At 40.1% G+C, this 56,325-nt stretch overlaps 1 protein-coding gene and 1 non-coding gene across 2 annotated transcripts; one reads left to right on the top strand and one right to left on the bottom strand.

Annotated features, from left to right (window-relative positions):
- Positions 1-14,202: 14,202 nt before the first annotated feature.
- Positions 14,203-29,594, bottom strand: Adamdec1 (ADAM like decysin 1). The gene is made up of 15 exons (XM_076853482.1): positions 29,583-29,594; positions 28,768-28,834; positions 26,434-26,552; positions 25,506-25,582; positions 24,688-24,766; positions 23,242-23,318; positions 21,616-21,802; positions 21,367-21,429; positions 20,588-20,659; positions 20,137-20,306; positions 19,721-19,802; positions 18,891-19,021; positions 17,913-18,090; positions 16,378-16,463; positions 14,203-15,153 (listed from the first exon to the last, which is right to left on the bottom strand). Exons 1-15 carry the CDS (start codon positions 29,592-29,594, stop codon positions 15,147-15,149), a joined length of 1,407 nt encoding a protein of 468 aa, XP_076709597.1. The 3' UTR covers positions 14,203-15,146.
- LOC143398787 (U6 spliceosomal RNA) lies at positions 22,633-22,739 on the top strand. Its single transcript, XR_013091370.1, has one exon. It is a non-coding gene; the product is annotated as a U6 spliceosomal RNA (small nuclear RNA).
- Positions 29,595-56,325: the final 26,731 nt, after the last annotated feature.

The raw sequence follows: 56,325 nt of genomic DNA on the forward strand, positions 1-56,325 counted from the left end.
TGGTCAGAAGACAACATTGACCTCTTGCAAAGGTACATAATCTTTTTGTTAAACCCAAACACATTTCTCCTGCGGAAACTTCTGATTCAGACCAGTTAGAAATTTCATTTGAGTAACTGGAAAACTAGAAAAGTGATTGGAGCATATACATCTAAAGAAACATAAACCTCATCAGCACCAGGATCGATGTGTGTCCATTTTTCTAAAATTAGCTCCAAATCCATTAAGGTTGTTAGGTAGTGAAAGTTTTTTCCTAGCTCTAAAATGTTCTGTTCCTAATAATAAGAAATCTGACTTCAACCGTGTGCTCTGTAAAAAGCACCCTCAAAGAGTAAAATTACTGAAAGAGTGTTTTTCAGTAAACCCAAAGAGGCTTTCTCTCTAATCTACAGAAAGAATATTTTGGTCCTCTGTTTCTATGAAGCTTATTTTAACTTCCCAAGGGGATGCAAAAACAAACAAACAAACAAACAAACAATCAAACAGTGTAGTCACTTTTTTTCTTTGGAGTAAGAATGATGAATTTGTTTTACACGTTTGTTTCCTGTGTGTACATCCGCAGGTCTATATGCAAATACATTTGATCCTAGAGAGTCAGTCAACTCGGAAACTAGTGGATTTCTGGGATGTACTCCAAAAGAGAATTTCAAGGACTTTACCAGCAGCATTTAGATCTGCTTTTCTCGTTAGTATTAATTTCATGGGTTTGCTGTTAGATTTCTGTGGGATGCCTAAAAATTTTTTTCAAATTTCTGAAGATTTAGAATTTTCTGAATAAAATTTAAACATATTACATACCCTGGACTGAAAGCAAGGCTTGGAGGTGATTTACAATAAGGTGGTGGTTGGGGGAATCCAGAGGAGTGTGCCTAACTGTAGGTAGGAGTCCCAGGACCTTGGAGACTTACCCAGCCTAGCAAAGCTGGAGACTTCGGTGAGTGTATTTTTTTTAATTAGTTGTTCAAAACATTACAAAGTTCTTGACATACCATATTTCATACATTTGATTCAAGCGGATTATGAACTCCCATTTTTACCTTATATACATAATGCAGATTTACATTGGTTACACATCCACTTTTTTACCTACTGCCATACTAGTGTATGTTGTATTCTGCTGCCTTTCCTATCCTCTACTATCCCCCCTCCCCTCCCCTTCCCTCCCCTCCCATCCCCTCCCTTCCCGTCTTCTCTCCCTACCCCATCTACTGTAATTGATTTCTCTCTCTTGTTTTTTCCCCCTTTCCCCTCACTTCCATTTATATGTAATTTTGTGTAACAGTGAGGGTCTCCTTCCTTTACCATGCAATTTCCCTTCTCTCTCTTTCCCTCCCCCATCTCATCCCTGTTTAGTGGTGATCTTCTCATGCTCTTCCTCTCTATTCTGTTCTTAGTTGTTCTCCTTATATCAAAGAAGACATTTGGCATTTATTTTTTAGGGATTGGCTAGCTTCACTTAGCATAATCTGCTCTAGTACCATCCATTTCCCTGCAAATTCCATGATTTTGTCATTTTTTAGTGCAGAGAAATACTCCATTGTGTATAAATGCCACATTTTTTTTATCCATACATCTATTGAAGGGCATCTAGGTTGGTTCCACAGTTTAGCTATTGTGAATTGTGCTGCTATGAACATTGTTGTAGCAGTGTCCCTATAGCATGCTCTTTTAAGGTCTTAAGGGAATAGTCCAAGAAGGGGAATAGCTGGGTCAAATATTTTTATATCCCAAAAGATTGGAGTGAAAATCCAGGGTCTTTTTCATTCTGTCTGAGAGGATCAAAGGCTGTTCCTCCTTCTTCTGTTAAAAGTAAAAGAAGCACTGGGCCTTCTCCTAGATGCAAGCAAAGAAAACCCAGATCTCCCGATCCTTGTCTAGGGAGTGTCTGGCCCTCACAAAGGGGATCTTCCCATCTGACTGTCATTGTGTCATCCCAGGGTATGAGCTGCCACAAGGGGGCAGTGTTGTCATTATGAAAATACTGGTGTCTCATCCAGGACACCTCTTATGCATATTAGGAGTAAAAGTAATAATAATGAATATTAAAAACACAAGGTTCACTTTTCTTCTTTACTTCTTTCACATTTATGTTTCATTCTTGCACATCACGTGCCATTGTGAATTATCTCTTTTTTTAATGTTTATTCTTAAGTTTTAGGTGGACACAATATCTTTATTTTACATTTATGTGGTGCTGAGGATCCAACCAGTGCCTCGTGCATGCTAGTGGAGCGCTCTACCACTGAGCCATGGCCCCAGCCCCTGTGAGTTATCTTAAACTTAAAAAAAAAAAAAAAACTATGTACAAATAAGTCGGTTGGTGTAGATAATAAGTTGGAAGAAGAGATGAAATAGACATAAAAAGACAAAGACAGAAAGAGATCCATAAGTTAAGCAGTGAGCGCTGATATTTATTTGTACTAGTTCCACACTGAGGGACGTTGTTGAAGTTTATATAAATGAAGCTAATTTAAATTTGCAAGTGATAAGTTAAATATTTGACTATACTAACTGCAGATCTCATTAATCTTTTAAAATTAAATGCATGAAACTTTTCCAAATATTCATAGAATTAAAACGTTTCCAAGAAGAATCATTGAGGTCATACATTAAGAAACTTTTTTGTATAACCAAATATTCTCACATAAATGAGAATTATAATTTTAATTCATTACTCCAGTTTTTATTCATTTATGGGATTTAAAATGAAAAGCATAAAACAATTATTAGTCTCTGGTAATGGGTTTATTCTGTATAATGATCTAATTATTTGTGTTATCAATTATATACCATGAGAGGAAGGAAGAAATATAAAGTTGATATTAATTTAAATTAGACTGTTATAGCTTTAGAATATTATACATGTAATCTCCAGGGGAAAACAAAAGAAAATTACTGTGGATTATATACACAAGGAATCAAAACATTTTACTACGAAAGAAAAATCAATTTAACCCAAACACAGGCAGTAAGGGAGGCAATTAAGAATAAAATCCATTACACGAAACAGATTACAAAATGACAACAGTGAGTCCGTCATTATTTCAGTGTAAATGGGATAAATTCCTCAATCATAGATAGATAAATAACAAAACAGAACCCAAAACAGGGTCCAACTGTATGCCCTCCACAGGAAACTTCTGTCACCTAAGAAACAGCTTGAGGAAGGATAGAAAAGATATGCAACTAGAAAGAGAGCAAGTGGGGCCATACTAAGACCAAGCGAAAGAGATTCAAGTCAAAAACCTACAAAGACAAACACAAGAAACAACGGTGGAAGGGTCCACCCAGCAGGATAATATGACAACTGCAAACATCCTGCGCCAGAGCCGTAAATACGGGAAGCATTAATGGAAGTGGATAGCTTGACAGTAATAGCAGGAGACTTCTGTACCCGACTTTCTATGACAAAGAGACCAACAGGAAACCCAGGGCCTGAACATCACCACAGACCAACTGGATCTAACATGCAAATACAGAAAACTCCACCCAATTACTCCATCCAACACTCTATAAGTGTTTTTCTCAAGTGCGCTTAGAACATTCTTCAGGATAAACCACACGTTGGCCACCAAACAAATCTTACAAAAAAACCAAAAAAAAAACCTGAAACCATATCAAGTATCTTCTCATGTCACAACATAATGAAACCAGAAAAATGATAGCAAAAAGTAAACTGGAAACCCCACGATTTTATGGCTGTTAAGCACCACCCTCTAAAACAACCAATAGAAAGGCAATCAGAAAAACGTAGAGACCAACGCAAAGGAAAACCCCTACCCAAACTCATGGGAGACAGAGAGGAAGTCCCAAGAGGGAAATTTGTCATGGTAAATACATAAAAAAGGAAGAAAGATCCCAAACCTAACTCACTAGAAAGAGAAGACTAACTAATTTGCAAGCTAGCAGAAGCAAGAGTGTGGTGGGACCCTGGTGTCTTTGTCTTCTTTACGAGAAGTGGAGACTTTTCCTTTCCACATGTTCCTGCCATGGTGGGCCACCACGGGTCCAAAGCCATCAGGCCAATCAGTCACGGACTGGAACCTCCAAAACCGTGAGCCAGAGCCAACCGTGTCTCCTTATAAGCCATCACCTCATTTATTTGTTATAGTAATGGAAACGGACTGATGCACGAGTTTGAAGAAACGACTTACTCAGCAATAGTAACTGCAGCAATGTATGAATCTCTTCCACGTTTTTTTTGAGTGAAAGATGCTGGACACAAAGCACATATTGTATGATTTCCTTTGTTTTTTCTAGGAAAGATAAGACTTGATTTATGGTAATGGAAAACGGGTGAGTGAGGCCTGGGTCCTGGGTGAGACCGAGGCTGAACCTGAACGGGTGGAGACACAGAGCAATGGGGAATGGAGATGATCCGTGGGTTGGCTGGGAGAGTGGTTACGTTTTGTCAAAGTTTATTGAACTACGCTGTTCAGGTAATAGCATAAATTATGACTCAGTAAAGTTGCTTAAAACTAAGTGTGTGTGTGTGTGTGTGTGTGTGTGTGCGCGCGCGCGCGCGCGCGTGTGCCCGTTACAGAGGGAGCCGGAAACTAGGGGAGAATGCTATGGTCCAGTCCAAAGGGTGGGTGGATGAATGCAAGTGTTTGTCCATCTAGTGGTCACAGAACGGCTTATTACCTTATCCTCAGGTAAAATCAGGGACAGGAGGTAGAGAGAGAGGCCTTGGGCTGTTGACAGTGTTCTAGCACAAAACACTACCTGCTTAAAACTGGACTTTTGATAACCAGGGCAGATTTTACTGTGATCTTCTCGTCTTTCCCTAGAAGTTTCCGTGGCCTGGTAATACTTCTGCCTTTTCCTCAAGAACCTGCTTCCTGACAGGAGGGAAAGTTCTTCATTTCTGACAGCAGGTGTCACAATTGCCTAATAAACGAGAAGCATGCCGTATGCCAATACAAAAGAGAAAGGCACGGGTCACCTCCTAATAGGGCTGCAGGATACATTCTGTTGGTGCCACTGACATGTTGGTGTCCCCAGGGTCCTGAGGGCATTGCTCCAGCTCACAGGTAACATGCTGGTGACTGCAGCATTGACTTAGCCATCGTTGAAGGGAAAAAAAGGGACACTACCTGCCTTATAAAGTGTGTGTGTGTGTGTGTGTGTGTGCGCGCATGTGTGCAAAATACACCACAAGCTGTATCCCAAATTAAAATGGGAAAGAGTGTTCCATGGAAGAAATAGGCCAACCGACCCTCTGCTGATTGAAAGGTTCTCTGGGAGTCCCACAGCCCCTGCTTCTGCTTCCCGGCTGGACAACCGTCCTGTGTCCACTTCTGCCTTCCTCCAAGAGAGGCTCCCCTGCCCAGTGCCCATGCCCCGGCTGGTGGATGCTGGGGACAGGGGTGGAGTATTAGGAGGCAGCAGGGCCTGCAGTGGTGGATGGTGCTGGGCACTGAGCGACTCGCTGATTGGACAGGTGGCACTGTTCCCTTCAACTTGCACTTTCGGGGTGGTTAGGAGGAAAAGAAGGATTTCTCTCTGCTCTCTGTTCTCAGTGCTGATTGGCCTGCTACCTGGCCCATAGTGGGAACTCAGTTAATGCAGGGAAAACAAGCCAGCTACCCACCTCTGGATGGGGATCAATATCCAACAGGTCAGGAGGATCTTCACCTGCCAGGAGACCATCTTCCTGTGCTTTTACAAAAATCCTGTTTACATGGATTTTTTTTTCTTTTACGACAGGAAATTAGCACTCCAGTTTGCATAGGGCAGCTCTCATACTCAATCCCGAGCCCTCCATTTAGCTATGGTTAGGAAGTCTTTCTATTTGTGAGTGTTCTCTTGCAGGACAGCAGCTGCATATCCTAAAGGATGTTTTAAGATGCATCTTAAAAGGGGGCCCTGGTATATTCCAGTCACAAGTGCATTTTCTTCAAACCTATTATTTCTTTTATTCTTCTGTTTATCTCCTGAAGGGAAGAAATATTACCCTAAACAAAGAAATAAGCAATAATAAAATAAATCAGAAAAATATTGATCCTGCAAATTGTCAATTACCAATGCATTTGGGATCTATTGTTTTCTCCACGAAGGCAGCCCCCTCCCGGATAAGAGCTGGAAGATCTCTGAACTTAAACACTGGGGCTAAAATTGATGCCTAAGCAAAATATAGATGATGTCTCTGATCTGGAGGAAGGAGAAGAGAGGATGATACACTTGTCAACCTCGGTGGGAGGTGGTGTGTGTGTCCAGAGGGTCCTCTCACGGTGACACTAGGAAAGAGTGGGGTGCCAGGGTGTGCAACAAGAGTCCCAGCCCAGCAAGGGCTCGTGATAACTGCGCTGGCTGCACAAGCTGCTTTAGGAGTGGTCACGGGTGTGGAAACACTGGGGGAAAGTCAGTGGAGAACAATAAGCTGATTTATCAAGGTTGCAGGATGGATTCATAAATCAATAGCACAGCTCAGAGAGGCCAGAAATGGGGTCTCACACATTTGCTCATTGATTTTTTTTGTTTTGTTCTGTTTTGACAAATGTTTCAAGGTGATTCAATGGGAACAAGATACTATTTTTCAAAGAACGCTGCTAGGACAACTGACTACATTTGTTAAAAATGAACACTGAACTTTACCAAACACCACACTGTGAACTTTCATCTGAAATGTATCATGTACCTATATGTAGAAGCTAAAAGAATATAAGTCCTGAAAGAAAACATGAGAAAATCTGAGCAACCCAGGGGGAAGGAAGATGTGTTGGTTCAGAGCAAATAAGAAATGTAAAGAGGGTAAATGATAAATCCGATTTCATCAAAATTGAAAAATGTAAACCTTGCAGAGACAACATAAAGAAAACAAAAAAGTATACCCTAGCCTGGGAGATACTGATATAGAAAGAAGGGATGGGCTGGGGATATAGCTCAGTTGGTAGAGTGCTTGCCTCGCATGCATAAGGCCCTGGGTTTGAATCCCCGGCACCAAGTGTGTGTGTGTGTGTGTGTGTGTGTGTGTGTGTGTGTGTGTATAGATATATATTGATCTGACATATTTGCAATACACATATAAAATAGGGACTTGGGTCTAGAGTGTTAGTCCTATAGACCATAATAGATAGTATCATGAGATTCTCATAATAGATAATATTATGGATAGTATCCATGGGATTCTACCTGGGGGACAAATCAGGCAGACTCCAGCTCCCCACAAAACCACCAAGGAAAAGTCAACCAAGAAGCCATTCTGCATTTTTGGCTTGAGACTGAGGTTGAGGAGAATGCATAGGATGTGACCGGTTAGCTTTGCCTTTACTCTAGGGCGAAAGGAAAATTCAATGAACCTTAAAATAGGAAACATCATGGTTGGACTGATTTTTAAAAAATCATTAGCACATTATATTTACACATTACATTGGGGCCCATTTTGACATGATTATGTAAGCATGGGATACAAATTGCTCCAATTTAGTCCCCAGTTTTAATTCTCAGGAAGAACAAGATAATGTGCCCCCTTGCCAGTTATGTCCCTAATAACTAGACTCAGGAGGGTTGACGAATGCAAGTCTACTGGACAGAGCTGGGCAGACATCTGTGGGAGTGACTGAGCGGAAGGAAGCTCCAGGACCAGGCAGACCCTGGAGGAAGTCTCCATCCATATGCCATGGCTCTGCAGCAAGAAACCGTCCCCAAGGTCTTTAACACAGGCCTCTGACTCCTCTAATCCATCTCCCTTCTTACACACACACACACACACACACACACACACTCTCTTGGTGCAGGGGATTCAAACCCAGGGCCTTATGCATGTGAGGCAAGCACTCTACCAACTGAGCTATATCCCCAGCCCATCCCTTCTTTTTATATGCCCGGGCAATACATCGTCTTCTCTTTCTGTACTCCTGGCCAGGGACAAAACACCAGTCCTCTAGACAGGGATTATTGATCAACCACACTGATTCAGGGCATAGGTAGTGCTTGCCTCTTAATAGCACACCTTACGTAATGAAAAATAAAAGATCTTTTCTTTGGTTTCCGTTAGCAAACCTAATTACAAGGCTATTTCAGGGGGGAAAAATCTTTATATCCAATTATAAGAACAGCTGGGTCATCATGGAGAATTGAACAGAGGATGTAGATGAGGGCTCTGCTGCAGTAAGCATCGTGGCCACAGGAGGGCGCACAAAGCCCTAGATTTTGTGAACAAAGGCCCGAGTTGACTTGGAGTTCACAAACCTTGGCTCGGCCAGAGCCCCGACTAAGCTTCCAGAACTAAGGGTCACCCACCCGCCTTCATTCTGGAGTCCTCTCCATTGCTCAGGAACATTGCACTGGTCACTGCCTTGCACCCCTGATGCAAGAAAAGGTACGGTAGAGAGTATGTGAAGGCGGGGAAAGATGAGAAGTCCCTGCAGCTCAGCGGAACTCGGGGAAGCCCTCCCTGCGCGCCGAGGGCACAGCGGCCCCTGGCGGCGAACCTGGGGCATTCCCCTGTCCCTGGCTAAGTGGCTCCCATCCCAATGGAAAGGGTCCGTGGAACAGAGCTGCCTACAGGGAACACAGTCCATAACTTCTCTGACGACTTATGGCTCATAAATAAGATTTTTAGAAACGAAGGGGATCAGTAATCGAGGAAGAAAGACTAGTCGTCAGTAGTAAGATGAATAAGTCAGAATGCCCCGCTTGGAAATCAAGAGGAGGGGAAAGCGCGCCGGGCGCCCTACAGAAAGAGTCACCTGTCCTCTGGGCTGAAGTCTGTCCTAAGAGCAGACTGATGTACTTTGGAAAGATGCCTCCAGGTTTGTGTTTTATTATACTGTTGATTGTGTACCTTTATTAAGTATACAGTGAATTTATTTCCGTGAAAGCCCTTTAATAATAATTAAAAAAAAAAAAAAAAAAAAAAGCAAATCTTATCTGGAGTTCCAGCAGGTGGGTCTGCAGGAGAAGGCGAGCAAGCCCCAGCCTGGGACTGCGCTCTCTCCGGAGGCGGTCAAGCTGGCTGAAGGATAGCGTTGCCTCCTGAGAAACGCGCTGTTAGGCAGTTGTGTCAATGCACAAACATCACAGTGTCCTTAGAACTAGCACAGCGGTGCTCTCAGCGGGCAGATGAGCCTATGGACCCAGGTCACGTGTGCAGCTCATCTTTGATGGAAATGCCATCGTGCAGCACCTGGCCAGATCTGAAGCGTGAAGCATGTTTCTTCTGACTCCCTAGTTCCAATGTAATTGATTACCACTGAGTTTTCATGCTCTGTGTCTCCCTCTCAGCTTCTCTCTACCTGTCCTTGAACCTTATTACCTACCGTTTGCCCTGATTTCTCCTTGCTTTTTGTCCATGGTCCTTACTATACTTGGGATGAAGGTCTCCACTCCCCTTCCTATCTTCTTCCCTCCCTCCCAGAGCAGGGGGGACTCTTTCTTCTGTGTGCTTATCTTTTCTTGCCCTTCATCCTGTGCCTCTGAACATAGCAAAATCCAGATCAATATGATTTCAGATTGCAAAATTCTGCCCACTTAGGTGATGGTGGGATTAAGGTAAAGCTAAAAAGCTGTAACTCTATTTTGATATTTTTATAATCAATGTTCAAAATGAAGAATCATTTTTGAGTCATCTGGAATAGAGCAGTATTGGCCTAGGAAAAAAGTCTTTTCTGCTTAATCAGTAGAAAGGAGAAAATTTCTTTTCTGCCTCCCCTTTTATTTCCAGTTGCTTGAATTTTCTTCTTCTTCTGGACAATGTCTCAGCTCTCAGCATCCGTCTTACAGTTTGTTGACTAAGCATGTGGTTCCAAATAAGAGAGGGGGGGGAAAAGAGTTTCAAGGTTTCTCCCAAACATGTAAATAAGGGAGAAAATAATCAGACCTCATCTCCCTTATGAATTGGAGATATAAACCAGCAGCCAGGGGAGATGGAGAGCAGGTCCCTAGGAGTGCTGGTGGACACAGCTCAGGAAGCAGGTGCACAGGACACATGCTGTGCTCAGCTGGGCCTAGTCGAGTTGACCACTGAGGTAGTTTACAAGGTTCAGAATTTATTTTCCAGAGTGAAAATGGGAAAAGGAGAAGGAAAGTCATCGCAGATTCCTAGAATATAAGGAGAAGAGGTTTCAAGTGGGAAGAGGGGATCGAGAGAGTCCACAGCCACAAAACGGAAGACAGAGGTCAGAAAAAGCAAGCAACCCTGGCAGAGAGAAGGCTGTGGAGGAGACTCAACACTGTGCCCAGGTCAGAGTCACTTTCTCAAGGAGCTAAGAAAGGTCGATGTGGTAGGGAATGTAGGGGAGTGAAGATAGCTGTCTCCTCCACCCTCCAGGAGCTCCTGACTAGGGCTCCTCGTAACAAGCACAAGTTCTATAACACGTGCGGCTCCTGTGCACCCAGGCAGCAACTCAGAAACGAGCTGTCTTCAAAGGGGCCTGAACAGACGTCCCTGCTCCTGCCCAACTCCTCTCCTTCCCACTGGTTGTCTGTGCAGAGGGTTCTTCTTAGCAGGTTTCTAGGAGGGGAAGTGGAGGAAGAGAGAGGCCAGGGGAACCAACCAGGGACAACTGAAAGCAGAAGAGCAGCTGGGGAGGATTTGTGGTGAGGGTTTTAGGAACAGGATGGGGAGGAGTGACTGAAGGGAGCGCTGAGAAGGAAGATGCAGACAGCTGAAGTCAGTAAAGAGAGGGACCTCTCCAGCAGAATCATCCTGAAGGTAGTCAGGCAGGAAATGAGCAGGAAAACACGGGTGAAGGAGTCTACATTAAAATAAAGAAAGACTCATCCTCTTAGAGGTGGCCCTAGGGAAAGAGCAGATGCTCAGCTGTCAGGGAGACTTGGTCCTGGCAGAAATGAGGACCCAGAGAGGGCCTGATGCCAGCAAAGGAAGACGTTGGACCTGGGAGAGGTTTGGTGCATCTCTGTGAGAAGAGCAGTCAGTATGTGAGAAGAGGAGGCAGGGGGTGAGTCAACCAGCCCAAGTGGGGAGCATTTCAGAAGCCCAACAGGAGACTGGTTAAGGAAACTCTGAAGAGTACTGGCAACCCTTGCTGAATTCAGCGGATTGAGTGGCTGTGCAGCCAGCCAGGGCCGTGTGCCCATCTGAGCAACAGAGGTGGTGCCGTTAAGGTCAGGGGAGGTTAATACGTCAGCGCTTAACTGGAAAGGCAGGGGCAGGCCGCGAAGACAGGGATTCCAGGTGGGTGACACCTCTGAGACAGGGCAAAGGTACAGACAGCGAGACAAAGGTCAGTAAAAAGGAACATGTCACATCTCAAGCATGGACAGAAGTAGGGGAGCATAGAAACTGAGGCAGAAGCCACCAAAGAAAGAAAGCTCCAGTTTGATAATATTGGAACCCATTTCTAATTGACAGCACTCAGGCGTTCAAGAATTGCTGAAAAGGGATGAGGTCAAATCGATCTCACCCGTCTTCCAGAAGGTCTGAAATGTATGAGGCTTACAATGTCTTAGGGGTTATTTGTGTTGATTTTCAGATCTAACATCTTGGCCTGTAACATATTTGGTCTTTGCTCCCTTTACTGGAAAAATGGCTTCTAAAACCCTTGAAATCTCCAAAATGGTAAACACTGTTTTCTATGCTAATGAGGTGAGTGTGGTGGGAGCCCCAGGATACCACCAGAGGGCAGCTGGTTGCCATGGGAAACAACCCTGTGATTGGAGGGTGTCGCTTTCAGCACCGCCCTCTAGGGTGTGAGAGGAGCCGAAGACTGATCACCAGTGGCCAAAGGTGCCATCAGTCATGCCTCCTGTGAAAGCCTCCATGAAAACCAGAAAGGACAGCATTTGTGGGGTTTCCGGTTCCTGAAAGGCCCTGGGCCTGGAGAGGAAGTGGGAGTTCTGCACCCTTCCCCAAAGCTCACCCTAAGCATCTCTTCCATCTAGCTGCTCAGCTGTATCCCTTGTAATGTCCTCTGAAATAAACCAGTAAATGGGTTTCCCTGGTTCCGTGAGCGTCTCTAGCAATTAACTGAGCCCATGGAAGGGGTGGCGGGAACCTTGATATGTAGCTGATTGAGCCTAAGTCGGTCACTGCCTGGGCCTCCCACCATATTCCTATGTCTGTAGATGAGGGCAACATGCTAATCTGAGCTCTCCCACGGTTCTCTCCTCTCACACACAACTCTCTGTTTCTCCCACCCCCTTTCCTTATTATCTCCTATTATTTTTCTCCCATTTCTCAGGGTTAACTGGGCATTCAACAGACCGCTACAGCAAAATGGTACCACACTGAGATGTGGAGTCTGTCCTGGGCCTGGCTTGGCTTATTCGTTAACTAAGCACTGCCTTTCACAGTAGCACTCTTATGGATTGCAAAGAATTCTTCCATAGGAGTGTCAATTATTTCATTTTCATGAATCTTAACATTTGTTTGCAAATTGTCAAAATCACAAGCGTTAACTTTGTTGATGTGATCTCGGTTGTGCTTTATTCTCGCTGTTGGGTACCGACTCCAGATGATTTCCTTCCTAAAGCAAATATAGATTCTCCCCCCACCCCCGCCCCCCCACCGCAGGCAAATGCATCACACAATCTGTTCTCTCATTTTATTTTTTAAAATTTTCTCCACCTCAGTAAACCTCAATAATCACATTTCTGATTTTTTTTTTTACATAGAGTACTTTAGATTTTAAAAGAGTTATCAATGTGTACAGAAGTTAAAATTACCTGTCACCTTAGCTTCCTTCTATTATTATCCTGGAAATATTTCATGTGCAGACAACTGTTTTCTTCAACTTTCTTCTGTGGGAGAAAAAATACTCTTTGCCTTTCTTGTCTGTCCATTACTTAGTGATGTGCTGGGTATGCAGTATAGCTCCAAAAATCTTCCATCTAGAACACATCTATTCTTGAGTGGAATATGTAATTGAAAAATAAAGCTTTTCAGTTACTGAAAAAGGGTATATTGCTTTATCCTTGTGTGAACTCAGTTTTCTTCTGATAAATTATACTTTCAATTTCACGTGTGTACTGCAAGGCTGGGTACTGTTCATCTTAACAATAAACTTCTAGTGTCAGGCAATTTGGGCAAGGAACAAGTTTAGGCAATTTCAACATTACCTTTAGAAAGCAAATCACTGAGCCCAGTCCATAGACATCCGTGCTCCGAGCTCATGTGCACTTTCCAGTGTCACCCTGGGTTCCCTTGGGATTTGGGACATGTAAATCTGAACAATAAAGTTCTTTCTGGGTGTTTTAGTGTGTGGAGTCATCCATCTCTAGGGATAATCCCATCTGAATGGAGGATAAAATGGTGCGCATGAAGCATTAGAACTTAGGACCTGAATTGGAGTTCTATGTTTGTCATAAGTTTTTTTTAATGGAACCTTAGGCAAATCACTTATTAACCTCTTTGGCCAAGATTCTCCCCCAATAAAATAAAATAATGTATTGCCTGCACATCTTATCCATTTCCTTATCCAACTAGATGAAAGAAGTGAAATGCTTTGGAAATTTATGCAAGGAACAGATGCAAGATGCGTTCTGTTTTTGCTGTGGTTGGAAAAAGAACTGTGCCTGTGAAAAGTCATTGCTAGCTGTTCAAGTGCATGCTGTGTGAGAGTTGGGCTGGATGCACACTGCCGATCAGCAAAGCAAACCATCCAGATGTTTGGTCTACCAACACGTCAGTCATCTGGAAGTTTCCAAAAATAGTGTTTAATTCTTTTTTATCTTAGTAATGAATTATTTTTTTTCTGAAAATTTTTATGACCGCTGGTAAAAATCAATGGAAATTTTTCATTTAAATTGGTTATTCGATGATGTATAAATCCTGCACAAACTTTAAAAATTGTCCAAATCTCTAATTCAGCTTTCTGGAGAAAAAGGGAGAGGAGTGGGTCTTTTCATGGAAAATATGGAATTATTTCAAAGTTGAAATTCATCTGAGAGGACATTTTAATAGGTAAAGGCTTGGGACTTACGACAATAAAAATCACTTAGAATTAAGAGCTACTCTCCCTCCAAAATACCCACCAGCTTTCAGGGCAGGGATGCTAATAGGCAGAATTGTGAAGGTCTTCCCCACACCATCCCCTCTCCAGCCACCCAGATCTACCCTGTGTCAAGCAATTGAGGCAGAACATTTTTGAAGGAAGGCAATAACTAAGATCTTGACTCCTACAGAAATGCTCATTTTTTTTAAATGACCATACAGAAACACCTCAAAAAGTTGCATTTTTATTGATACTACCACTTATTAAATGAATAGATGAATGAAGCCTTCCTTCTACCCTCCATTGACATGTAAGAAAGGGTCTTCTCCAATTAAACTTTGAATTTGATGGTGAAAGAGATGCATGAAGGATTATACCTCACTAAAATAAGAAACATTTATATTTGATTAATCTTCCCATGAAGTATCAAAACATCACACTAACGAGAGTACAGCAGGGTGCACGCTGAGCAGTAACAAGACCCCTGAGCTCTCCTCTGTTCTCTGCTGCTTGAGAGCCTGCACCCCCCCCCCCCCCAGGTGGTGTGACTTTTTCATGAGTCAAGTACAAGTAAGGTTAAAGTCAAGTCACTTGTAATTTTACGATTTTGGATGGACTCTGAATAATTCAATAGTACATTTTGAAGTACTTTGGTCAAAGCATAATTTCTTTTTGTTCTCCAAAGAGCAAAGCCAAGCCACAGCTTCATGGTCCTTGGAAATGCATTGAAGATTAGGTCTAAGTAGATAGGAAACTTCTCCAAGTACATCCATTTATCTGATGACTGGATGGGTAAACATACAAAGTAGAATCACAAAAGAAGAACAAATCCCCCGGAGACTGATCCCAGGACCTCCAGGGACACCCGAATCCATGGGTGCTCAAAGTCCCTTATGCAAAATGGCACAGTATTTGCATATAGCCAGCACACATTCTCCCATAAACTTTCAATGACCTCTAGATGACTTTCATGCCTCATGCAATATAGATGCTATGTCCGTATGTCTATTTATACTGTATAGCTTGGGGAATAACAACAAGAACAACAGTCTATATGCTCAGCATAGGTGCAACTATTTTTTCCAAATATTTTTTATCACTGGTTGATTGACTCTACAATTGCGGAACCCAGAATATGGAAGCTGCATGTATATCTAGGTACAAAGGTGAAAATATATAAGACTCCTGGTAAGAGTTCTTGATTCTTGTCTTGTCAAAGCAACCTCTCAATGAAGTAGACTCTTTGATTCAGGATCTGATTAAAATAAAAAAAAAGTTTTGAGGCCATAGTTATTGTAAATTATAAAATATTATGTAACAACTAAAATCAGAAAGTTGTAGTAAGTAAAACTGAATACCCTGCTGAGATATAATACCATTTGCTCCAATTGACAGGTGAGAAAACAAATTAAATAGCTTACAGTCTCAAGTTAGTATTTGATAGAATTAAAGCCGACCGACCTGTCATTCCAAACCACTGGAGAGTTGGGTAGATTTTCTTTTCTTTCTTTTTTCCTTCCTGTCCTCCTCTCCCTCCACCCTCTCCCTTCTCCTCCCCCTTCTTTCACTCCTCCTCCTTCTCCTCCTCCCCCTCCTTCCTTTTTGATATGCTATGCTACTGGTCCAGGCATAATTTTCAGAATTCCCTGGAGAGCAGACCCACTGGAGTTCACAGGGTGATATGCAAAGGTACTTGGTGCATAAAGGAAGGACCGTCTTTGTCTTTTGACCTCACTGGTTCTTTCCTGAGGAAGTGGTAGTCAAAGCACTTGAGTCAATTGTTTCCTGTATACAGTTGAAGTTTTAAAAGAAATTATGGAAAGGGGGTAAATAAATAATATAACTCTTGCCATGTGATGTATTTTGAGTCTTTCCTCTTTAAGATTTTTATTATTCTTGCTTCCTTTTTTTTTTTTTTTGTATTCAGAGATATTTTGCACTGAAGCAAAAACCAAGTAACAAATTCCAAGCAATGGGATTCTATAAACACAAAAATGAATATCTGGATTTTGGCTCATTGAGACACTTTAAAAGGCATGAAATTGCCAAGTCTTGCATCATGTTCTCAAATGCTATTGACTTTCTGCCTACCTTGCAAATTACAACTATGAACTCTGAACCAAGAATAAAATGTGCTCATCCATCAAGTCTTTTAAAAAAAATACCCTTTTCTTCTCCTCATCTTAGCTTTTATCCAACTCATCCTCATCTATCAGAAAATTCTAGTTTCTGCTGCAGACCTCAGCAGTCCTAATTTCACAGATGTTGAAGTGGTCCCTTTTGTGATATCGTTTGTGCCCACCCATACAGCCTTACATATTAATGTTCATAACACCTTTTCTTCTCTCCCAAACTGAGCCATTTAAAAAACTATAAAATAAGTTGTGTTTTAGTGTATTATAGCACTTAATGGGGCAAATTCCTCAAGCCCAAGATAAAAGTGACAAAATATTTAGAAACAACCAAGGAGAAGCCTCACGTGTTAGGGTTGGGAGCCTCTTCCCCACACTCAGGTCCAAGTTTCAGTTGGCAAGTGCTGGCCTCGCAGCAGCGATCCTTGCATTCCTTCAAAGTTCACACAAGACCAGGAGAGTCGGGTCAGTGTGTTGTTCCCACAGAACAAGGGCAGAGGATTTAGGTACAAGATGGCAATGAAATCAAATTTCACCATTTAAACTAAACTGTTCTGTTAAACCAACCCCAGTGGAAATGACCAAGGGAAGATAACGATAGGGGAAAAAATATCATAAACAATGAAAACTATCTCTTCAATAACCAAAAAAAAAAAAATGATCTAAGCATTTCCTTAATGAGTTTGGTCCATGTGCTATTACATGTACATTAATTAAAATATTCAAGGGAGACGATTTCTACACCACTCAAATAATTTGAAATTAGAGAGAAAAAGTGAAACCTGAATTCATTTTACCAAGCCCACAAAATTCTGGCAGTGAGACTGACTGATTGGGATTACAGATGCTATTCTCATAGATGAATACAAATGCAAAACATAAAGCGATGTCAGTAAAATCCCAGCTTATTCGGGTAACAACTCTTCATTACAACTGTGAATTTTCTCCACCCAAAGTGCAAGGGCAGCTTGTCTGTACAGAAAGGGCAATGGAATCCATCCTGTTAAGAGACTGAGTGGAGGAAACCATATTGCTATGGTGGTCGATGGCAGTTAGTCGACAGCAGCCATTGCTGAATCTCCTAACAGTTACCTACAACATATGAAAACTACAGCTGGCACAATGCATGGTCACTGTAAGGAAAATCTAGGTGACAACTTGTAAAAGGTCAGCTGATAAAATGAAGAACAAGACAAGCGTGACTTACACTCTGTGTTTTTATGGAAATTCTAAAAAATAGCACAAGAAAGGTAAAAAAAAATATGAAGGAATAAGAATTGACAAGAACAAATCATGTTTCCATTGTTTTGTTTGGGTGCAATTCTCAACCCAGAAGAAAACAGAGGATTGATTTAAAAATATTTGATGAGTTATTAAGATGGCATCAAAATTAGTAATGAAGGAGAACCTAAATAAAGAGAAAACATTGCACATCCAGCAAAAAAGAAAAAATAGTTTAGAATGAACTTTCAAACTGTGTAAGCACCGCATGAAGAAGATGTTTCCTGAGAAACTTTGAAGCCAGCTCTTCTTTCAAAGACAATATTTAATATTATGGAAATATCAGTGACCTTAGTAAAGCAAGGATTTTACATGAATATGTCGATAAAGGTCATAAACAACATCTTAGAGTTAGCAATTTACTACCTAACACTTAACTTCACACAATAATGTCATTATGTTATCCTGGAATTTGAAATGCTTTTGGAAAGAAAACTAAAATTAATAGCAAAACAAAGTGCAAATCTACTTTTTACTCTGATATCAAGTTTATCTTTAGAATCTCTAAAAGAACATTAAAAAAGAAAAAAATAAAACCTGCATAGTTGAATTACCCTGCTAGGTCTCTAAAAGTTGTTTTAGATCTCGTAGATTTTCGTACCTTAGGAGAGCCACAGTCGCAGTCTTCTCCCACCTCCAGAAGTTGGTTCCCACACACAGGTTCTGTTATTATATTTGCAGGTAGAGGTGCTTGCATTATGCACTTTGGTTTTTGAGATGAAAGGTATTTTTGAAAATATGAGAGGCAGGATGAACTGAAATCCTTTGGGAATTTTGAACTGCAACCAGAAAAATACTCAGAAGTAACATGATATAGAGTGCAGTGACTTTTCATGTTAAGTGATTATGAAAATCTAACATATCTAACTATAATCTGGCTAGATGGAAATTGCAAGTTTAGTAACTGCTAAGGACTACATGATACTATATCTGGTGGGTAGTGGAGCTAACTGAAATTTTTTTTCCTAGAGACTCAGATGTAGAGATGAAAGAATTTAATTTCTCATGTGGATTCAGCACTTTTGTAAACAAAAACAGCAATGAAAATCTCCTTTGGTTACCATCCACTCATCTCACACTGAGGAATTTTGTAAGAGACAGTAACAATGGCCCAGTGAAGGGAAATAAATGCAGACTTCAAGATTTGGTGGACATATTTCTCCTTATTTGTGAACATCTCAAGAACAAGGCATGATTTATTCATTTTTTATCCCAAGTCCTTGCAAAGTGATTGACATTAATAAGTAATTCATAAATGTATAGAAGTGGATTGATTAATTGATGGGTCAGGCTATATGAAGATACAGTTGTCATCTTAGGCTAATGTTTTCAGAAGTTATGCTGTCACTTCAAGTTAAAGTAATTTTAAGTTAAAATACAGTCACTTTAATTATAAACTCTTTGTGTATTTAAAAATCTTAAGGAATTATATGTGATATTGTGCCTAAAGAGTCTGGGGTTTGAATTAACAGGATACAGAGCCTTTGGGCAAAAAATACCCATCCAATAAATACAGAATGCATCCTGAATAATTTAAGATTGAGGGGAAAAAATTAACTTTAGAGTGACAGGGTCTTACCTCAGATATTGACCCATCACACAACTTCCCGAGGGGCACTTGACGGTGTATGAAAGATCAGGCATGCCGAGAACATGGCCCAACTCATGTGACATCACACCTACAAGAGCCACATTATTCTTTCTTTTAGCCTGAAAGAGAAAGAAAGAAAGATAGATAGATAGATCTGTTACTTCCTATTTTAATTAGTTATTTCTCAGTTGTTGTCAATATTCATCACTTAAAAAGAATAGCCTGAGAGCTGGAAAAGAATGAGTCATGAAGCTCCATGCCCACCTTTGCTCAGTGCGCAAGGCTGAATGAACCTGGGAAATGGTTAGATCCTATGAATCTGGTCAGAGTCAGTACTCGATAAGTGTTTGTTGAACTAACAGACACTAAGTTCTTACTAATCAATTATTAAAGCAATTACATTGTCCACAGAAAGTCCAAAGAGGTATCCAATGAGGACTCAAAGTTCTATAACAGCTGTCACCATGCTGATACCTTAGGACCCCTGCACTCTCCTTTGCTCCCTGAATGTCCTCTTTTGGTCACAGATACCAAAAGATCAATCTAGAGTTATCTCAGGCCACAGAGTGCACCTGGCTCCCATCTCCATCCCAACATTCCTGCTGTATTCCTTAATACCAATCCGAGTGTGACACCCCCCAGCAGGGCTGATGTTTCACAGTCCGGAGAATCTGCAGCACAATGATCTGCCAGTGGTTTCCTTTCCACATTTATTGATTGGTTCAGCCAATGTTCACTGTGTCCACTCTGAGCTAAGCATTCTACCCGTCTTCCCAGAGAGGCAGAACCACAGGGAACCTTAGTGTAAGTTTACAAACCTCAATAACAGCGACCGAAGACGCGGAGCACAGGGAATTGGAGGCGGCCATTCCCACGCGGCGATTATTGAAGCCAATCCCACTGTGTGAAAGGCACAGAAACACTATCACAGCCTGTCTTTGGAACCACTAGCTTTCCCCACTGCTCTTCTAGATTTCCCTGGCTGCCTAGCCTTTTCATGGGCCTCAGCGCAGCCTGTACTATCCCACAACAGTATCATGGCCACGTTGACTATCTCACATCCTAGAGCCCACCACATAGATTGCACCAGGGCCTCCAAAATCCCGCAGGTGAATTGCTAATGGCAGGACATCAGGGCTTCTCACGACTGATCAGGGAAATCTGATTGAGCACACATCTCTGCCAAGGCTCTCACTCTGCCCACGTGCACCTGCCCTGGCCAGAATGTGCCCACCTGAGGAGCTGTGCATGGTCATGGATCTTCTTCTTGCCCAGGTTAGAACGATGCCAACTCATGAAGTTCTTGAAGGTTTCACCAATGTTGGGGACCACCTTAATCTTATCATTATCTGACCAGATCTCCATACCGACCAAGGCCACACGAACATGTATAGTTTTATAAATCTGTGGACACAACGGTTCAGATTCCTTTAGGGTTTTAGAACTTTTGCTGGCCACAAATGATGGATGAGTAATTGACGAATTTCCGTTTTGAAAAGAGAAACACCAGAAGTTGCCTTTGCTATAGTGTGTGTGATTTTACCTTGAGGTTGGTGTTTGCTTTGCTAAAATGTCCCCAGAACTGCTGCCCGTAAAGCACTGTGACTCTCTTGACTGTTTATATTAAGTGGCGGGAGCCCCAGGCCCACGTGTGGAAGCACAGGCTCCCACGACAGATGTCTTACCACATTGAGGAGGTTCATTACATCGAACACAAAGCTTCTCATCACAGTTAGATTCCCCTGGTACATCTTATACTGCAAAATGCAAAGCACAGAGTACAATTAAAAAGGAAATTAAAGTGAAGTGGCTGAATGGGTACAGGATTTCACATTTATAAAAAAAAAATTACCTATTTTAACATAATTGACATTTATTCATATCATGGCTACTTATGACTGTTTTGTGAAAGGCTATTTCAACAAATTCTATCTTAAATGTAAGAGTGTGGGGGTCAAAAAATTTCATGGTTGTTCATTTCTAAGTAGATATGTCAAATTAATAATTGACAATATTTTGAAACCAATTCACTATCAATTAAAATTTAAACATGAAGCAATATTTACTAGGTAAAAATGTGGATACCAGGATTTTTCTCTGTATATATAATTAAAATTTTAAGTTATGTATAGTTTTGCAACTAATTTATATTTGTAGGCTATATTAAACATATTTATATTTTACACTAAAAGGTTAAAGTAATTTAATCTTTAACCTATATTTTATGTTATTTTTTTTTTTTTTTGTGGTTGATTGCCAATAGCTTGATGGTATTAAGGATCCATGGTGTCTGGTGGGTATTAAAAGGGAAGGTGATTAAAACCTATTGCATGCAAAGTAGGTAGAGAAGCCAAGAAAAACAGGCACACCACAGGCACTGTTAGCAGAAATGCATGGCTTTTGCTTGATAGCTAAGCCTCCAGTGGAGCACGGTGTCCCGGAACCACAAGCATCTCTTACTTACAAATGCGTTATCCAGCACCAAAAAGAGATTGATGACTTTCTGGGCCTGAAGAATGTCTTCTTGCTTTACAGATAATAAAAGAACATTGTTAATCAGTATCTTTATCCTAAAGGATTACAAAGCTTACATGACATTTTGTTTTTATCATGAAAAGAAATGAAGGATAAGTAATCAATGACAACATGCCATACATCACACATCACAGCTGAGATGATTGATATCGATGATGAAGCAGAAAACTACACTCACTTCTGGGTTTTTGAGGGACCTGAAAGTCCGAATATGGCCTTGTCTCCTGCCAACAGTTCTCGTGCCACAAGTGTGATTCGCTGGGTCTAGTTCTTCCTGGTCGTACGTAAAAACAGCATGTTCTCCCTGGTCTGTGCTTTTCCCAGGTTTTATCAGGTATCGTTGGCCACGGTGTGTGAAGTGTCCTCTGTGAGTCACAGAGACTGTATTTCAGGATCTCCTCACGCACAGCACATACACACTGCTCAGAAAGGATGTATTCCTCTTCCCATCCAATTCCACACACTCAATTATCATCCACAGACCTTTTAACTAACATTTGTTAATTTACATTACATTGTAAGCAGTATTTGTCAATGTTTAAATAAAGCTTATGTTCATTCACCCAGAAAATTCTGAAGAATTATTAAAATGAAGCAATCCCCTCAAATTTGGATCTTACACCACGAGCTCAGTAGGTGTTTTTCCATAGTTTGTTTATTCACTTAACAATTATTTCTTGGTAGATCCTAGGAATACAATGGGGAATGGAGTTAAGGAACATATAGAAACCAAGAGCTCCAGAGGAGAGAAAGAAGGATTAGTAGACCAGCCAGAGTAACATATGGGATTAGCAGTAGCTTAAAGAAGTTCTCTTTCTGGTAAAATCATTAGTTCAGAATAGAAAGTGAGTCTGTATTATGGAATATTATGAATCCAACAAAAATGCCATTGAAACTGTATTTATCAAGGTATTTATGATATGTGAGAACACGTTATTAAGTATGAACCATATTGGAAAAGCAATTATGTGTTTTATTTCATTATTCAATCATGTGTGTAAAGAATACTTCTCTAAATGCATAAAAGACTACAAACATGAAAAAATGTTAGTAATAGTGATAGTTCAGAGGTAAAATTTTGCAGTGGCTACTGTTTTTTTATTTGTGCTTTTCATTACTCTAAAGTTTCCTAGTTGGCAAGAATTACCAGTGTAAACAAAAATATACACAGAAATGCTTTAAAAAATTAAGTTCAGTGCTCACTTCAGCACCACCTACACTAAAATTGGAACGATACAGAGAAGATTAGCATGGCCCCTGCTCAAAGATGACATGCAAATTCATGAAGCCTTCTATATTTTTAGGAAAGATGGTGGGATGAGATGGACATCATTACCGTAAGTTCATGTATGAAGACATGAACGGTGTGAAACTACTTTGTGTACAACACATATTCTGCCATCATATATAACAAATTAGAATAAATAAATAATTTTTAAAAATTAAGTTCAACAGAGATAATTGCAGGTTAGAATCTTAAAGAGAAGAAGACATGATTGCTTCAGAATGAGGTAGATGAACTTGGAAGTGGACCCAGATGTCACCAAGGCCTAGAGCATAGCACTCTTGCTTAAACAGAGCTGGGCCTGACTTCCAAAACATCAGTTACGAAATGATTGTAAGGGTGATGCTTCATTCTCCACTTCAACCACATATATTCAGCAATTAGTGATGAAGGAAAAAAAAATCATCAAAATAGTAAGAAGACATAATGTCCTGTGAGACTCAATTCTGTATAACAGAATGCTGCTTTTTAATATTTTGATATAATGTTGATATTTAATATTTTTGGTGTGCTTCTCACCTCAACCCATCACAGGTACTAAGGCTGGCAACAGAATTCTTTTCATTTAGGATGTGACCTTCATAGTAACAATGTTTCTGGAGTGGAAAAAGACATATGATTTAAATATAGGCATACATTCTGAAAGCACATGGTCTATAGTAGTGGGGAAAGCCGCCATCTTGAATATGTGCGGCAGTTCAAATAGCAGTTCCTAGAAACAAAAACAGTGAAAACATCAGGGATTTTCTAAATTTCTCCAAAACTGACACTGGAAACTCTCTATATTTGATGTCTGAGATGTTTTCCTGACACTAATTTGCACTAAAGGAAATCTGAGGTTATTGCAGTTACATGGGTTCATGGTGAAAGTGAATGTTGCCTCTAAGTGGCCAGTAGGGGAATTATGTTACTGCTGGTAGAACCTCAGGTCTTGGACCCTTAGGAATTGGGTTCCCTGTGTTGAGTCCCCAAAGACACTGTTCATCATATGTTAACAAAACCAGGCATCCAGTTTTCTAGACATTAGAATCTTCAAGAGGCTATGCTTCCATACCTGAGATCCTCAGACTGACTGGTTAAATTCAGCAACTTTAATTGATCTATTAGTGGAATCCCTTTCACAGACTTGAACTCCAGAATATTTGTCAACAATTACAAATTTACATGATTGATAGTTCACATCAGCAAAGCAGGGGGCCACTTACATGCAACGATTTTAGAAAGCTAATTAACAATATGTGGTTCAAAATAAATGGTCTTTTTGCACAACATGAAATTCCATATATATGTGTGTGTCCATCCTTTGGAAGAAACCCTTGTAATGTTTTCTTGTAGAAGACTTAGATAATGTACTACATAAGGCATTAATATTTGAGCATGGGGGATTCTTTTTGCTTGTTTTTTTTTTTTTTTTAGAGAGAAAGAGAGGCATATGTATTGTATTTAAGGTACCATGGAGAACGGCTCTGAGAAACTCTCTCAGCTTATCAGAAATTCTAGAATGAACCTGTATGTTCTTCCTGCTCTTCTCTGATTCTCTGCACAGTTATTCTCTACGTCTGAAGGTTAGGCCCTAGAATTGGTGTATAGGAAGGTGCTCTAACCAGATGTAAACATATTCATTATATAATTGATATTCCATTACTCACCCTATGATAAATGAATATATCTTCAGGAAGTGTTAAACAGTGACACATTTTTTCCAGTTACCTAAAGCGTAGACTATTTCTACCCTACAGTTAAAATGATCTAGGGACAAGTGGACTTATGGTGGCTCCTAAAAATACAACACAGAAATCCCCTATTACTCCTACCTTCTAAAAACCGAAGGAGATTTTCCACCTGTTGTCTCACTATTCACAGATAAGCATCTTGATTTTAGGTCATTTGATTTTTTTTAAAGTCATCCATGGACCTATGCATTTTCCAAGCAATGAGCAGATCCCAGGAAGCAGCAGACCTTACCATGCTCTGAGAGCGCCTGGTGATTTCCTCCCCGGCAGATGAGTAATATGTTTCGGTGTAGTCTGGCCCCAGGAGATGCCTTGAGGAAGCAGAAACCTGCATGACACACTCAACGTGGTGACAACGGTGATTCACCTGACATAACCGTCAACACTAAGGGAGTAACATGTCTATGGTGAGGAATCATTGACGTTTTGACCATTTGGTCCTTTCCCATCATTGGAACTCTGTCCCTGAAGCCAATCAGAGCATTAGTTGTACCCATTCAATCGAAGGAGAAACGCCCTCAGCTGCGTTTCAGCTACAGATTCTTTCCCGAAAATGGATCACTTTAGGATTTTTATTTTTCACCAAGGACACAGCCTAATGGAAGTTTCTAAAGGGTTCTGGGTCACAAGTGTGGCTGAAGAACCATCACCTCCCTGAAGAACCTCACGGACCGCTATAGACCTCAGGGGAGTTTCATCTCCTGGAATCTGTCTCAAGATTGTGTACCCCGATTCAGCCTTGGACATATCGTTCTTACAAAAGCAATGAAAAGTCACATCGAAGCTCACCTGAGTAGCCAAGGTTTTCAGTACATTAAGGAAAATTCCAGGAAGAAAGTAATTTATATGTGTAGCTCTTTTACATTGTGCATATAATTCCCTAGAAAAGCATCGACCGTCCTCAATGACATTAACCCAAATTAGTATCATCGCAAGCTCAATGTGCTTCATGTCTGCTATTTCCAATGACACTGAATAGAGTCTCAAGACTTGTTTCCCACATTCTCATAATATAATCCAGTGATTCGGCCTTCTGGAAGCACAACTTACCTGGTTTTTTGCAGGTGGAGGATGATTTCTTCACCATTTAAGATAATCTGATACTGAACTTCAGGTGCATATATTTCCTGAAAATATTTAATGGTATAAAAATGACATACAATCTGTATTTCTGAGTATACTTAAAAATAATAATATAAATGATGTATACAGTCTATGTCGGGAGAACAATCATAAATTCATAGAGGTTAAATACAGTTGTTATGCCTTTAAAATACCTAAAATAAAGCTGAACTTGCACAATAAGGCAGACTTCCTAAAAGTTGAGTTAGGTGGCAATCAAACTTAGCAATTAACCTAGCCCTAATATGTGAAATGGGGTCTTTTTGTTTGCACTAATATACAAACCATAATAGATCACCAATAAGATAAGAAGAAGGCATGCATTTTTACCTTAAAATCAATCCAAACATACTAAAGGTAACCAATCAAAAAATCTAACCAAAATTAAATCAGATGAAAATTACAAACTGAGGGGAAACAATGTAATAGTCAAAGAGTCAATAACCTTAATAAACAAAACTCTAACATTGCAAACTATAGAGATAACGTTGAATTCTCCAATCTACACACAATGTCTGAGAAAAAGGTGAGCCACTGGGGAAAGGGGAGGTGGTGAGGGGCACACACAGGTTGGAGAGACTGAGAAGTGACGTCTCTCTCTAGAAAGGGCTGCCCTTCCAAGGATCTTTTCCTTTCCCCCCACAGATTTGAAGAACTGTCCAGGAATCTTTATCCTTTTAACTCCTGCTGCTTAACTGTGAAAGCATGCTTACAAGTCAGACGCTCTGTCTTGGACAAGGGCAGCTAGCTGCACATGTGGACTTGAAGCCAGAGGTGTTAGAGTTAACTGTGGTGAAGGGGCTCTTTCTTGGTGTCCTTGGGTAGCTGGAATCTTCCAGTCCTTCCCAAGGCTTACCTCTTTGCCTTGCCTCTTAGTGTGGTTGTTTTCCATCCCTCCTTCGTGGGAAATGTGTAGTAGTTTAGGATAAACTACCTCAGAGAGTTTTATTCCAGGAGTTTGCTTTATGACCATGGCTGGAGAAAGAGAGAGAATATTGATACAAAAACTGAAAACTTTTTATTTTGTTTCCTTTGGATTTGGTTGGTTGGTTTGTTGAAAGGACATGAAAGACCAGAGTGCCAACACGAAGAACAAGTTGATTCTCCTACTTTAGCTTTGATGATAAAGCCTCCCCTACTCCCCTCTAAGGAAACCTGAACAGGATGAGAATTTCTTGGATGATGTCTGTACGTGCCAGCTCTGGACCAGGAACGTCAGGGCTGTTGCTCCTTTTGTAATCCAGTCCCTTCTTCCTCTACACTCCCCTTCAAAACCGTGATATCTTTTCTCCCAAAGCTCTCGGGGACTTCTGCTTTTCCGTTTCTATGTCCCTTTCTCTCACGGCAGCACAACATCCGAGCACTCACTGCAAAAATCACATGTTTCTTTGGCAGGTAAAACCTGATTCTTAGGAGGGACTCTAAGAATGTGTGTGACCAACTCTGATGCTCTTTGCCTCATTAGCGTTTCCTCTCAAGACTGCAGATTCTGCAGGAAACAAGGTTCTTGTAGACCTCTATTGGAGGAATTTGAAAGCAGCAAATTCTATTTTTCAGAATGTTTCTTATGAAAATATTCATAAGTAGCAACATTGTTTATAAACAAAGTTTCCTTCTTGATGGACTTCAATTTATATCACATAGTTTCCCATTGTTTACAAATAGTAGGAAAAAAAATTCATATGGAGCCAAAAGAGACTGTCTTGTATTCCAATCAAATGACCTCATTTTGCCTTCTTACCACTTCTTATCTAAGAGATTTGTAGAAAACTTGAGATGAAATGCATAAAATTGTTTAGTACCACACTAGGAAAGTGGCAGTCTACCTTTCCTGTTCAATTATTCATATAAAATCAGTCTTATTTTCTAATGCTCACGTTTTACACATTAGTGTCTGGGTTCAAAGCCTGTTTTTCAACCCCTGTGACAACAGGTGTGACTTAGGGACACCAAGCAATTCTACACCTGGCTGATGTGGAGACCCTGTAGGAAACAGTAAAGGAAGAATTCCCTCCTAGACAGCTCCCAAATTTCTGCTGTGATGCTTTCCTGAGAATAATTCATTGTGTGCTAAAAGGAGAAAATAAAATAAGGGCTGAGTTAGAGCTCAGTGGTGGTAAAATGATGCTTTTAGGAGGCCCTGGGTTCAATCACCAGCAAAGCAATATTAAAAAAAAAAAAAAAGAATTCCAAAATAAGCAGAATTATTCAATGAGAGATACAATTTCAGAACATTCTTGCCAAGCTATTACACAAACCATAAATTCAGAGTCAACGATGAACACTGAGTTTCTAGCACTTCAATGATCTGTATGCAGGTATAGTATACTTATTAGATTAATAATTATTCTACTTTATCTTTTCTTTGTGTTTAGGACTGAACAATGTGAGAAACACATCAGGAAGATTAGCTATGAGCCAGCCCTGAGCTGTCAACCTTGGCACAGAACTGCTAAGCAAGTGATAATTTTGTGGACAGCTTAGACAAGTCCTCAGTAGGTCCTTTACCTCTCCCAGGATTGAGTTTGTCTCAAATGTGTTTATATATGGAAATGTGCAGGTTCACAGCACTTGACTTTTAACATGATGATTGCGTAACCTTTAGTGTGACAATGAGGACCATCAGGGAGTTACATTTATGTATGGCATAGTAAGGGTATCTATGGTGGCCATCCAGTTGACTTCTCAATAATTAACCTCAAAGAGAGAAGGAGTTTTATCTCTGAAACTGGTCCTTTTGACTCTGTTAATTCTATTTTTCAGAATGTTTCTTATGAAAATCTCCCAAAATGCAGATTTTTTAAAACAGTCTTGATTCATGAAGATATCAGTAAAATTTCTTTACTAGTAAAAAAAATATAAACAGAAAGAAGTAAAGTTGTTTCTTCCATTTTTAGGAAATATTGTGCAAACATGAATTTCATTTATCAAAATATATAATCATTTTTAAAAAGTTTGACAAGATTTAGAGTACATGTTTAACACAGTCATTTAAAATATCTCCACTCAAAAAGTTATTTTTAAATACATATATAGATGCACTTTTCCTTGTAAAGAAAGAGGTAGGCAATAAAATTACTAAAATGAATACAGTATTGATCTTTGGATCATAAGTCATTTTAACAAGGGTGCTTTAAATACTCATCAAATAATTCTGGTTTTATGTAAGATGCCAATATAATGTGCTTACCTTGTGTTTGAACCGTGAGCCAGAGTACAGAAAGCAGGAGCCGAGACATGATGGCTACTACAGGTAGCTGAGGACAAGATGTGGTCTCCTCCGCTGTCTGTTTTATCTCCCTCTACTTCTCATCGGAATCTGTGAAAGAAAATAAGACCACAACTTTTCTTCTGAGAGTGGGGAATGTTTCCTCATGGTGTTGGGAAATTGCCAAGAAATTGCAGTAGTCAGATCTTGAGAATGTTCCTCATTTGTGAGAGGTATTTATGTCTGGGGACTGTTGCTCATGAAGCACACACATCTGAGTAGCAGCTAGCCTCGGGTCCTCCTGGAGTGATGGAAACATGCCAACTGAGACAGAGGCACCCAAGAGAACACTTGCACAGTTATTTACACATCTACAAATATAGAATATGTATCAGTATTCTGTACATATTTCAAGAGACTGGCACAAAGAACTAAGAAGCTAAGATATAATCACCTAGCAGTCTTGCAGACAGGATAGTGTAATCTCTCTGATTCTCATTCTTCTTAATACAAAAAAGAAAAACTGGTAATACCACTACTCTAAGTTTCTTACAAAAATCCCCATGTGATTATATACACACACACACATGTGCAGCACATGGAACTATAAAGAAATGTGCAAAAATAAATTATCTTGGAAAGGTCGGCATCAATCAAGCTATATAGTGCATATGAAGTATGGCTCCAGTGTATTGTGAGTTCTCTCTCAGAAAAATGATATTTGCATAGTCATAAATATTCAAAATATATTGAGGGGGAAATGCTGATTGTCTGTTGTTCCAACATCAATAAATTACTTCTGTTGCCATTTTGACAATTTATTTTCATCTCTTTTTTTATGCAATAATTAAAAGAAGAAATGTGGGAAAATTAATCTTGATTATACAAAGGGTTTTAGCAACCTCTTATTTTTGGCATAGTACTTTACCATAAGGATTTTTCTCATACTAAATATTGATATTTTAATGCAACATTTATTGCATTGTATCATCTGTTATGTGTGATTGAGTGTATGTCTTTGATTTCTGGGATAAACTCCTATAGGTGATGTTATTTGACTTTGCTGGAACATATTGACCCCGTGTTTTTCAGAGAGTTAATCCCAAGTTAAATTTTCATTTAAAAGGTTGTCCCAGTCTGAAAACTTATTACCTGCTGAACTTACTCTTTACTGGTACATTTGGAAGTTTCTGAGCATCTGATTATAAGTTTTGATGTCACCTTTTCTTTATTGTGCTTGAGTTCTACCTTCCTTTGAATTAATAGCTTTTTCCTCTCTATTTTCTAAATATTGTCCTGTTCTAAAAGATAAGAATTCTACTTTATTCTTTACCAGTTATCATTGCAATTTTAATAAAGTATAATACTAATTAATATATTTAGCATCAAATATTAAAAAAGAAAACCTACAATTGATCAGCACTTATAAGCAGCCCATCCTTTCCTTTTTTATAGATTTATCATGACTTTCACCCCCAACACGAATCATCATTTTTTGTGTTTGTATGTACTTTATACAGATGATGGTTTTGGGAATTATTCACCTATTTACCAACTTCTTTGTTCAAAGGTCCTTGTAGGACCCCTTTTTTTAAAACAAATAATTTTCTTCTTTGTAAAACATATTCTTCAATAAATCCCTTTTGTTAATTAATAAGTTTAGTAAATTAAAGTTTTCTTGCAATAGGTACTTTTATGGTTTTTAACAATTTTTCCGAGAGTGTATTCCTTCATCTTATTCTTTAATGATAGCATAGTTGGGAGTATAGTTTTAGGATAACAATTAATGTCTCCCTGAACTTTTGAGATATTATTTAACTCATGTTTGATAACTATCACTGTCGATAATACTGCTTTCAGGGTATTTAATTGGTATTAACTTTTGTTTATCAATGATACAACTAGGATTATTTGCTAGGTTGGTTACATATTTATTGGGATCATACTTTATTTAAGTTTACAATAAGTTACTACTACATTTCTGTGTATTACAAAATGTTAGAATCCCTGCAATTGAGATTTTCCTGCAATAAATTTAATAATGAAGACATCTACAAAGAGACATGGCCTACCCAAATGGGAAGTCCTGTGTTTGAGGTCTGGGCATGGTGTTCAGGTAGCCATCACCTGAACGGTGGGTAGAAAGAGTGAAACGCTATTAGCTAGAGAAGGAGAAGAAGAGTTGGGTATAAAAGACAAGACACGGGTGTGTAGAAAAGTATAAAGTCTATTAACTCCGTATGTTTCCCATGATTGGGACATAACAGAAAGGTAATAGGCATATGGCATAACGCTTATGGTATGTGCAGGGGCCAAGTTACAAGAGGAAAATGCCATTGACCGTAAAAGAGAAGATGGGTACTTGAGAAATACTTAGCTCATAAAACTGTCAGACGTGTTGGTTGACTGGATGTAGTTAAGTGAGAGAGACAGAGGAATTTGGAATGAGTTCTAGGATTCTGCTTGAATTTTACAGAAGACATCTTCCAATTTGGTGAGTTGATGGGAGTTGCAGTTTGTCAACTCTTTTAAAGACCAAAGAAAAATGTCCCTGTGTACTCTTGAGGAACACAGCAGTTTGAAGATAATAAATTTTTAAAAATATTCAGTGAATATATACACCATGAAAGAAGTTTAAAAAGACTCTATGAGATTTAGATGTTGTTTATTAGATGTCTATATATCATTCAATAAATTAAAACAGTAGAAATACCAATGAAGAAATTGTTTACTCAGTGTGTCTGAAGGAAATGAGAAATGGCACATATACAAACCCTGATTGATTACAATATTCAAGGATTGACTAAACAAAGGACTTAATTTGTGACCATAAAACTAAGAAATCATGACCAGCATCCTGATTACAGAGAATTTTGTCCCCATAAAGCTTAAAACTTAACATTTTGGAATGTTTTGTAATAAAGTATTTTTGAAATAAAGTATTTGTGGAAGATGTTTAAATATGGACTACATAGAAAATAAATAGAAGCATTCACAAAAGTTACAACTATCCCTCATGCATTTACAGACTTTTACACACATTATTTTTAATTAAGCATCATAACAATAGGTATAAATAGTTCTGATTATAATTCTTACATTGTAGATGATTCAGAGAAGTTAAGTGATTGACTTTAAATTACCCAGAAGGTCTTTAATGCACATTTCCTAAGTCCCTGGGTGGGAAAAGAGGTGCTTGGTATCAGAACAATGGAATTTCAAGTATTTTATTGTGAATGATCTTCATGATGGCTTCAATTGCCTTGAGGATGCCTGGTCCACAGAGCATGAGTGGTCAGGGGTCTGAGGGTTGGGTGAGTGGTTTGAGATGGGCAGTAGTGCTGTAGCCTTGCTCTAAATATTCTCCTTTGACCAGGAATCTCTTGCTTGTTTTTGACCATAGAGACAGAGGTCATACCCCCTGCTTTGGTTGGTATATTAGCATATTGGAATTACCTAATCAATTTTCTAGCCTGGGCTTGTCCAGACCCTCTGGGAATCCCTAGCAGAATCCCTGTATCCATCAGTTACACAATCACAGCTTGGTGATTGTGATAGTTCTGCAGGAAACATGAATCTGGAGGTAGATCTGAGTGCGCGCGCATGTGTGTGTGTGTGTGTGTGTGTGTGTGTGTGTGTGTGGTGGCCATTTGTATTTCTTCCTTTGTGAAGTGCCTATTCAAATCACTTGTCCATTTTTAAATTGGATTACCTTCTTTTTTCTATGAAAGTCTTTTCAGTTCACGATACAGTCTAGATACTAATCCTTTCTCAAATGAATATTTGGTAAACATCTTCTCTCCCCTTTTGCAGGTTGTCAATTCACTCTGATGATTTTTCCCTTTGCTGTACAGAAGGCTTTAGTATAACATGATCCTATTTGTCTATTTTTGCCTTCATTTCCTATTTTTACAGTCACGTCCAAAAAATCATTGTCTATACCAACATCTTAAAGTGTTTTTCCTATGTCTTCTACTAGTGTGAAGATTTTAAATTTTTCATTTGTATCTTTGATTGTTGCACAGGGTGACTGGCAGGGATCAAGATTCAATCTTCTACCTGTGGATACATCATTTTCCCAGCACCATTTATTGAAGAGGTGCTCCTTATCAAATGTATGCTTTGGTGCCTTTCTCCAGAATCAGCTGGCTGTAGATTTGTAGGTTTATTTCCTGTTCCACTGGTTTATGTACCTGTTTTGATACTAGTGCCTTGCTTTGATTACTATAGCTCTGTAATATGCCTTGAAAGTAGGTATTTTGATGCCTCCTACTTTGTTTTGTACAAGATTGCTTTGGCCATTTTGGGTCTTTAGTGTTTCCATATTTATTTTAGTACTTTTTTCTACTTCTGTAAAGAATGTCATTGGTGTTAGGTGAAGGACAGGCTAAATTGAGTTGTCTGCAGGGCATGCCAAACAAGGTTAGCTTCAGGGTGACCTGGCCATTCAAGCCCTCTTTCTGATCCTTTATCACCTGTTTATGTCAAGTTTGAACACTCAACCCCACTCAAGGCTGAACACTCGACCCCCACTGGTCTGGTGCAACAGAAATCCACATCTGACCCCTACCCCATCTGCTTGAAGGCAGAAGATGACACCCTTAGCAACTACTGTGTGATCCAATCATTGTACACCAACAAGGAAGGCAGCTTGCAGGCCCAGAGACCCCATTAGATTTGGGCTATAAAAACTCCCTCCTGCCGGGCCCCTCTCTCTTGCTCTTGCTCTCTCTGACTCCCTCCCTTGCTTTCGCTCTCCCTTGCTCTCTCTTTCTTCTCTTTCTCTATCTCTTTTCTCCTCTGTTGCACTGCTGCAATAAAGATCTCTTGGTTGCTCTGAGTGCTGTGGTCACTTTCCTTTCATTGGTGCCGAAACCCGGGAATAGGGTTAAAACCCACTTTTGGGTCCCTCCTCCATTGGAAGTGCCACTCACTGGATGGCCTGAACCCATTTTCTCACGACCACCAGAACTTCGTTTGGTGAGTTTCCCCTTCCTGGAGTCCTAAACCCAATGATGGTGTCGGGAGGATTTGAACATTGATTGTCCGGCAAACCTCTTTGCCCACTTCGGGGAGGAAAACACCCCACCACAGCCTTCAAGGCCTCGGTGGCCCTCAGCGACTCCTTCCTTGGGCAGAATGGACTCTTGGGTTCAAAATTATTCCCTTCCCTTCCCAGCTGGTAGTTTCCCAGCATAGGCTTTGTAGGTCTCCCTCGGAGGACTGTGTATCCTCCGGGGACACACGACAGAGAACTGAACATCACCCCACCCAGACCTTCACGGTCTTGGTGGCTCATAAAGTCCTAGTCCTTGCACCTTCAAGACTCGTCCGCTAGAGAGATGCTTCCCCTCCCCTTCTTCCCTCTTCCCCTGCCTCTCTCTCTCTCCTCTTTCCGGCCCTGAGAGTCTCCAGCCTCTCTAGGAGAGGCCTCGACCAAGGTCTCCCATGGCTCCGCCCCGTCCAGGATGGGAACCTCGGCTGTCAGGATTTGGTGAGGACCAATCTCTGCAGCTCAAACCTGCCACTAGGCACTCCTGACTTTTGGCTCTAGCGGGAACGCCCCTTTTGCCTATTAATCAGTTTCCTCCTTCTCTCTTATACTATCTTTGTGTCTCCTTCCCTCTCCCTTATACTGCGTTTGCGACATGCGTCCTCTCTGCTGGTCGGCTCTCCCCTACAATGTCTCTTGTATAACCTCAAAATCTTCTCCTTGACACCAGACATCAAACTCCCCAAACTGATGAAATATAGCACCCAGAATTGGCCCACTTATCCCTTAGTCAACCAAAGCAAATGGCCCCCTTTTGGGTCTCCGAATCCCTCCATTCTAAGGGATCTTTACAATTACTGTGAGCATTTGAAAAAATGGGTAAATATCCCTTATGTCCAAACTTTCTTCTTGCTCCCATCCAATTCTGCTCTCTGCACCTCTTGCAAACCTCTACAATTTTTTCTAGCTTGCAAACAAACCCCCACAACCACCGATCCCTAACCTTCTCCTCCTCCGGACTCATCCACTACTTTTGACTCTGCTGATGAACCTCCACCCTGTTGCCCAGCTCCAATAGGTCCTCACACTTGACCTTCTGCCCCAGCCCCTCCACCGTCTCCCCTGCCTCAATAACCTGCTTTCTCCCCTCCAATGACTAGCTTAAAAACCCAAACCACTGCCCTTTCTCAAACCATTGCCCCCTTGCTGAGGTAGCAGGTACTGAGGTATCTCTCTACCCACTCACTCCTCTCTTCTCCTGTCAGTGCCCACAACCGGTCCCACCAGGTCCTCTTACCAGCTAACCCAAAGCTCAAAGTAGTTGAGGGGAGCCCTCAGACCCCTATCCAAGATCTGGTGAAAATGGCCTTTAAAGTTGCTTTGTCATCACTGAAAACAGGTTACTAAGAATTAAAGTCCCTTACAGTTTAATGTAGATAAACTTCCTCTTTTGTGTTGCCCTGTTTTACTTGGCCACTGGCTGGGAAAAAATCAGCACTTCAGGTGCTGGACATCCCCTTACTAGTTTTTCACAAAAATATGTAAACAAGGCCTCTGGCCTTGAACAGAGGATTCACAGTGATGACTACATTTCTAAGATAAGGAAGTTACCAACTGGGCTCCATGGTAATAGCTGGCAGGGGGAGGAAAGAAAGGGGAGAAAAAGCTCTCCCTTTCCCCCCTTCCCAGGTGTCCTTGAAGGGTTAACTTGCCCAGAACAGAGAAAAAAAACAAAAACAAAAACTGCTTTTTGTGAACTTCTGTAGACTGTGAACTTCTGAGCCTCTCCCCTTACATGCCGGGTACAAAATTCTGAAACTAACTAAACTTGGGGTTCAGGGGAATAATTGATTACAGCAGAAGCTGTGCCCTCTGAAACTGACTGCTACCAAATAAAACTGTTTCCCTACCTTCGGTGCTATCTTAGGTGCCTTGCCTTGTCCGTCCGTACAACAGTATAATTCTATACACTTAAACGTTGTTTATGTTTTCATGAAATGGTAAACAGATGTGATTAATTGTGTTCTGCAGATAACAAAATATCTCTTATTAAAATGGAATATTTTGCCTAAATTCAGAAATTCACAAGGATTGTTTCAAAGTGTGAATAAAGAAGGAGTTAACAGATGGGAAAGAGAAATTAGAAGGTTCTAAGTATGGACTTAATAGAAGGAAAATGTGTTTCTGGGAAAGAGAGTCTATGTGATTAAGTAAATAAGAGGACTTAAGCAAGTGATAAAGAAGGTCTGTGTACATTGGCTATATAGGTTTAAGTAAGTGATAAAGAAGTTCTGTGTAAGTTGGTTATATATATAAGTTTTTTGAGCAAGTAATCTTGAAGGAATTAAACATTATACAACTATGGTTAAACAACAATTGTTATTTTGCAATATTATAATATATTATTTATTTAAGAGCTAAACTTGATTAATATAAAACATCAATAGTAATTGTGGTACTATTACTCTTCTTTGTATATTAAATGTGTTCATATTTTTCAGGTATATAGGTCTTTAAAATAGAAGCTTTAAAAAAAATTATATCAAGCTGGTGTTCTCCAAACTAAAGTTGCATGGTAATTTTAGGCTTATAAGGATAACTTATTGGAGATTTATTTATATCATTAAATTTTCTATAACTGGACCTGTTATCAATAAGATAAATATGAAGTTCTATACACTGGGTACAATTTAAATGTAACATCATATTGTGTTAGCTAGTATTCATGTGACATCAAGCAACAATATATGTAAACTTTATAAAATGATATTTAAGAAACAAAGTTCAACTTCAATACTAGAACACTTTACCTAAGATTTATGAAAGAGCCCTATTTTACCTGAGATAAGGCTGTGCTTCCCATCTTACTACTTGTCAGAATGATTCCAAAGTAGGCCAGACTTCAGCTAAAGCCCAGTACTCTTAATTTAAGGTGAAACTGACTTTGCTGGATGTTTAAGATCAAGACTTAAATTAAAATGGCCAAGAAAACCAATATTTGGCTCTGGCCCCCTGAGTCAGTCTGAATCCAGGGAACAGGGAACTTCTCGAAAGAGCTTTGCATCTCTGGGCCACATAACCTCCTGATCAGGGAGATTATTGAGACCACTGGAGAATGAAAAGCCAATCAGTGCACTTGCTGTGAATAGGAGGGTCATTGAAGACAGGAGACATCCCTGATGCTTCCAAGGGAAGCCACATGGTCAAGCAAGACCTGGACCCATCCTAGTGCAAATGGCCCTAGCAGAACTAAGAAGCTGTTCTCAAATGAGCGACCCCTATGGGAACTCGGCTGACTCTTAACAATAGATAGAAACAAAGTCAATTTTGACCAGCTTGATCTTAAACACCTACCAAAACCAGTTAAGCCAAAACACAGTCATTCCTGGGACTAATGAAGGACAAGGACAGCTAGAAAAGAGGAGACAGCAACTAGCCAACAGTCTCCATGGGGAATGTTCAGTCAAGTATGGCCTTGGCTCCTCCCCCTCTCAGAACCCCTATTAGTCCTCTTTATGTTTCTCCTAATAGGACCATGACTATTAAATTGCCTACAGAAGTTCCTACAAGATCAGATAAACAAATTCACCAACCAGACAGTCAATCTTTAAGACTACCAGTCCTGACGCCCAAGATGGAGACCTACGACTCATGACCAATGCCTCTAGCTCCAGAGACTCTGCCCCCATCTAAAACCCTCTCTAACCACTTTTCCAGATTTTACAACCCCTCTTTCACTTTCTAGGAATGAGAACTACTCTCCAGCAGATCCATTCTGCTTGCTCTGTCTGCTCTACAGTATCCCCACAAGGAAGTATCAAACCTAAACTCCCCACACCTCAGATGAGGAGCCACCAGCCAGACGAAGACTGGTAGATCAACTTCACTCACATGCCTAGGCACAAAAAGCTTCGCTACCTACTTACTTTGGTTGATACTTTTTCAGGTTGGAGAGATGCCTTCCCTACATCCAGGGAAATTGCTAACACCGTTGCCTCCATCCTCATTGAAGAGATAATTCCCAGTTTGGACTTCCCACCAGCATCCAGTTGGACAACGGTCCAGCCTTCACTTCTCAGGTTGTTCAACTAATCTCCAAAGGCCTCAACATCACTTGGAGGCTCCACATCCCCCACCAACCCCAATCCTTGGGTAAGGTTGAGAGGCCTAACGGCATTCTTAGGGATCATCTCACTAAACTTGCTATTGAACTCAGGCTCTCCTGGCCCAATCTCCTGCTGTTGACCCTCACCTGAATTCAGGCAGCCCCAAGGGCCCCCTCAGGCCTTAGCCCCTTTGAGCAACTCTATGGGTGCCCTTTCTTAATCAACCAAAGCTTTCCAATCATTCCTCATCCCTTTGTGTGCTACCTGCCTGATCTCACACTTCTATGCAAACTCCTCAGGGAACATGCAGACCGGTGCCTTCCTGCACCATCATTGCCTCAATCCCAGCACAACCACAAACTGAATTGGACTCTCTTCAACTGGCTGACTCAGTCTTACTTCAGGAACTGCATCCTCAATTGTTGGAACCTCACTGGATGGGACCCCATACAGCATTCAGACACTCCCCCTGGTACCATGTCTCCTGCCTTAAAAAGGCATCTATTCCAAATGTCCAGTCCTGGACTTCCACCACGACCACCGAACTCAAGATTTTTTGCCAACTCTCTTCTTTTACTAATCATTAATCTCTCTCAAGTTTTTATCTCAAAACACAGATGCCACTTCTATATCCAAGCGACATGGCACCAGGATGATACCACCCACTCTCAGTTTATGGGACAAGGCGATTGCCCTTCCACTGGCTGCAATCGGACCATCCCCCTTAACATTTCTGGATTCAACCAAGTCAACTCCAATACTTCCTAGAGTCCCTGTGACAGGACCAATGGCTGATACTAAAGATCTCCTCCACTCAGAAATGGTTTGATGCTGTCGACAACCTATGGCTTCAAGGAACCTTTGTGGACTTTGCCCCTTCCGAGAAAACTGTCTATAGCCACTGGGTGTTATTTCTGGCTGCCCTGGTGTTCCCAGACCTGTGCCCCGAACATTCCTCCACTTTCCCTCCTAGGTCCCATGCTGCCCACCATTAAGCAGGGAGTAGCCAGAGGATTTTATGCCATCCCCACTTCACTTAGAAAAACAAAAAGGGAGGAGTTTTAGATGTAGGACAGGCTGAATTAAGTTGTCTGCAGGGCATGCCAAACAAAGTGAGCTGCAGGGAGACCTGGCCACTCAGCCCTTTCTCGGGTCCTTTATCACCTGTTTGCATCAAGTCTGAACACTCAACCCCACTCACGGCTGAACACTCGACCCCCACTGGTCTGGTGCAACAGAAACCCACATCTGACCCCTGCCCCATCTGCCTGAAGGCAGAAGATGACACCCTTAGCAACTACCGTGTGATCCAATCATTGTCCGCCAACATGGCAGCTTGCAGACCCAGAGACCCTATTAGATTTGGACTATAAAAACTCCCTCCTGCCGGGCCCCCCTCTCTTGCTTTTGCTCTATCTTCCTCTCTTGCTTTCGCTCTCCTTGCTCTCTCTTTCTTCTCTTTCTCTCTCTCTCTCTCCTCTTTTGCACTGCTGCAATAAAGATCTCTTGGTTGCTCTGAGTGCTGTGGTCACTATTCTTTCAATTGGTATTTTAATGGAGACTACATTGAATCTGCAAATTGCTTTGAGTAGTATTGTCATTTTAACAGTATGGGATTTCTGAATCCATGAACTTGGGAGAATCCTTCCAAATCAATTATGTGAGGCCAGCATGACCCTGATACCAACCAAACCAGACCACAACACAAGAAAAAACAACAAAAGACTGAACAAGAGAGAAAACTACAGACCTACACCCTGATGAACAGAGACCCCAAAGTCTCCAGTGAAATGCCAGCAAACTGAATGCAAGAGCATATTAAAAAGACCAAGAGTGAGTTATCCCAGGAATGCAAAGGTGGTTCCATATTAGCAAATCAACAAATGTAATACATCACAGAAGGAGGGATAAAAGGCATATGATCCTCTGATTAGATGCAAATAAACACTTGATAAAATTCAACATTCCTTCATGATGAGACAACCTGAACAAATTATGAATCCAAGATTATACCCCAACATAATACAGACTAAATGACAAGCCAATTGCCAAGAATGGGAAAAATCTGGAAGCATTTCCTTTAAGATCTAGAGCAAGACAAGGACAAAGACATTCTCACAGCTCTTGTTCAATATATTTCTGCAAGGTTTGTTGTTGTTGTTGCTGTTTGTTTTGTTTTGTTTTTGGAACCATGGATTAAACCCAGGGGCATTTAACCAAGGAGGCTCATCTTCAGCCCTTTTCTATATATATATTTTAGAGACAGGGTCTCACTGAGTTGCTTAGTGCCTCACCATTGCAGAGTGGCTTTGAACTTATGATCCTCCTGCCTCAGCCTCCTGAGCCACTGGGATTATAGACGTAAGCCACTGCACCCAGCCTATTTCTGCCAGTTTTAACCAGAGCAGCTAAGAAAGAGAAAACATAAAAGGTAATAAATAGGAAGTGGGAAAGTTAAATTATCCCAGTTTGTAGATGATATGAATCTTTACATAGAAAAAAAGCAAAGACTTCACTAAAAGCCTATTAGAGCTCATAAATAAGTTGAGTAAAGTTGCAGGACACAAATCAATGTACAAAAACCTGTGGCATTTTAGACAGCATTTAAGGAGTTTTCTGAGAAAGAAATAATCAATGAAATCCCATTCATGATAGCAACAACAACAACAACAACAACAAAAACCATAGTAAAATACCTTGGAATAAATTAAATCAGGAAGTGAAAGAATTCTACAATAAAATTATAAAATATTGATAAAAGAAATTGAGTGGCAAAGCAACCTCAGGGGTCTGTTGGGCTCCTTTCCCTGGCAGCGCTCTACCCTGACTTCACTCCCAGGTGCCATGGGACTGGTCCCTGGGGCTGCAGGTGGACACACAGCACTGCGAGTTCAGCATTTTCTATTTCTCCTTTACCCTCTCGCAAAATTGTCAAGCTGCCTCACATTTCAAGTCAAACATGCACCTGTAGGCACAGTATTAAGCCCATTCCCCTTCCCCACATTTCCCAAAGAATACTTGCAGTTCTCTTAAATTCTTCTGGGATCAAAACAAAGCAAAACCAACCAACCAAACAAAAATGTGTGCCACATCAGGAATTCTCTTGAAAGTACTGACTTTCTAAATGAAGATGAAGTTACCCATGTTTTTTTTTTGTTGTTGTTGTTGCTTCCCTCATTAAATTTACTGAAAACTAGATCATCCAGTTGAATGGGTCCTTAAAAGCCCCTTGTAATATAAAACCTCAAGTTTTCAGCCTCGCTATCTTTCTTCCTCTCCATTCTCCATTCTCTGTGGAAGTCTAAACCCAACAGTTCCTGTGGCTTTTGTGGTGAGATGTTTTTGCACGAAGCCCCACATTTGCTGCTGCAGAGGTAGAGGTCATCAAGTCAATCCACGGGGGACTCGCCACCCAAAGAGAAATTAGAGGACTCCAAGGTAATTCCTTTTGGTGGCATTATCTCCAGTTGTCACAGGATAAAAGGCAAATGGATCTGTCTAAAGGTGGTATGTCTGACATATAAGCATGTGAAAATGTTCCACCTAACGTGTCATTAGGGATTTCACATTAAACAACCATGAGATCCTCCTGCACATCTCTTAGAATGGCCCAAATCCAGAACCCAGACAGCACCAAATGCCGGTGTTGTTGAAGTTACGTAGTTGATTCTGATGTTCCCATTTGGCTGGGAACCATTATTACATGGAGAACACCTTCAACATTGAATTCTGGCAAATGAAGAAAATCAGGCAATCCTTTACTGTTATTTCTTTTTCTCTAAACATAATGAATTACAAATAAAAATAACTACAGGAATAAGGAGAAAAATGTAACACCCTATATATGCTTCAATGACTAATAAAGGTCAATAATCCTGGGAATAAGTCTATAGAAAAATAGATTCCATTCTCTCAAGTATTGCTTTAGTTTCATGTTTTTGAATTCCTACCATCTAGACTTTAGCATTTCTACATCTATCCTCCATAATTTTGGGAGATAATCAAATAGTTGAGGTTTAGAGAGACATCTGTAACTAATTACTGTGCAACGATGTGCAATGTCACTAAAATCATTGTTTTCAAACATGAAGTCCCTCAATGGCAAATTTATAGACTATGACATATATTTTTTTTAAAAAAAACCCTTGCTCTAAAAATAGGAGAAAGCACTGCTTGTTCAATGATGGATAAATAATGGCTTCCCAATGCATAGTAGGCACTTCAGTTGGAAATACTGACTCCATTCCCCCTGGAAGTCCTCAGAGTCACTGGTGAAGGGTTGGAAGGGTGCCCTCATTCAAGCCTATCCCTTGCTCTCTGTTGGGGTGACTTTCTGAATGGGTGTGACCAGCATGTGTGTTGAGAAAGCAGCTGATGATCTGCATATATGAAGGGCACAGGGGCTCCTGGGTGGGTGCAGGCACAAGGTACAGCCAGGTTCTCTTGATGAACCCAGTAACGCACCCTGAAAAATTCCTTCAGGTCCCAGAAACAGGAAGAGCTGTGCTCCCTCTGATCCAGTGATTAAAATTTCTTTGGCCGGGTGGTTTTGCTTTGTTTATGTGATTTTACTGTCCTTGGTCATGCTGTGTTTATTCTAACTTTATGGACACTGTGAATCTTACGTCCGTCCTGTTTACTTCTCTTGTTGATTTGCTTTTTTATTCATTTTTAAGTAGTTTGGAGCAGAAGTTGGAGCTCATGGTTAAACATGCAGGGTGAAGTACTTTATATTTCATGGGTCTCATCTGACCCAGGGCTTTAGGATCCTGTAATTTCTTGTTTTCTAATTTTCTTAACGGTTTCTTTCCTTTTGTGTTATGCTTTCTTCTTTGCGCATGCATAAATGTGTGTGCATATTTAATGGAGAGGGTATTAAAAATAAATTAAAATGTTGTACTCCCTGTACTCTTGATGCTCTGATTATGGTTCCGTAGGCATTTTGTCCCTTTTCCAGAATTAAGAGCATTTAGCCACATTATCTCACTAGAATGCTGGTTTTCTCTTTTTCCTGTATAGGTCTAATAAACAGTCTATAACTCAAGATTTAAGTGACACATCCCAAACAAGCTTCTCCTGATGAACATTTCCTCTGTATGTCCTGATTTTACTCTGTATTTCTTAGAACTAGGCTGGACAACAGGGAGAGACATTAATCTTTTTATCCCCAATCTCGACTTAGTCAATGGAGACTTTGTAATGGTTTTTATTAAAGAACTAAAGAAAACAACCAGATGAGCATAAACTGTACAATGTACTAAATCCCTAATCTTGATAAAACACATTTTATTATGTGATTTATTGAGTATTTATCATTTTTCCAGGCATTGTGCTGATCATAAGTAACAAAATGGGGGGGAGGTGATTTTTAAGAGTGGTCAATGGGTTATGAGATATGACTGCACCACTAGAAAAATTTCACTAAAAGCATTATATATAAAAGAAATTATTATTACAGACACAGTAATAGAATTTTCCTGTGAATACTATAATATCACATGTGCTTTTTCATACAAGAGAGTTTTATAGTAGGCAGTGTAGAATGTGTAAGGAACTAAGAATTCGGATTAAAGGTCCCTCTTCAACATTTCGTAGCTGTGTGATTCAAAGAAAAACCACCTATTTTCATTTTTATCTCAATTTCCTTGTGTGCAAAATAATGACAATTATTTGTTGCACAGGATTATCATAAGGATTAAGTGAGTTCACATAATCAAATACAGGTCATAATGTACACCTGTATATTTTTGTTACCACCTTAGGCTATCCTGATTATTTTACATCATCAAATTTATAATCATGATCATTTTCTTCTTAGAAGCTGCACAAATTCATCACTTATTGATTTTACCAAGATATACCTTCAGAGGCATCACATAGGGTAGCCTCAAATGTAGCACAGTATTTGTTCCAGAAGCTTTAACTGAGATTAGGTTTAATGTAAGAGGAGGAAACCAACTAGGGATATGGAGAAAACTGCTAAAAGCACATCAGAGGGGGATAAAAGTCCAAGAAAATAAAGGGTCACAGAAGAAATAAACATAAATAATAAGTAAGTCTCCCCCCAACTCTAACTTCTGCTCAAAGACAGGAGCCAGTAGAGAGAGGCTTTGTCACTGGCAAACTCAATGAGAGTCCTCCTCCAGTGGGTCATCCATAAATGCCTACCATCTTCCTCTCTAGTTCAAGGACATAGCCCTCTCATCTCTCTGTAGCTTTATATTTTTATACTGTCATGACACGTTTCTTAGAAATTCCTCAATGATCATCAGCTTTTCATTACAAGAACGAAAACTTGGGATAATCAACTTCCAAAGAGAAAGGTTCATTTGGCTCCCCATTTTGGAGGTTTCACTCCATGGCCAGTTGTTCCGTTGCTTTGGGCCTGTGGTGGGAGGCAGCACATCAGGGCAGGGGGTGACTGAAAAAGCAAAGAAACTCACCTTTTAACTGGGCTGCAAAAGAGAACACAAGAAGAGAATGTCCCACAGTCCCCTTCGAGAACACGGCCCTAGTGACCTGAAGACCTCCAACTAGGCCCCACTTTTTTCAAAGTTCCACCGCATACCAGTAGCTCCATGATGAGGACAAACCTTTTACTGGATGGACCTTTGGGGACCATTCAGCATCCAAACCACAGCATGCTCTGTGGAAACTGGCAAGTCATGAATTGTTAATTCCATTTTACAGATGGAGAACTGTAAAGATGATCAAATAAAGTAAATTATTTGCATAAGGTTGAAAAGGTAGTTAAGATTGCTGACACTTTCATTTCTGTCCACATTGTACCCTCCCACACCAAAAGTTTATTTTCCTATGAATTCTTACTTTGTCCTCTTTGCATTTCCACTACATCTTTTTTTCAGTTTTCCCTTGTTTCCTGCCTGAGACTTCAGCTTTTTACTGGATCTACTCAGTCTTGCTATTAGCATGAAAGACTAAAACGTTTTGCCTGGAATTGGCTGCAGACTCCATGTCAATTGCAGTTACATGTCCCCAAAGACATACAAGTCTCTGTGAGCTGTGTCACAGCAGTACCAGGGGTTAGAAGGCCAATTTGGTGAAAGGGGGTGTCTTTTAAGGAGAAACTGCTATCTGCTGAATTGTAACACTTGACCTGTGGACTGAGGCCTTGGGAGAATACAACAACTTTTGCAATCAAGTGGCTCATACCATCTTTCATCACAGTCATTGGGACATCAGGAGGAGACTGTTAAGTGTAGTCACATTTGTGTCACTTTAGTTTGCACTTAGATAAGATTCTGAACTTCCTTAAATTGCCATTCCCATCAGGGTTGCATGCAGCCTTTCAACACTGAACCGACCCAGATGACCCAGACGCTATGTTGATTGCAACAATAGCAACCTTGGATATAGCTCTTATTAGCAAGATGGAAATACCCTGAATGAAAATGAAGTTCTAAAATACTAGCAATAGTGCAGATAAAATGATCGATTTAAAAATATGTTTGCTGTACAAGAAATGCAAATTGAAATAAGAAATTGATCAAATAATGTTATGTGCATGTATGAATAATAAACCACAGTGAAATCATTATTCTGTATAATTATTATGTGCCATTAAAAAAGAAATAGAAACATTATTTCAGCTAGAAAATGAACAAGGAAAAAAATGTTTATAAGTTAATGAGGTTGTGCAGCCACAGAAATTGTCTCCAGTTGTATTAAGGGTGAAATAAACAGAAGAAAATGTAAATATATGAAAAGGAATTAGCTCAGTCTTAAAAAAGAATGAAATCCGGATACATACTGCAAACATAGATGAACCTTGAAGTATTATACCAAGGGAAATATGCCTGGTGCATAAAAAGAAAAATATTGTATAATTCCACTTATACAAGGCACCTAGAATATAGAATAAGCAAATTCACAGAGTCAGAAAGTAGAGGGAGGCTACCAGGGACTGGAGAAGACAAATAAAAAGTTATTATTAGTGGGTAAAGATAAAAGCTGGAGAGGATGTGGGGTAAAAAGTTCAATTTTATATTGTTGGTGAAACTACAAATTAGTATAACCACTTTGGAAAACAGTATGGAGATTCCTAAAAAGACAAAGAAGGAAACCGACATATGACCCAGCTATTCCATTCCTTGGTGTTTATCCAAGAGAAGTAAAATCAACATACTATAGTGTTATAGGTACATTTATTTATGGCAGTGCAATTAACAAGAGCCAAGTTATGGAACCATTTCATGTGCCTGTCAATAGATGAATGGAATAATAATAAGAAAATATATATATATTTTTTTCAGCATAAATATGAATGAAATCATGCATGTCACTTGCTGATAAATGGATGGAACTGGGGAACATCATGTTAAATAAAATAAGCCAGACTCAGAAATTCAAGGACCGAATGGTTCCCCTCCTATGTGGAAGCTAGAGCAAAATAAGGTAAAACAAAAAGGCAGTGGGGGTGGGAGGACAGGATCCTGTGAAAATAGAAGGTAGATCAGTGGAGTAGAGCAGGGAGATAGAAGGGGAGGGAGGAGGGACAAGAAAAGGAAGGAACAGTTGAATAACATTGACCAAATTATGCTCTGTGTATACAGTGAATTTCACCTTTGTGGGTATTTATAAAGCACCAATAAGAAAAATTAAAAAAAAATAAATAGATCAATAGAGCAGAGGAAGGGGGAACAGAGTGAGAGAGGAGGGGAGGGAAAGAGGAAGTGCAGAAGACTAGAATTGAGCAACATATTCCATGCATGTATGGTTATGTCAGAATGAAGCCCACTGCTGTATTACAACAAGGCACTAATAAAAACATTTTTTTTAAAATGGAGGTCATAGAATAATTGTGATTTCCCCCCTTGACTACGATTACTTTGCAAGGTTTCAGGCTGCAAGGTCATTTTTAGAGTGTTGTACTACTCTCTAAAGTGCCTGCATTAAATAAAACTTAGTCACACACACAAAAAGTATTCTTTCCCAGAAATTGATAGTTGTAGTGGTTGCACAACATAGTGAATGTACAGAATGCTACTGAATGATAACTGAAAACTGGCTAAAATGCTAAATTTCATGTGTGTTTTACCACAGTAAGAAATATTTAGGGGGGAAAACAGAATTTAGGTGACTGAGCAAGAGGGCAGGAGATCCAGGGTTGGTGGTATGCAGTCGGGAATTCCAGCTCATATAATTTAGAATAACTAACACAAAACTTGTGTCTCACCTCTGTGCTGTCATTCATCTCATACTGACAATACCATTTTCAACCAAACCAAACTTGAGCCAGCAACTGGCCCAACTGCCATGGCTAACCAACTCACCCTTATTGCAGTATCCACCAATTCTCCACGTTTTCTACCTTATGTTATAAACTCCTGATTCAAAGCTCTGGGAAGGTGTGTCTGAAAATCAGATTCTCCATCACAACTAGGTTGTCCCAACAAGGAAGTATGTTTTTGGTGGCTGCAATGGCAAGGGAGCCCTATAGCCACCGAGACTTTCACTGTGAGAATCTTGCGGGCATGGGAGTGTTAAGACAGGTAGATCTTACGAATGAGAATATTTATTGTTGTGCTTTGTGTTTCACGGTTATGATTCTTGTTTAATAACCATTGGTGTTTTAATACTGATCAATATGGCTGCACTTTGCATGAAATCCATTTTGAGCTTTCTCTTGAAACACAAGCTGTAACTGAACCAAGTGGATGGCTGATAGTCACCCTTGACTAATTGCGCACCAGTATGTAAATGCAATAGTTGGTGTTGGGAGTTCTCTTAGAACTGACCATTTGAACCTGAAATAATACACCTTCTGAGACTATAGATACCAGAGACTTCATATTGTCATTTACTCACATTTCCCTGGGACACTACTCCTTCTATTCACTACGAAAAAGCACTGGCTACTGCACGTCCTGCCAAGTGGATAGTCCTTTGACTTTACCTTGGGCAACTTGATGACATTGCAAACTGGATGAATGCCACCTTTATGAGTGTGGTCTCCCTAGACTAGGGGGACAATTTCTTTTGCAGATGCAAAGTGTTTGGTTTGTTACTAGCATTCTATGCTCAACTTTCTTTTACCTATCTTTCCCTATATTTTTGTATATATTCCTTTGTTCTTATAGGCTGCTTCTGTGTGCATCACAATAAACTGATCCATTTAGAAACTCTCTTTACTTTGCTCTGTTTGAATTAAAGGATAAAAAGACCTACCCCTTCTAGAGGAAGCACAATTCTTGAGGTTACATTTGTCATTAGCTACTGGAGAACTGAACCACACTGGCTGGTATGTCATTCATGTAGGAACACTTTCGTAAATTACTAATTAAAATTTTTAAATATTATTTTTAGTTGTAGATGAACACAGTACATTTACTTACTTACTTACTTACTTACTTATTTATGTCGTGCTGAGGTTTGAACTAATGCCTTACAAGTGCTAGGCAAGTGCTCTATCACTGAGCTACAACTCCAGGCCCTAATTAAAATTTAAACTCAAAATAACTTTCTACATAAAAATATACAACGTGCAGCAAAAATCTGGAAAATTTTCAAGGCAACCATGCAACATATAAAATAGCATCCAAAGGAAATAAATAGAAGCAGCAGACCTTGTGTTGGGTTGCCCACATCCCCAATTAACATGGAAGAAGTCATTTCCCAATTGTTGTCAGTGATTCCAACAGGCAGCCTTAAGTCTTCCTTGGAAATACTTTTACTAAATAAATCTTTCCCAAGACTACATCCCTTTTGAGTATATCTTGTACCTGAGATGGGCTGATGTGAGGAAATAAACTCTTTTTCTCTTTGCTCCCGGCTTGGCTCCATTCAGCCCAGGTTCAGGGATGAGGTGGGCATGGTGGCTTAGATATGAGGTACCCTCCAAAAGCTCATGTGTAAGAAAATGCAAGATCATTCAGAGGCAAAATGACTAGATTATGAGAGTTGTAACCTAATCAAAGGCTTAATCTACTGACACGGATTGACTGGTGGTTACTGGCCAGGCAGGATGTGGCTGGAGGAGGTAGGTCACCGGGGGCATGTCTTTGGAGTAGATATCTTATCCCTAGTGAGCGGAGCTCTTTCTCTGCCATCTCGTCTGTGTGTCCTGGGCTGTTCTTCCCCTTTACACCCTTCTGCCAGGATATTCTGCCTCAAGTTGGGCCCCGAGCTGTGGAGTCAGCCCTCTATGAACTGAGACCTCTGAAACCATGAGCCAAATAAACTTTTATTCCTCTAATTGTTCTTGCCAGGTCTTTGGGTCATAGCCACTAAAAACCCTGACTAAAACAGTGGCATTCTCTAAGGCCCTGACTGGGAAACATTAAGCCCAAGTTCTTCCTTTGCCCGTTCCTGCTTCTTTCATTCCATTACACAAATGGCATGCCTGAAAATGTTTCCTAATAAAATTTTTTTTTTTAAAGAATTTTAATATTTATTTTTTAGTTATTGGCGGACACAACATCTTTGTTTGTATGTGGTGCTGAGGATCGAACCCGGGCCGCACGCATGCCAGGCGAGGGCGCTACCACTTGAGCCACATCCCCAGCCCCTTAATAAAATTTTTGCATGCTAAAATTCATCTCAAAATCTGCATCCCCAGAAACCAAAACTGCAATACAGGGTACTGCTGGAAAATGACATGGACATGACGAGCCACCACTGTATCATTTTAGCAGTCGTTTTGGAGGTGGCTTCATGGTTGAATATGCAAATAGCACAGTTATAGACTGCCTTTAAATTAGCAAAGGGGAAGACTGAGAGTATAAAATGTAAACTCTGAAATGTGGAAGATAAACTTAAAGAATTCTCCACAATACCAAGGAAACACCAACTAAAGAGAGAGGAAATGTGAGAAATGAGAATAGCTATCAGGGATGTCCAGCAGCTAATTGGTGCTCCTAAAGAACAGAAATCACATGAAACAACAGAGAAAGAGAAAGAAAATTAAAAATTTTTGCAATGATGATATTTTTATAAATATGATAATTTTTCCTAAGTCTATCTGGAGTATTTAAATTATTTGAGGCTTTGTATCAGTTGTTTGTTGCTGCACACCAAATTACCCCCGAACCATAGCAGTTTGAAAGAACACATATTTATTATTCCACAGTTTCTGAGGTGTGGAATAGGGGAAAAGTTTATCCCAGTCTTCTACCCCAAGTTCCTAACAAGGCTGCACTCAAGACGCATCTAGGAAGGGCCGAGAAGCTCAGTTTCTCACTGTTGGCCCAAGGTCAGCCTCAGACCTTTGTCATAAGGGAGTCATTGTTAACAATGTGAACTCATATAAATAATAATAAAGACCTTTTCCACATCTCTGATGGCAACCAACTAAAATTTGCTTGTTTTCTTTTTTTCATGCATACTTCATTATTTTGTTCAAAGGTAAATGCATTCCCAAAACTCACCCCCAAAAGCAACAATTTGGTAAGGTGATAAGCAGTGTAGAGAAACTCCAGGTGCCTCAATGTACCTGAATAAAAACATCATTTAACCTGTTCAGAAAAAACAAATACAGATGGTAAAAATAGTCAGTGAGAATAGGTTTGGTGGAATACCTGAGCTGGTTCAATGTGAATTGAGTGGGATTTTTACAAAGTTAGTCAACTGCGGATCCCTGTCTGAATCAGCATCTGCTTTAAACTGTTTGAATGGCCGTCAGCTGTCATCAGCTCCCAAGGTAGCTTTGCCAAGCAAGCTTATGGTAAGGAATGGTTTTCCTGTCATCGTGCTGGGACCTAGCAGGCCTCTGCATCAGGGACATGGTGGCATCATTTAGGAACATCCGGGAAAGTTCAGACATCACTCCCTGTGATTTATTTGTAGCTTTGGCCCTAGTAGGTGGCTACTGGAAAATTCATAGATTCCCATTTCATCAATTTTAAAAAAATATAAAGTTAATCTATGGCTGGGAACAGGTATTAAAACAAAGAACAAACAGAAAAGCGTCAAAGTTCAGAGGCTGCTCACAAGTAGATTGTGGCCTTATAGGAAACGGGGATTTAGTTTGGGATCGGGACAGGATATTCTGAAGCTTCAAACTGCAGATTGAGCTAGTTTTTTTGTTTGTTTGTTTGTTTTCTTGTGTAAACACCCAGATGGAAAGAAAGGTTACACCAACCAGGGTTATTTTGTGGGCTGTGCACTTTCAGGGGATCAAACTTCACCATTCCTCCTCCTCCTCCTCCTCCTCCTCCTCCTCCTCCTCTTCCTCCTTCTTAGCTATACAGGACACTAGAGTGTATTTTGACCTATTATACATACATGGAGTACACCTTATTCTTCTTAGGATCCCACTCTTGAGGTTGTACATGATGTGGAGTTTTCGTTGGTTCTGAATGTTTGGGCTTCACTCTTGAGGCCAGAGTGAAGTTTATCCAGATCCCCACACGAGAAGAGCATATGGACTTCTCATATGCAAAGTTCCTCATGAAAAGAAAAGCCTGCAGCAGGCAGGGAGGTGAGAGAAACGGATGAAACTGGCCAAAGGCAAGAGAAACAGAGGGGAGCAGTGACAATGGAGAGAGCAGGACCCTGGTGAAGCAGACGGCTACTGTATCAGTCAGGATGACTTGTCTTGCAGGTGAGAGGAAAAACTCAACTCGAAATGCCTCGAACAATAAAGAAATTTTATTGGAGATATAACCTGAAGCCCTAGTAAAGTGTGGGGTGACTCCAGAAGTTATTAATCTGTGGCATCATTAATAAAACCAGGTTTTCTTCTTTGAATCTTTCATTCTGTCTTCTTCAGCATATCATCCTGGCCTTCACAATCACCGGTCAGCTGTAGCAGTAGCAGATGCCACCATCCCAAAGAGAAAAGGAGAACACAGTTCCCAGAAATCCCCAACACTCCTCCTCGATCAAAAAAGGAGAGTTGTATGCTCCTCTCCGGACCGACCACTGGTATGCAAAGTAAGATCATTATAATTGAGTTCAAGTGACAAGAACTTATCTGGGTGATAGTTAGGATCACCTTATCTAAAAATGAACAGTTCATAAAACTGGGGTTCTGAAAGCAAAGAAGAAGGGGGTGGGGTATTAGGCATTCAACCAGCAATATTTGCCCCACCATCTGTCAACTAAGTTGGGGCCGTTAAGGGCCATGCGATTCTAGTGTTCACAAACCAATTACTTTAGAAGCTTGGAATTTTGATGTTTATATAAGATCTCCCACTTTCAAAAAATGTAGGCAATAAATTCAGAACATTTAAAAACACTATGCGGTCAACATCTTTCAGTCCAAATAAAAGACATCTGTAGTCCAAACATGTCCTGCAGGTCACCAGTTTGCAACTGCTGGTCTATGCTACTGTTTATTTAACTAAAACTTTCTCTATTTAGAAAGTAAAGTTCAATTTTACCATGTTAGTAACTGGATTAACCAAATATCAATCGCAATTTTATTTTGATCGGGTAGGTTTTGCTCAACTTTAGAAAACCTCAAATGACACAGTTAATAAATATTTTAGAAAATGATGTAGGCAGGAGACACACCACATGGGAGAGACAACATTTACAGAATTTTCTTCGTAACTGAGGGTTTTAATTTGCCAAGTTAAGTATTAAAACAATGAAGAAGTCACAATGCATTTAATATTAAATGTGCATTTCCCCCTTCCCTTCCAGTCCCCTGTGATTTTTATTTGTTTTCATTAGAGGGTACATTTTTACCATCACATGAGCAAATCAAAGTGTTCAAGGACACTCAAGCAATTAGTTAGCATGATAATAAAAAGAAGGGGTGCATAAGAAAAAAATCAACTAATTAGAGAGACTTAAAGTTTATACATATCTCTTTTCAATAATCTTCCTTTCCAAACTATGGATAAATTTTTTTTTAAATTGATACACATATTCTCAAGAGTCAGGCTTTCTTGAGAAATGTTACTGAATCTCTTCAAAGGAATAGCAGGAATCAGGAAATGTTAACCTCCTTAGTGTATGAAGCACATAGTGAGAAAGTAAGTGTATATCTCTGTTCTCCAGGTTTTCAAGACTCCCCATTTCATCCCAGGTCCATTAATTCTTGCTTAGTTGCTGCTTCAGACTTTTGGATTGGAGTCCTAAAAAAGTAAAACTGTTAATTAACTTGTCCTACAAACGTAGATATTTTATGCATACATGTAAATTGGAACTATTAAGAAGCTAGAACCAATTCTCTGATCTCCTACTTCCTATCGGATAGGTTATTGGAAACATCAACAGTGAAGAAGTGGAAACCTGAGAGGGAAGGAACACAAGGAGAGAAAAACACCATCCTGGGTCCAAAGAGTCATCTGGACACTTATCATAATATGGAAAGGAGAGGTGACCAGGTGACGTTATGGGATGTGGGTCATTATTCCATGGGAGATGGAGTCCATTCCCACTGTCCTTAGGGACTATTCCTGAGAAAGTGGGGAAATTGGAGGTCACCATAGCTTTCTAGCTCAGATACTTTCATCTTCTTCTTCTTGGTTAGTGGCCACACTCAGAAGCAGGATTTTCATGTTAGCACACGATCAACAGGTACTGTTCTTAGTGAGCTTCTTCTAAGAACACATGGTTGGAACTTTTCCTTGTTTGTGAGGAAAGATACACTATTATAATAATTAGACCATGGATCTCTTATGTTAGATGAAGACATTGCTTATCTTAAAAGACAGTAGCAGTCTTTGTGCTAAATTAGATGCAAAAATAATGGTAAGTTATTAGAAATGCAATGTTTTATCCATCTCAACAGAATTATTTCCTTCATAAAAATATTCTTTATCTCCTCTTCACTCGTTAAATTCTACCCAACGTCAGAGGCCAGTTCAGATTCCAAGTACTCAGTCAATGGATCCTCCTCTTCCTTAAGCACTTTAAACCCATTCATCTTCTCCTCACTGTGTTCTCACATTCCTATCTGTTATGGTTTCCACCTGGCATGTCCCTAAAAAGTGCATGTGTTGGAAACATGGTCCCCAAGGCAGCAAGATTCAGAAGTTGGGCTTTTAGACAATAATTTGCTTAATAATTTGAGTGGACTACTGGGTGGTAATGGTAGGTGGATGGGTCTTGGTAGGAGGAGATGGGTCATTAGGGGTGTGCCCTTGAGGAAGATATCTAGTTCCTGGCTCCTTTTTCCTTCTCTGAGCTTTCCTATTGCCATGAGCTGAGCTGCCTCCTCCACCACACCCTTCTGCCATGATGTTCTGTCTCATCTCAGGCCCAGAGCAATGGAGCCAACTGAGCATGAGTCTTCTGAAAACATGAACCCAAATTAAAATTTTCTTCCTCTAAGTCATTCTCATTAAGTATTTGAATCACAGTGATAAAAAAGTGACTAACACAGTATCTTTCACTTTGGCACAAGTAATATGTGAAGAATTAAGTGCTTCATGTATATGTGATTTGTCTCTCAGCTAAAGTATGAAATTTCTGTGGGAAAAAAGAAACTTAAATTCACCCAAAAGAGTACCAGGCATGACAGAATATGCTCAGAAACTGTTTTATGAGTGAATGAATTCCATTTTTTAGTTCATGAACACTGACTTTTATTCCATTTTGTGGTCTAATTTCATACTCTACTGTTATGGTTTAGATATGCTGTCCCCCAAAAGCTCATGCATGAGACAATGCAAGATTTGGAGGAGAAATGATTGGGTTATAGCCTTATCCTAATCAGTGGATTAATCCCTGATGGGATTGACTGAGAAGCAACTGGAGGCAGGTGGAGTGTGGCTGGAGGAGGTAGTTAATTGGGAGTGTGGCTATGGGGTATACATTTGTATGTGGAGAGTGGAGTCTCTCTCTCTTTGCTTCAGATCACCATGTGAGCTGCTTCCCTCTGCCACACATTCTGCCATGATGTTCAGCCTCACCCCAAGCCCTGAGGAATGGAGCCTGCTGTCCATGGATGGAGACCTCTGAAAAAGTGAGCCCTCAAATAAACTCTTCCTCCTACAATTGTGTGGTTGGGACTTTCAGTCATAGTGAAGAAAAAGCTGACTAAAACATTCACCTTCTACTACTACAAAAAAAAAAAAAAAACTCTAATAAGAATTACTCTAGGGCTGGGGATGTGGCTCAAGCGGTAGTGCGCTCGCCTGGCATGCGTGGGGCCCGGGTTCGATCCTCAGCACCACATACAAACAAAGATGTTGTGTCCGCCAAAAACTAAAAAATAAATATTAAAAAAAAATTCTCTCTCTCTCTCTCTCTCTCTCTTTAAAAAAAAAGAATTATTCCAACTACAAGTGATAGTAAGTATCAAAATGATAAAACTTTATGTTCTCTAGTACGAAAATATAGAAATGATTCTTAAAATTTTACCTCATACAACAGAAGTATATCACTTTTTCAATAATTACAATCAATATTAAAATCCAATGACATATGAATTTATAGATAATATATAGGCCTTGCTGTTTGAGATACCACAGGACAAAGGTGATAGGATGTGTTAGGTTACCCTGCAAAGCACATATCCTAGTAAAAAGCCCAAAGATTTAGACACCATATTCCAAGTAAGCTCAAGAGACATTTAAAACACACACACACACACACACACACACACACACACACAAAAGAAAAAACACCAGCGAACACCTAATACTTACAAGGAACGAAGAAGTTATAGAGGTAGGAATTGGTGGTGGTGGAAAATCAGGCTTTGTAATTAGCTAGAAAGAAGACAAAAACGAAGTAATTTGAAGATAAGGTCTTGAAAACAGTTGTGCTTAATGAAAAGGTTTAAATTATTTTCAGAAATGGAGAATTTATAACCCTATCCATGAGAATATTCTAAACCCATGAGTTGCTTTCATGTTGAGGCACACATATAATTCATGCTTAGTCCAGTGACAATGGAAGGTGGTTACTATGGACTGAGTGTTTGTGTCTCTCCATGATTTATATGTCGAAGCCCTAATCCCCATGTGATGGTGCATGGAGGTGGGGCCTTTGGAAGGAACATAGGTTTTGAAAGAAGAGCTCTCGGGATAGGATTAATGCCTTTACAATAAAAAAACTCAAAGAAATCATCTCTCTTTCCCCACCACGTGAGGAGACAGTGAGAAGGCAGCTGTCTACAAGCCAGGAAGTAAACTCTTGCCAGATACCAAATCTGCCAGCATCTCCATCTTAGACTTTCCATCCTTTACAACAATGACAAACAGATGCTATTTAAGCCACTCAGTTTATGCCATTTTTGCTATATCAGCCCAAACTGACTAATAATGCTGCTTCATGAAGCAGATTGGTACTCTTCTTCTAAGGCATTATCAATTTCCCAGCCCTCCGGTTCAGGTTTAATGGTTAAATTTAGGAATATAATGGAGAGGTGCACAATCTCGTTCTTCACATTTTCAAAATGTTTTGCAGAAGAATTTATATTTTATATTATATTCCACAAGTTTCAACATTCTTCTGGATAATTACTTGGGCATTGTGGGTGGTGTCTTTCACTAGCATGTCCTTGAGGGTGGGCAGGGTAGT

The sequence above is a fragment of the Callospermophilus lateralis genome, chromosome 4 (assembly GCF_048772815.1).
Source record: "Callospermophilus lateralis isolate mCalLat2 chromosome 4, mCalLat2.hap1, whole genome shotgun sequence".
NCBI lineage: Eukaryota > Metazoa > Chordata > Mammalia > Rodentia > Sciuridae > Callospermophilus > Callospermophilus lateralis.

What these genes read in the sequence shown, in the direction of transcription:
- Adamdec1 (XM_076853482.1), bottom strand. An exon ending in GGTCCCTCAAAAACCCAGAA is followed by an intron (nt 21,430 to 21,615) that starts GTGAGTGTAGTT and finishes TTATCTGTAAAG; the next exon opens with CAAGAAGACATTCTTCAGGC. An exon ending in TGGTGCTGGATAACGCATTT is followed by an intron (nt 20,660 to 21,366) that starts GTAAGTAAGAGA and finishes TGCATTTTGCAG; the next exon opens with TATAAGATGTACCAGGGGAA.